The 57,174-nt window shown below is 42.1% G+C and overlaps 2 protein-coding genes across 3 annotated transcripts in view; one reads left to right on the top strand and one right to left on the bottom strand.

The window, feature by feature from the left end:
• The first annotated feature begins 6,127 nt into the window (after positions 1 to 6,127).
• CAPSL (calcyphosine like) lies at positions 6,128 to 20,337 on the top strand. The gene is made up of 5 exons (XM_062212357.1): positions 6,128 to 6,180; positions 10,781 to 10,917; positions 16,238 to 16,415; positions 16,708 to 16,917; positions 20,236 to 20,337. The coding sequence occupies exons 1-5, from the start codon at positions 6,148 to 6,150 to the stop codon at positions 20,335 to 20,337; spliced, it is 660 nt and encodes a 219-aa protein (XP_062068341.1). The 5' UTR covers positions 6,128 to 6,147.
• A 24,575-nt stretch (positions 20,338 to 44,912) lies between these two features.
• The window catches only part of IL7R (interleukin 7 receptor), a 25,738-nt gene continuing 13,476 nt past the window's right edge, over positions 44,913 to 57,174 (bottom strand). The window contains exons 3-8 of one of the 2 annotated variants that reach the window (XM_062212031.1): positions 55,948 to 56,105; positions 49,831 to 49,988; positions 47,760 to 47,928; positions 46,836 to 46,929; positions 45,808 to 45,883; positions 44,913 to 45,413 (exon numbers count right to left, since the gene is read on the bottom strand). In XM_062212031.1, coding sequence (XP_062068015.1) covers positions 44,913 to 45,413; positions 45,808 to 45,883; positions 46,836 to 46,929; positions 47,760 to 47,928; positions 49,831 to 49,988; positions 55,948 to 56,105 — 1,156 coding nt within the window. Of the gene's footprint in view, positions 45,414 to 45,807; positions 45,884 to 46,835; positions 46,930 to 47,759; positions 47,929 to 49,830; positions 49,989 to 55,947; positions 56,106 to 57,174 lie in introns of those variants that run through there. The other variant, XM_062212032.1, reaches the window with a different exon arrangement.

The raw sequence follows: 57,174 nt of genomic DNA, 5'->3' as shown, positions 1-57,174 counted from the left end.
CTGTGGACTGAAGATGCCCTCACTTTCTTTGTAGACTCTGCTTTGTACATGTCACACAGGGGCTCTCCACACAGAGGAAGGTGAAGGCAAAGCTTCGCAGGAACCAACAACCCATAGTAGGAATAATGGACGTTGTTGGATTCGATATTGTTAATAAGCTTGTTCTCGTTTTTATGTATGAGTGCTCTGTGGCAGGGGCTCCTTGCTTACAAAGAATTCTTTTCCCTAAAATGGTGTAATTTATAAGGGTCCCCAGGGAAAGAGTGTGTGTGCTCAGAATCTTGGTTTGCTACTTAAATATAAACTTGAGTGCAACCTTCTGGGAATCGCATCACAGGGGCTGGTTGATCTGGGAAGATCTCTTCCTTCTTGTCTTTTACCCCATTGGATTTTCTGCTGCCTGGAGTGTAGATACAATGACTGGAGCTGCTGTGGTTGTTATGTGCATTTAGGCATCTTTGGGGATAAAAGCCATGGTAGGCTAGAACTTGAACTGCCTTAACATGAGAGAAAAGGCAAACCTCCATGATTTTCCAAGACAATGACTTGTTTCTGTCTTCAGGAGTTGATATATGGACAATTTATAACTGATAGGGGTAGGAGGGTGGGTACAGTGGGAAGAATCACCAGGTTCCTACAGTTGTAAGTATGAAATGTGTGAAGTTTGTATTCCTTAAATAAAAGATTTTTTGGGAAAAAAGTAACTGATAAATCAACCTACCCTGATGCTGGCACTGTGACACTGAATTTCTAGCCATTAACATTTCTCAGTTTTCTGGAAATATCTGTGGAGAGCCCTTAGGATGCACATAACTGGCTGTATTTCTAAGTGGCTACAGAATAAAAATCAGGTAGACAAATGACTCCAAAAGAAGCATTGGAAGTGACTGCAAGAATCGTTACTAAGTGGTTTTTGGTGAGTAGTAGCTACAAAAGCATAAATGTGGCTCTCCCTGCATCTAAGAGAGTGACGAGGGGCCTTGTCCTTGTGGTGGGTTTGAAATCACTTCAGGGCTTCATAACTCCTGAAAAACAGACTGTTTGGAAGTTGGCAGCAACTTTCCATTAGATGTCAGCCTGTGTCCACTAGATGTCAGGAACACGCACCCCAGCTTCCACAGGAACATGGAGAAATGTCTCCAGAGATAGGTAAACGTCTCCTACAGGCCAAAATTGTGTCTGGTTGGGAGCCACTGCTCTGTCACATCACTGGAAGAGTGAGCAGGTGCTTGCAAAGTTAGTGCTAAGAACAGTTGTAGCTGAACTGAGCTCAGATGGGTCCGATGAACTAAGTCTCACGATGGCAGCATCGCTGACGTGAAGCCTTTGCCAAGGACTTGGCTGCGCGGACCAAGTGTCTCCTCACCTGCCTGGGCGAGAAGACAGAGAGGGGGCCATCACTAGTGACTTATTTCCTGGTCACCTGCTAGGCTGTTTGCAGTACCTGAAGCTTTGTTTTGAGTGTCTGTGTCACTCCAAACTTCGTATTAAAACCTAATCCCTGGTGTAGTGATATTGACAGGTGGGGTCTGTAGGAAAGTAGGTTGTGAGAGTTCCTCCGTGTGAATGCGATTAGGCTGTCCGAAAGGAGGCCTCCACAGCGCTCACCTCTTCTTGCCCTTCCATCTCGTTCACCATGAGAGGACGCTGTGTTTCCCTCATCTGGAGGGTGCAGTCTTTAAGAATCTGGAAGCAGAGAGAGCAACCCTTACCCAATACCAAGCATGCTCATGCCTTGAACTTGGAATTCCCAGCCTCCAGTGTTGTGAGAAAGAAATCTCTATTCTTTTTAAATTACCCAGGCTGTGAAAGTTTATTACAGCAGCATGAGCGAGCTAAGACTCTGGGAATCCATTATTTATTTGAGAGGGGCACTTTTAAAAAATATTTATTTTATTTGTTTGAAAAGTAAAGTGACAGAAAGAGATGGGGCAGGGGAGAGCGAGGGAGAGGTCTTCCATTTGCTGGTTTACTTCCCAAATGACTGCAATGGCTGGGGCTTGGGCAGGCTGAAGCCAGGAGCCAGGAACTCCATCCAGGTCTGCTTGTGAGTGGCAGGGCCCAATAATTTGGGCCATCATCTGCTAGTTTCTCAGGTGCTTTAGCAGGGAGCTGGGTGAGAAGTGGAGTGGCCGAGACTCAAACTAGTGCTCTGATATGGGATGCTGGCATTGTGAGCGATGGCTTAACCCAGGGTGCACAACACTGGCTCCAAAAAGGATACTTTTTAACCTGAAACTTCCTGAGAAACTATGGATAGTTTCCATTTGCCCTGTGGCTGTAACAGACAAAAGTCGGTGCAGATGGCCTAAATGTCCCCAACCATATATTTCAAACATGGTCTGTTGTATCTTTCTCCCATTTGAAAATGACATTTCAAGTAGTAAAAGGTCTGTTGAGTCTAAAGCAAAATTTCTGCCTTACATCCAGCTCCCAAGTAGAGAGAAAGAGCGTAAAAATCACATCATGTCCCTATTTTAAAAGCCAATTTTCTTCACAATTGGAGTTCCATTAGTGGCGTAGCTAGCAACCCTGCCCCAACAGGGCATGGAGGAGAACTGGGCGTGTGTGTCTGGAGTGTGCCTTTTTCAGTCACACTCGTTTTACCTAGCAGTCAGCCTCATGCCTAGTGGTCCGCCCCTGCAGGAGGGGGTCCTCCGCATGGGAAACGTGATTAACCCGGCAGAGGCCCCGTGACTCGCGTCTGATGTATTAGATTCCTGTTGCTGTAGTGACATACCTGAGGCAGGCTTCTTAGGAGGAAAAGAGGCTCATTCAGCTCCCAGTTTTGGAGGTTCAAGAGTGTGGCGCTGACACTGCCTCAGCTCCTAGCAGGACCCTCTAGGTTGCATCACATCAGGGCAAAGGGCAACAATGGAGTGAGTGCAGGAACATGCAATCACAGCTGGAACAAGAGGCCGTGGGGCCAGGCTCGTCTTCGCTGATAAAAAACCCTTGGCAAGAACTACCTTAGCCTTTACAAGGGCAGCGCCTCAATGATCTCCCATGAGCCCCCACTTTTAAAGGTTCCACCATGCCCCAAAGTGCCTCCCTGAGGACCACAGCTCTGACGCATGGACCCTTGGGGGACAAACTACAGCCAGACCATAGCATCTGGTGCATGTCCAGTTTATGCTTGCCTGACCACGGCATTGGGGCCGGGAGCCTGATCTTGCATACTCCCTGACATTCCTTGGAAAAAACCAACCAGGGACGCTCCAAGATCTTTTGTGTCTTTGGAAGATACAAATTCAAAAATAGCACCAAGATCAGAAGCAAACTCAAAGATCTTTACCTACAGATCCCTGGCAAGGAGGGTGGAATAAGAGATGAGGGTGATCATCTGTTCCCAGGTCACGTATGGCAGGAATGAATAGTCAGGCAGAGAGAGAGAGAGAGAGAGAGAGAGAGAGAGAGACAGAGAGGAGAGAGAGAGAGAGAGAGAGAGAGAGAGAGAGAGAGAGAGAGAAGGGTAACCAACAGCACATATGAAGATCTTCCAAAAATTCAAGAAAAATGTATATGATGAAAAAATTGCATAGATCTCAATATTTTTGCACCAAAAACAAACTTATTTTTTAATTCCATCCTTTTCCTGTGAACTATTTGAAGGATCCTCATATGAGGGAATGGGGTGTGGGTCACTTTATGTTTATTGGCAAATGCCTGAATGATCTGCTTACAGGAAGCCCCAGGGAGGCAGGGAGCCTGGTGTGCTACTGGGAGAGATGCCTGTAAGTCTGTATCTCCAGCCACCAGCTTGAGCCAGTTGAGTGGCTGTAGAACTGGAAACTGTGTCAAGCGTGTCTGAACCCTACTTTTGGAAGGAGAAAGTTAAAAAGCTTAACTTGTATTCAAAATGGATGCCAAAGCAATGTAAAACCTGAGAACTCATTGCTGTGCCCCCTAGGGACTGGTCTCAGTGTTCAGAATCAACCTTGAGCTGGCAGAGATGGGGAAAGTCTGGACTTGGGTAAGAACTTGAGAGCAGACCAATGTGTTTTCTCAGTCCTGTGAGGTAGCTGGAAGTCCTACTGGCTTAATCAATAGCTACCTGCCATCTATATCGACTTTCTCCTGTATTCTTTCTGCATGGCAGAATGTTTTAAAGTCACACGGAACTGTTAAAGCAACTCCAGTTCCCTTGCTATTGAAAATGGCTAATGGAATGGCACAGGTATTTAACATTTACAAAAAAGCCTGAAAATGTTCTTACCGCAAAAATCATTATAAGGTCTGGCTGTGGGGAAAATGGGTTCTGATGGCACCAGGGGTGGACTAGGTGCTTGGAGTAATTGGACTGCTATGCCTGGGGGCTGGGGCTGTGTGATCTCCTGTGCCCACGTCTCAGCACCCAAGCAGTGGGGCACAGAGAGAGACTGGAGAAAACCCAGGCGCGACCAAGCCCCATCCAACCATTGCAGTGAACGTCCTGCCAGCCAGAGAGGAGCTTTCCCTGCTCAGCAGTCTCCCTCTCTTCCCCCATGGCTTTTGCTGAGCACCCTTGTCACCCAGTTCTGCCCTTCCCTCCGCACATTAGCTCAGCCTAGCTCGCCTTTTCTCCAGAGGTCTTCTGGGCTGAGAAACCTGTAGTTTCCTTGGCTCTTCCAAGCAAGCATGGCTTTTTTTCTTTTTTAAAAAGGCAAACCAGGTGTGTAGCATCAGAGAAACCAAAGGTGGTGTGAGTTTAGAGAGGAAGTGGGGTGGCTTGAGATTTTGCAAGAAAGTGGGAGTGGAAGATCTTGGTACTTTATGGTGTTTTTACCAACGACCCCTAAGGTTGGCTCTTCAGCAAGGAGATCCACTTCTGTGATTTCACTACACTTAACCCGGTGGGGGGACGGGTTGGGGAGGGGATAGGTGGGAGGGGAGAAAGAAGAAAGGGAGAGGGAGAAAGAGGTGTGTAATTCAAGAAAGAAGGGGAGAGGGTGAAAGATGTGTGTAATTCAGTTTTCTGCCGTTAGGGGGCACCAAAGACAACCCAATAAAATGAAGGCTGGCCTTTGCGCCTCTTCTTAAGGGTTGGCTTAAACCTGTCCTTAAATCCTATAGATAAGCATGAGGAGTCCATGCGTTCTCAGTTTTTGACTTTCTATCCTGCAAAGATTCTCAAAGTCCAGACAGATGGCATTGGCAGTGGCAGGGAAGCTGGGCACAAGGCAGTGGCAGGAGGCAGCCTGTACAGCCACAAGGTCTCCCTCACCTTTGTTGCCCAGTGGCTCCACTCAGCCAGTGCACCAATCCCTGGGCCTTCGCATTTCATAGCTCTGCGCAAGTCCCTTCCCATCAGCCACTGGAGTGGGGTGGAGTGCGGAGCCAGCAGTCGAATGCCAGCCCTGAGACCTCCACAGTGAGTGTCCTCTCCTGTCTCTGTCCACACTGCCCATGGTTGAATGCAACCACATTCTACTGGTTGGCCTGTCTCAGGAGTCCAGCGGCACCCTGCACCTCAAGGGTCTCCCTGTAGTCTCCCATTGTTCTCAGCTCAAAATCCAAACCCCACTGTGGCCTCACAGCTATTTGAGATGTGGCGCCTGCTTATCAGCTGGGTTCCATTCTCCCCCAGAGCTCCCCTCTCCATCTCCTTCCGATCTCCCCACTCTTTATCCCCCCTCTCTACACCTGTTCTCCAATCATATTAAAATACACCTGTTTTTCTATACTATTTTCTCTTTCACTTCAGCCTCAGCACTTGGCGCACCTGCTGTCTAAAATACACAGTGCTCTTCCTTCTACTCCATAGCCCCAGCCTCCTCGCTGCCTCCTCTCATTGGGATTAAAGCTTGGTCGCCGCCTCCTCCTAGAGCTATTCAGAAAGGTGCGCTCCAAAGCTGGGTTAGCCTCCTTCTCGGGATTTGTTGCAGTGCAGTCGTGGGATTGAACCCGTCTTTTCCAAGCACGTTGTTCCCTCTTTGGGCCACACCTAGCTAGCCCAGCACGGGAACATACTCAATTCTTCCACGTTTGTTGAAGGAATCCACCTACCCGAGGTGAGATGCGCAGACGCCGAGCCACCACATGGTGGCGCTGTGGCCACGGGCACCCCAGGGCGGCCCCTTCTCGGCCTTGCCGGGCTCTGTTCTCTCCAAGCGGGCTCCTTAATGTTCAGAGTCCTCTGGAGCCTGGGACACGCAGTGCGGCACTCGGATGTCAGTGACACGTGCATGGGAACAGAGAAAGGTCTGTAACTTCAGAGGAACTTCAGTAATGCCTGCCTGCCTTCCTACAAAGCCCCGGTTCTTAGCATACTTTATATTTTCTGTTTTTTTTTTTTTTTTTCTTAAATAGGGGACTTAGGATTCAAACTTACTAAGATTCTGGCTTTCCCGGGGCTTGCTTCTCTGATTCATCCCTCACGCTCCTGCACCCTGCGCAGTCAAGCGCAATGCCTTGGACATAGTTCACAGTAAATATCCACTATTTGTTGGTTGAATGGGATGACTGCGTGATTAAAAAGGGTGCCCGGGGCAACTCCCCACATCATCGCAGGTGGGGTGAGCCGCGGTGCAGCGCAGTGTGGGGTCCTGGGCACCAGGGCCTGTCTTTCTGGGCTCCATCCTCTTTCCTATGGGAGAGCGGGTCACACTGCGCTCTGAACTTCTTATTCATCATTTCACAAACACAGCGGGCGCACGAAGCCCCGTGTTTTGATGTTGGCCAGAACTTCTGGGCCAGTCGTTGCCAACGCGATATGGCTTGAATGTGCCGCCAATAGCTCAAGTGCTGCCTTGATCCCCAAGCTCACGTGACAACGGTGTTGGAGGGGGAGCCTTTGGGGGAGATCAGGATCAGGATGGGACGATGTCGTGGCTCGCTTGCTCTGTTCCATCCTCAGACGCCTCCGGCCACACGGTGATGCGGCAAGGACTCGCCTCTGATGCTGGCCCTGCCAGCCTCCAGAACCATGAGTGGCATAAGCGCGTATTCTCTATACATTACCTGACCGCGAGGATAGTGACAGAAAGCAGACTACCACGTGTGCAAGTCTGAGACATGAGGGGCTGACTTACTGAGCTCTATGACCTGCACACGTGACCTGATTTCTCGGCACCCCACTTTCTTTTTTTTTATAAAATGTTTTTTTATATTATTATTTATTTGACACGTAGAGATATAGATAGTGAGAGAGAGAGAGAGAGAGAGAGAGAGAGAACCTTCCATTGGTTCACCTCCAAAATGGCTGCCACAGCCTGTGCTGCGCCGATCCGAAGCCAGGAGCCAGGTGCTTCTTCCTGGTCTCCCATGTGGGTGCAGGAGCCCAAGCACCTGGGCCATCCTCCACTGCCTTCCTGGGCCATAGCAGAGAGCTGGACTGGAAGAGGAGCAACTGGGACTAGAACCTGACACCCATATGGGATGCTGGCGCCGCAGGCGGAAGATTAACCATGTGAGCCATGGCGCTGGCCCTGTCGGCACCCCACTTTCTTGATCTGCAAAATACTAACACGAGTAGAAACTACTTCATGGGTGGTTTTGCTTTAACCTATTTGCCAAGATCACTGTGTACCAGGAAAACATTTTATTTATTTAAATTGACAGATGAAATTGTATTTGCCCTGTACAATATGCAGTTTTGAAGCACACACACACACACACACACCCCTATGTATTTATAGTATAATGATTGTATCTAATTTTTTTTTTTTTTGACAGGCAGAGTGGATAGTGAGAGAGAGAGAGAGACAGAGAGAAAGGTCTTCCTTTTTGCCGTGGGTTCACCCTCCAATGGCCGCTGCGGCCTGCACATCTCGCTGATCCGAAGCCAGGAGCCAGGTGCTTCTCCTGGTCTCCCATGGGGTGCAGGGCCCAAGCACTTGGGCCATCCTCCACTGCCTTCCCGGGCCATAGCAGAGAACTGGCCAGAAAGAGGAGCAACCGGGATAGAATCCGGCGCTCCGACCGGGACTAGAACCCGGTGTGCTGGCGCCGCAAGGCGGAGGATTAGCCTGTTGAGCCACGGAGCCAGCCTAATGATTGTATCTAGCTAATTAAAATATAATCTTTTAAAAATTAAGATGAGAATCACATAGCACACGATTAATCATTTAGTAATGTATAGTACATTCACAATGCTGTCTAACCATGACCTGCATCGTTACAAAATATTTTCACCACCCAAAAGGAAGCATCAGATCCATTAAGTGGCCACTCCCACTTGCCCCCTTTCTTCCCCAAACCCTTGGTTTTTCTCTATGAATTTTTCTCTATGAATTTTCTCTATGAATTTGACCATTATGGAAATTTCATAGAAATGCGATCACACAATGTGTGACATGTTGCACTCAGTGTGATGTGGGCAAGGTTCATCCACACAGTAACATTTGTCAATACTTCACTCCTTTTATGGTCCAACACTGCTCCACTGTATGGATGCATAGACCACAATTTGTCCTGGGATGGACACTTGGCTTGTTTCTCTATTGCTCATTGTGAATAATGCCTCCATAGATATGTTTATGTATGTGTGTATCTGAGTCCTGTTTCAAGTTCAGCAAGCAGACTTCTCGTAAGGACAGGATGCATGCTTACCACCCGGCAGGGGCACGATGTATGTTAGCAACTGATGCCTTTACTATGACCTGAAGGTGGGTGAAGAGAGCACCACTGGATCTGTCTCAGATCTTCCTCCCTCCCTATTATGTCTGTGTCCATTCCCCAGGAGTTGTTAAAGATGGAAAAGCCAGAGCAAGAACAGCAGAGTGCACAAGGCAGGGGGGGATTTGTAGGGAAGGAAGAGAAGGTGGATGGTGGGACAACCATTGGGCAAGCATCAAGGAGCAAGGCAGATGGGCAGGAAAAACAGCGGTGACTCTGGGAAGGGGCGAGCCCCTGAGGTTAGTTTAGAGAAGGAGAAGTTCCTACTTCCATGGAGGCAGGGGAGGAGGTGGGAGTGGGGTAGGGGCATTGTGTCACTAGCAGAATATGCTCATGGCAAGGACAAGTAAAGGATGGCTAGATGAGTGGATTGCTGGTCTTGTACTTGAACTCAGGATTCTGGCTGTGGATGAGGGATTCTGTGAGGGTAGAGTTAGGGCTAGAAGCTGGAGATGAACTCTGGAAATTGTCAGCTTGAGATCAGGTGACAAAATAGTAACAGGCAAACACCAGTTTTAAGACAGCTAATACTGTCATGAAGGCAACCAGTGAAAACTGCAGATGTCTTTCTTGGATGAGAAATGGATGCTTTCAGTATAGGTTTGAAGTGGATGGAGTGGAGGTCTTTCAGGGCTGTGTGTGCCACTACCCAGAATTCCAGGGGACAACATTTTAGGTGCTGGGACAACAGAGGAAGACTCTACATTGCTGTAGGTGGAGCAGTGGACTCAGGCACCAGGACTCAGCTAGGTGAAGATCTCTTTCCTTCCCTAGGCATCAAGAGACCTGAGAGGGAGGGCTCCTTTCTTTATCTATGTGGGGGGGGGGGGACCAGAAAGAAAGGCAAGAAGGAGGGATTTTGTACATTGGCTGGTGGGAGGACGCTCAGTGGGCCCAGTGATGTGTGAGCATTGCTGAACTGTCTATTCTGGCCTTGGTTTGAGAACTCTTTCCCAAAGTAGGTAATGGGTACTTTGCAGGGGACATCTGGGAGGTTATCTGAGAAAGTGGCAGCCTTGTCATAGGAGAGGCTACACAACTTACAGTTACCATCTTTGATAAAGATAATTCCATCCTGACGCAGGGACTTTGTCAGAGAGGGAGCCCTTGCGTCAAGGGTAAAGCCTCTCTAATGCCAGGTTTTCTGTGCCTGGAACACTGTTGTCTGCACATTTCTGAAGCCCTTTTGGTCCTGGGTCTTTTCACTTACAAATCACACTAAGGTAACTTCTAGAATCCTCATGTACTGGTTCAGTGGTCTCGTGAGGACTAGGGGTTTGGGGAGCTGGGATGGAATCTAAAGATCATCTAATCCAATCCCTCAGCCTAACAGAGGAGGAGCCAGTGGGGATCCCGAGAGTCACTCAGGTGTCACCAGGAGCTAGTTGAAGAAGCAGGACTAGAACACAGCTTTCCAGCCAGGCCTCATGCTCTTTGCACTGTTGTGGAATTTCTGAAAAGGGAGTCCAGCTGCACCAGTGTGCACGTTTCTGGTGACACTCAGGAGGTAGCCTGTCTCTGCACCACTTTTGCTCCTAATTCTGAATATTTAAAACACAAAAGTGAATACTGAGAAGAAAGAGATCTTACGTATATTTGTCAGATGAGAGACGGTATCTACTTAACATTTTTTTATGCCCTGATAATCTTGCTTGGTGTTAATGGGACACTAACCTGTTCATCAAGGGGGACGCACTGGTTACTAGTAAGAATCATTAAGGTTTAAGTGTTGAGAATCTTAAGATGGAAGCAATAAAAATCAATGTCTAGATCAAAGAGGAGAATATTAAATGTAGGGTCAAGGGAAAAAGGAGAAGTTGAAATAGAAGAACACAGCGTAACAGGTTGGTTCAAAAAAGGGAGCATAGAGAAATTGGACTTATTTTCTGTGGAGGGAGGAAGGCTTTAGAAAAACCAAAGGCCATAAGGAATGGCTGTGGGTTTAACAGTCTTGTCCAGGCTGGAGAAAACAGATGTTTTCAAGACTTGCTATGTAAGTAATAAACATGCCAGGTGCAGAGTTGGCATAGTTAGCACTGCAGACTCTGGGAGACTGCGCCTGGGAAGTTTGATGACAGAGCTAGGTGTAAATATGCTTCTTAGTGAGGCCGCTGTTGCCCTGCCCAGGCAGAGGCAGATGGTGAGGACTGAACTCCATCAATGTGTTGTGGGTTCCTCTTCTCAGATGGCAGGGACAGCACGGCATGACCGAGAGATGGCGATTCAGGCCAAGAAGAAGCTCACCACGGCCACTGACCCCATTGAAAAACTGCGACTGCAGTGCCTGGCCCGGGGTTCTGCTGGCATCAAAGGACTTGGCAGGTAGGACCCTGCTGTGAGATGGTAGGAAGAGTGGGTAGAAAGGTAGGACGTGTCCTGGTGAGGCTCATGTTGACTGTGTGATCTTGGGCACGTGATTTCCTCCAAGGACCTCAGTTCCTCGTTTGTGAGTTGCAGAGTTTGGAAGAGTTGAGGTCCCTTAGACATGCTTTGGTTCTTAGAGCCAATTTCAGCAAGGCCCATGTGTGCTACAGGAGAGTGCAGCTTCTGGGACAACTTTAGATGAAGGGAGATACGTGAGCAGGGAGTAGAGGTACCTAGAGGGACAATGAGGAACACACTCTCTGTAGCTGTGATAATGGAGTCTGGTTGGAAGGGGAAGGTAGGAGCAGTGATTTGGTGGCAACTGCAGAATCTGGAGTTCTGCCCCAAAACAGCCACATCTTGCTCACCTCCAGGGACACTGGAATTGCCTGTTGGATAATTGGCAGCTCACTGGGTGTGGGATCTTCCAGCTGCTAGGGTCTGTACTCCTGACTACTGATAGTGCAAGTTTCTTGGGACTGGGAAACCCAAGGGGAAGGAGACTATATGCCTCCTGGTGGCAAGTTCTGCACATTACAGCAAACTACACCAAGTGCCTGCCATGGGCCAGGCAGGAGGCCATGGAGGGCTTCACCTCGAGAGAGAAATGGAGCACCTGGGATAGTTGAGGATTCCCAACTCACAGGTTAAGGCCGGCTCTGTCACAAGCCTGGACTGTGGGTATATGGACTCTTAGGGCTAGGCTGTCACTGTGCAATGGAAAGATTTGCCCACTTTCTTTCCTCCTCCTGTTCCTCCTCCTTCTTTGTTAAGATTTATTATTTATTTGAAAGAGACAGAGAGAGAGAGAGAGCGAAAGAGAGAGAGAGAGAATTGGTTTTCTATCTGCTGATTCACTCCCGAATAGCTGCAGTGGCCAGGATTGGGTCAGTCCAAAGCCAGGAGCCATCTGGGTCTCCCACATAGGTACAGAGACCCAGCGACTTGGGCCATCTTCTAGCAGAGAATTGGATTGGGAGTGGAGCAGCTGGGTTTCAAACCGGTGGCCATATGGGATGCCGGCATAGCAGGTGGTGGCCTTACCTGGACTGCCACAGTGCCGGCCCCTGCCCACTCTTTCAATATGGTTACAGTCATATTTCTTTCATCCTGCCTGTGTCACCTTTATATTTTCACGCTGCACCTACATCAGCCCTTCCACCATGAACCAGCCTGTGTTAACAGACACCACCTCATCCTCAGCCTGTTGCTGGACTGTGCCCTCTGTTTCCTTTATGGCCTTGGCCTTCCCTAAATCTCTGCAAGTAGAAGCTTCCCTTTCTTCTCTACTTCTTAGAGTCATTTGAGGGCTAAATGCACTTCTGCAGTCCCAGGTAATAGTCCCCCACCTTTGTTCACTTATCCCTTCCCCATAAATCCTGTCTTTGCAGGATATCTCTTTTTGAAGGCTAAGTCCTACCATTTGCCAACCTCCAGGACTCCCAATATCCTGAGAAGTGTGGGCTCCTGGCCCAAACTTTCTATCCTATCTCGAGTCTTTATTCTGGCCAAGGTCAGGGTGCCTCCATCATTTTGACACCTTTGGTTTTTGACACCAAATTCTGATGGTTTTAGCAGTGCATACTCTTTTGCTGGAGTTTCCACTTGCCTCATAAATGTAGATTCTTCCCAAGATTCTGTTGCCAGTATCCTTAGCTCACTCTACATCTTGCCCATTCCTGAGTTAGATAAATTTTACCCTGGCCCCTTGTCACATTCTTGGCATTGAATCTTCTCCTGAGTGTCAAACTCATTTCACAATTTCTGCCTTTTATCAGGAAGAATACTACTTCCCCACCTACGCAATGACCTGGTGAGTAGCTCTGCCTAGTTGGCTTACTGTCCCAAACCAGACAAAAATTCATCCTGCCCTCTTGCAAACACAACTTCTCCTGCAGCACCCACCCTTTTAATGCTGTCATCAGTTTGCACATTTCCTTTGGTTGGAAACCTCAGAATTACCTTCATTAACCCCTCAGATTGACTCCTCTACTTCAATTATATCAGTCAATCTCTTTATTTATTTTTTTAAAGATTTATTTATTTGAAAGATAGAGTTACAGAGCTAGGTAGAGCCAGAGAGAGTCTTCCATTCCGCTGGTTCACTCCCCAAATGATCGCCATGGCCAGAGCTGGGCTGATCTGAAGCCAGGAGCTAGGAGCTTCTTCTGGGTCTCCCACTCTGGTGCAAGGCCCCAAGGACTTGGGCCATTTTCCACTGCTTTCTGAGGCTGTAGCAGAGAGCTGGATTGCAAGTGAAGCAGCTGGGACTTGAACCAGTGCCCATGTGGGATGCCGGCACTGCAGGCGGCGGCTTTACCTGCTACACCACAGCGCCAGCCCCTCTTTTCTTATTTTTATTTCAGTTGCTCAAGTGCAAACATTTCACATCTTTCCCCTGGACTCTCACCATATGGTACTCTTGCTGGTTCCCTTGCTTCCACGCTTTTTTTTTTTTTGGACAGGCAGAGTGGACAGTGAGAGAGAGAGACAGAGAGAAAGGTCTTCCTTTTCCGTTGGTTCACCCCCCAATGGCCGCTGCGGCCAGCGCACCGTGCTGATCCGAAGCCAGGAGCCAGGTGCTTCTCCTGGTCTCCCATGGGGTGCAGGGCCCAAGCACTTGGGCCATCTTCCACTGCACTCCTGGGCCACAGCAGAGAGCTGGACCGGAAGAGGGGCAACCGGGACTAGAACCTGGTGTGCCGGCGCCACAGGCAGAGGATTAGCCTATTGAGCCGAGGCGCAGGCTGGCCGCTTCCATGCTTTTTGTCATTCATTCCTGCCATCGCTAGAGTTCTCTTAAGCTTTTACTTGGAGGATATCACTTGTGAAAACCACTCAACTATTTTTTTTTTAAAAAGGGCAGGCCTTTGATGTAGCAGTTAAGACGCTGCTTGAGATGCCTGCACCCTACATTGGAGTACCTGGGTTCAATACCCGAGTCCAGTTCTTGATTCCAGCCTCCTGTTAATGTGCATTCTGGGAGACAGTTGTGATGGCTCAAGTCACTGGGCTCCCGCCACTGATGTGACAGATGTGGGTTGAGTCCCTGGCTCCTGGTTTTTATCTCCAGTCCGGTCAGGGGCTGTTGTAGGCATATTGGGAGTGAACCGGTGAATGGGAGCATGTGCGTGCTCTCTGCCTCCAAATAAATAAGGAATTTGAAACTCTTTAGCATTTGGAGCACATTTAACATTGCTCATAGTCTGCCACTAACTCAGCTTCCCGCTGGAATTCCATGACGTCCTCCAGCTGCGTTAGCTGTCTCAAGAATCCCCTAACAACTGCTTTTATCTGGAATGTACTCCTTCTCCCTTTACTCATAACTGCTGATGGTGCTCGTTCTTTTTTCTCTCCCTCCCCCTACCTCTCTTCCTGCTTCTCTCTAAGTTTCTTGGGGATGGAGATGAAGTCTTGCTCCCTTTTAAATCCCCCATCACAAACTTTAGTGCAGCATTTTGCACACTCTTACTGCCCAATCAATGTATATAATGCACAGTGTTCTTTAAAAGTTTATTCATGGCCGGCGCCACGGCTCACTAGGCTAATCCTCTGCCTGCGGCGCTGGCACGCTGGGTTCTAGTCCCGGTCAGGGTGCCGGATTCTGTCCCAGTTGCCCCTCTTCCAGGCCAGCTCTCTGCTGTGGCCCGGGAAGGCAGTGGAGGATGGCCCAAGTGCTTAGGCCCTGCACCCGCATGGGAGACCAGGATAAGTACCTGGCTCCTGCCTTCGGATCAGCGCGGTGCGCCTGCTGCAGCACGCTGGCTGCAGGGGCCATTGGAGGGTGAACCAATGGCAAAGGAAGACCTTTCTCTCTGTCTCTCTCTCTCTCACTGTCCACTCTGCCTGTCAAAAAAAAAAAAAAGTTTATTCATTTATTCCAGAGGCAGAGAGAGAGAGAGAGAGAGACATTCTAATCTGCTGGTTCACTCTCCAAATGCCCATAGCAGCCAGCACTAGCCCAGGACCCAAGCAGGGAGCCAGGAACTCAATCCAGGTCTCTCACATGAGTGGCAGGAATCCAATTACTCAGGCAATCACTGCTGGTTCCTAGGGATGACATTAGCAGGAATCTGGAATCAGGAATTGAACCCAGGTACTCTGATATGGGTTGCAGGTGTCTTAACTGCTAGACCAAATACCCTAATCCAAGTGGTTTAATGATAAATTATTTATTTCAAATTTATTTATGTTTTACAGGGGAACTAATCAGTTTACTTACTGTAGCACTGCTATGTGCTCATTAGGTAATTCATTCACTAAGTCAAGCAGCCAGCAAACACTGATAGGGTGGTTACTACTTAATAAACATCCAGCAGCAAGCAAGCAGTCAGAGTTTTTGCCCTCATGGAGCCTGTGTTCCGGTTTTATTCCCTTACTCAAAGTATGCTTTCCTGTTCTTCAAATGAGGTGTGAAATACAAGTGGGTAAGGGGCTGTCATTTTCACATTTAAGAAAAGTACAACTTGTGACTTGAGAATTATAGTTTTTTTGCTAGAACTAGTAGGAAACTTAAGATAAACCAAAACCAACCTAGTCCCTTAAAGAAAACTGAGACCCAGAGGTTACCTGTTATTCCCAAGGTCACACAGCTAGTTTTAGTAGTAGAATTGGAACTCAAGCCCAGTTTTTCTAAACTCCAGTTAAGAACTCTTTCTAAGTGTTAGACTACCAGCAAATCAGAAAGTTCTCGGGGCTGTGCTGGGGGCAGTGGTAGGGGATAGAGAAGGAAAACAGTGAGACCACAATGGGGTAAGATGAAGTTGATGGAAGGACCCCAAGTACCACAAGTAAACACAAGTAGAAGTTAGTAATGTAGAATTTCTTTCATAGAGAGGGCTATGGGTACCAAGTTTGAGTGATTAGGCACAGCTGTTGGGAAGAGCTAATACCATGTCTGCACATTTTGGGCAGTCTGTGGGTATATGTTGAAAAATGAGAAACCGTGTTTCTATGCTAGGTTTTAGAGGAAAACAGGGTAAATAGGGTATTCAAAGTAACTGTCTACATTTTCTATGTTCCTTTAGTTGGGAGATGGAAAAACTTTGTGTCCCTTGGGTCTGTTAGGCAGGATGGAGGCCTGGAAAATGCTCCCTGTTATATTTATAGAGTGATACAGTGTGTGTGTGTGTTTTCCAATTTTGGAAGGGAGGATGCAGAAAGGAATTTACATTTTCCTTTGAAAACCTTGGAGAATGATTTTCTTTTTAAATCTTCATATGTATACCTGTCATTTGTGGGGTTTCTTTTTTCTATTTTGTGTGTATATTTTCTTCAGAGCATTTCGAATTATGGATGACAACAACAACCGAACCCTTGATTTCAAAGAGTTTGTGAAAGGGTTAAACGATTACGCGGTGGTCATGGAAAAGGAAGAGGCGGAAGAGCTTTTCCGGAGGTTTGATAAAGATGGAAATGGAGTGATAGACTTCAATGAATTTCTTCTCACATTAAGAGTAAGTGTCCCCATGAATCAAATTTTGCCAAAGTTGGCTCTCATGTGGTTTGCATTGGCTATTTTGAGGTTTGATTTCAGAAGTTGTGAGTACACTGTGGGGAGTTTGGGCAGGCTCTTGTGGCCAGGTTCAGAGACTTTTTGAGGCAGTCATTATGCGTATCATCTAATATTACATGCCATTGTGCTATCTCTTATCATTGGGGGCAAGATGGTATTTCCTCACATGTAATACAAGGAAAGCTCATTTTCTGTGTATGTTTGTGAATATGCTTTATTTCCTGTTTATCTAGCCTCCGATGTCTAGAGCCAGAAAAGAGGTAATTATGCAAGCTTTTAGAAAGTTAGACAAGACTGGAGATGGTGTTATAACCATTGAAGACCTTCGTGAGATGTATAACGCAAAACACCACCCAAAGTACCAAAATGGAGAATGGTCAGAGGAACAAGTATTCCGGAAATTTCTGGATAACTTTGATTCTCCTTATGAGAAAGATGGAGTGGTAAGTAAAACACTTACTCTAAGGGGAATTCCTTCTACCCCATTTGAAACTGCCAGAAGGCAATAGATCCAAAGCCTTAAACATTGCAACACATTGTTAACACATTCATTATAAATACACATACATTGGTAGGGGATCCACATTCAGATACCTACCCGTTATCTAGAGGATGTGGTATTTTGATAATACAGTCAGTTTCAACTAGCTACATCCTAATGAACCAGGTCTTGTAAAACAGATTTAACTTAAAAATGAGACAATAATTGAACCGTTTTTGTTTTGGGATGGACTCACAGGAGAGAGTTTCAGTGCCTTTCACATTCATCCCTTTGAGCATCACTTGCCACTGCCTTTGCCACTTCCGGGCAGCTTTTGGTAAAGAGAATGCCAAATAACAGAATTTAGCCTGATTTGTTCTTTGACATGCTTTGACATGAGCTTGGAAGGAAAGTGACCTCTCTATCTCCATTAAATTATTATTTTCCCATTACAAGTGCATAGCCTGGAAAAGAATTGTATCTCCATAACTATGTCTGGCTCGAATTGGAATTGTCATGTGTCTTTTACCAATAGCCATAAAAAATCATGGCTGTAAAAGTTGTTTATTTTCTCAAAATGCAAAGTGATAGACACAGACAGAGGTCTCCCACCCACTGGTTCACTCCCTAAATGTCCACAACAGTTGGGACTGGGCCAGACTGAAGCCAGGGGCCAGGAACTCAATCCAGGTTTCCCATGTGGGTGGCAGGGGCCTAACTATTTCAGCCATCACCTGAAGCCTCCCAGAGGGCTCATTGGTAGGAAGGTGGAATTGAGAGCAGAGCTGGGGCTCCAATGCAGGCACGCTGATATACAAGAACTTTTAAAAACCAGAGTCAGTTCTGCTCTGAGGTGACCTAAGAGTCATGATACTGGGCAGTGGGGTTCTCTTCATGGCCAACGACAGCAGCAGCAGAACCTCAGAGTGTATCACCCCAACTCTTTTACTACAAAGGACAAGATCAGGAGGACAGTGGGTGGGAAGAAGAGGTGGTGCTTGGGGGAAGAAGAAATAAGCCTTCCCCTTCTGAGGGGAATTTCCCCCTTTTGTATGACACATTGTGATGAGACCTACGTGTTAGAAAGAGGTGGGGGACAGGATCCAGGCATTTCCTGACCTCCTGCTGACATTTTCCAGCCAGAGGTGGAGAAGCACCCTCTTCTTCAGGCTGAGGGATTGTGGAGGTTGATGAAAGGAAGTCTGTCTAGACCCTGTGGGGCTGTCAAATCTTTGGGGACAGAAGTCACTGAACTGTACGATTTTTTTTCCCCCCAGTATTTCTGGCCTCTGATCTCTGAGATGTCTGTGGAAAAATAGCCAACTGCCATTTCCCCACGTTCGCCCAACTGTCTCTGGATTCCAGGGTGTCTTTGCGTGCTTTCTGCAGGTGGTTCCTCCTTGCTGCCAGGGGAACTCAGCTGCTCCTTTCTCTAACCCAGCTCGAAATAGTCAGTTGTGATTCAGCTGATTTGAAGTCCCCACCCCTGCGCCTTTGACATTTATGTTAATCAAACACATTAAGCTCTCCAAGATACTCATAGAGGTTATTGAGTTTAAAGCAATTCCAGCCCTTGATGTCACCTGGATACCACAGACCCTGCAACAAAACCCAACTCTGTGATCATCGTGGGGAGGGAGGGATGTATTAATAATGCAGATTGCTGGCTGCACTGCACTGCAGAACCACATGGTCTGACTTTGGGGGGGGTGAAGACCAGAATTTACATATTTAATAAGTGTGTCAGGTGACTCCTATGCACACTCATATTTGAGATTCTCAGCTCTAAAAAATTCAGACTTGACCTTTTAACTACTGAGTATAATGTGTACATGAACCTCACTTAGCATGACAATGAACCTGGGCAACATTCATTGAACATTTATCAACTAGACATTGTGCTAAAGGCATTCAAGAGATATCTCCTTTAACCAACATAAAAATGTTTCAGAAAAATAATGTGTGATTCAAAATTTAAATATTGAATCATACCCTAAATGCACAAGAAATTGTTGATTGTGGAAATTTGTGGCAAATTGTTTTATAGAGAGAATAATTAGCCCTATGCATTTTTTTAAACTTATTTGTGTTTACAGATCATGGATAAGCAAGCTCAACTATTAGTTAAGCCTAATGGCTTTCATTGATTTTGAGAAGGATAGCTAGAAGGTAGTACAAGGGAAACAACTGAACTGTAGATCCTGTGCCTGTAATTTTTTCCTGTTCACAGAATTTCAGCAAAACAAACAAACAAAAAACAAATGGGTCCATTAAATTCTATGATTCTTAGAAGAGGTAGGCATATTGCCAGAAATATGGTGAGAAAACAGTTTGCTGTTATGAACTAGAAAGAGGTTTTGAATTGTCTATGGATTTCCCTTCTCATGATGGTTTTCATCCCTCTTAAGCACTGAAAATTGAGAGCTAACTAGAGAATGATGAATTTCCCAATCATCATTACTGTGTTTGCATTCTCCCATGTAAGTAGATTCACACTCTGGGATGAATTGTCTGGCCATAGAGGTGGATCAACAGGAGGGCAATTCCCTGATGCAACTTATCATGTTGGCCAATATGGTTGCCTTGACATATGCCTATTATGTACATCTGTTAACAAGGAAGAATGGTAACCATTTTTATTCCTTTCCAAAGCAAAGTAATGTGAAATCCTATATTAGTTGATGTTCCCAAGAGACAGATATAGGTGTAGAATGCAGAGAGAACCTAAGCTGAGAAGGGAAGCAGGGATAGGAGGTAGTTTTTGCTTATTCTATGTTTTTAGTGAAAAATTTGTATCTTGGAAAAGCATGAGGCCCAAGCATTTTGGCTAAGAATTTCTTCCTTTGCCCACAGGACATTTTGTAAAAGGTAAAACATTTCTTATCCTGACACAGGACATGACATGTTGTTTCTCATGTGTCACAGAGAGACAAGCTTAACTCCAGTCCAAGAGCATGGGTTCCTTACTCTGCATTTCAGTCTCACGTATCAAAACTGATGGGTTCCTGCTTTGAGGAAAAGATGACAACCTGTTCTCACTTTCCATTTAGGTTGGTTGGGACATTTTCAAGACTTTCTTCTTCACCTCCCATGTGCCAATTTCTCTGCCCTTGCCAGCTTCTCTTTTCCTCTTGTTTTAGATCTATTTCTCAGCTATGACCACAAACCACCCCCCCCCCAAAAAAAAAAAATTAAGTCCTTCTACTTACAGGTACAGAAGATGGGCTTCCACTGAAAGAGTGAGTCAAGTTTCCTTTTGTTTCTAACATTTCTGCTGCAGGTGACCCCCGAGGAGTTTATGAACTACTATGCAGGTGTAAGTGCATCCATTGACACTGATGTGTACTTCATCGTCATGATGAGAACTGCCTGGAAGCTCTAAACGCATGATCCCAGGGACAAGGCCATGGGGACAGCCACGTGGCTCCATATGATTAAACCTCAGCTCAAAAACTAAGTTCATATTTGCTTTCATGTTCATCACAGTGTTTTTTCCATGTCAACACTCTGCACTTTCTGGGGCTAAGAAAAGGACAGAAATAAAGACACTAAATAGGCAATTATGAATTTATCTCCTCTAATGCTGTTTTCTTAGCTCAGCAATACAGATTAAATAAAACCACATCAGTAAAATTTTCCTGGAATTAACGAGTATGGTGGATATATGTAGATGTCTAATGAACTTTAGGTTTCTTCTTTGACTATTAATGAAAGTTTGAATATTTTCTATGTAATCGCTAATCATGCAGCTATAATCTTTCTATACCTCCTGTATCCAGTCCATTTCTAGACATTTCTAGATGAGAGAGTTAATTTATTTTTGTGACTGATTGTGAATTTTAAAGTGTTTTGTTACTCATCTGGGGACCAGAAGGATGTCATGCGTTAGCCTCAATTTCTATAACTGAAATTGGAGTTTCATTGCCCAGGGTTTAAGGAAGCTTTGATTTGGCAACTAGATTTAAAATGGAATTTTGGGGGGGGGGTCCCCTTATGTTGTAGATTAATTAATTTTTTATTTTAAAGGGAGGAGAGAGAGAGAGCGAGAGAGAGAGAGAGAAAGATCCTGTTCAAATGCCTGCAATAACCAGGAACTCAATCTAGGCCTCCCACACGGGTGGCAGGATTCAAGTCCTTGAACCTGCACCTGTTGGCCCCTAGGATGCGCACTGGCAGGAAGCCAGACTTGAGAAGATTATTTTTGGTCTATTTTCCAGATATGATTGCAAAAAAAAAAAAAAAAAACCTGGAACTTGAACCCTGGCACTTCTGATGCAATACTCACCCGCTTCTGGTCATTTAAAAGTCCGCTATAAGGGTTGACCCAAGACTGTTCGGGGAATTCCTGCTGTTAAAGTTTTGACACTGGGCTGTGCTCTTGGATTTTCCCCTGTGGATGGACAGACTATACCAGAGGGGCTTCACCTGGTGGGCTGTGATCTCTTCCTTAGGGTCAGCCAATCATTGAAGTTCCCATAAGGACAAAGAGATTGGGTATGGCATGGACTAGTGTCCTAGGCATACTCCAGTGCAGAGGTTCCATGACTCAAAGCCACCTCCCCCAGCAGTGAGGTCTGACTTCCTATTTTTGGTGTGTGGGAATCTTCCCATGAAAGGAAGCCCCTGGTGCAGGAAGACAGATGTTAAAAGTACAGCCCTTCCTCTTTGTGTTCTGTGCCTGTGGCCAGAGATAAAAACACAGGTACTAATCCCTGGTTATAGTGCTGGCGGCAGTGACCACCTGCCTTGTGTTTCTGGGAAGCCCTTCTTTTTGCTTCCTCTGTCCTTGGATGTATTAATTCCCTGTTTTGGGGACACAGGTTGAGTTATTGGTCTCCTTTAAGATCTTATGCAGTTATGTAGCTTTGGACTTAGAGGATGAACACACTTGCCATGTTTTTTATGTACTCACTTGTTTACTTTTTATTTCACAGATGTGGAAGTTGAGATCAGGACATACATTGGTTTAAAAATTGTGAAAGCTGATGATGTCAGATGCGAATGACAGCAGTCACTAAAGAGGAAACTACTTTGTTTCTTGTTGAGAAGCTTAGAGCTCATTTATCTTGATGACAGACTGGAAAAGATTCCCTGTTACTTGAAGATGGGCACATTCCCATATCATATAACATTGCTTTATTTTTAAATTTAGTTATACAAGTCTGGCTTTCCACTGGGCTTAGATAGAGATGAATGGAACAAAAAGCACCAGGTGTTATGAAGAACTCACATTATCCATGTGTTTTGCACCCTGCACCTTTCAGATTGTGCTAAGGAGGGGTCTCCTGTTTCCTGGGCATGGTGGGTTTCAAGCCTCCTGCTTGATTCTGGATATGACTCATGCCCTTGCTTAGCTGGGGCAGTAGAGTAAGCAGGTGATTCTGAGTAGGTACTGGGTTGAAGCTATCAGCTTCGTCTGCCTGAGTGGCACTGAGCTTCCTGTCTAATGGGGGCACAGGGCACAGCTATTTGATTTCAGATAAACCATATGTCACAACAATATTTTTGGTCACATTCAGTTGCTTCTCTTCTTGGTTCTGGGCCGAACAGCAAGATTCTATCAAATAAGATCTCCTCGTCATAAATCAATAGTCAAGGATGCTTGCACGTTTGTTACCTATGATTTCTGGCATAGTAAGGAATTATTCAATATTTACTTTTACTCTTGTAGCAGTGGGGAGGAACAGGGAAGAGTCATTAAACACATAATTTGCTAATGAATCTATGAATGTATTTTCTGTTTATTTAACTTAAACATTTAAATCCTTCTCCATTTGCAAATTTGAAAGTAAACACTTGGGCAAGAACAACAACAAGAACAACAACAAACCAGCAAAAAGTCTCTGAAACATCCTATGGCAACACCAGCTATTGACCCTGGGCCCCAGCTAGAAAATTAAATAAACAAACATACCGAAGAAATGAAGATGGAATTAGCAGCTTTTTATGTAGGAGGACAGATGTACGTAAAGATTCTGAGAACCAGGCTTTGTCAGGATAAGCTATCCATAAAATATGAGTCCGAGTTTCTAACTCCCCGGAAAGCAAACCTTTGCAAGAATGACAAGGGGCTCTGATGCAGCTGCCAAGAGCTGGTGCCTAAAAGCCTGTTTTTCACAGCTACCTAAATGTTGATAGGATTTTTTCAGGCCCAGATGGCACTTGGGAGGACAATGTACTTGTTTTGTGTGGTTTCCAATCAGGCAGGAGTCCTGTTTCATACCCTACCTGTAGCTTTGAAAGTGAAGCTGGATGCCCTCCAGGTAGGCTGCAGGTTGGCTTGGAACACATGGTTTGAGGATGGAAATACCTCCCATCAATAACTACTTGTTGAGCCTCATGCTTCTTTCTGGGCTGTGGTGATAGAGCAGTGAACAAGACTGAGTGCAAACAAGGCCACTGGTTTTCAAACCGCACTGGCAACTCAAAGTTGTTAAGAGGTGAAAGAGGGAAGAGAAAGGTAGAGGATACATGGGCACCAATATTCCCTCCCCAGGTCTCATCCAGGCCAGGACAGTTGGAGTCTTTTTATAAAGTGCTGTGTTGGGAAGCTATGTGATTTGATGAACATAGATAGTACATACAATATAGACAATGCAAGCAAATCTCTTTCTTTTGTTGGAAGTAGATATTTGGCTTGGCTCTTCAATTCTCTTGGCCAGTGTAGATGGCCTCTCTGAGTCATGAAAATACAACCAAGCAATGATTTCACACTTAATAAGCTATAAATGCTGTTATGCTAATATTTAATCAAGTGGACAGATTGAATTAATCAAATGTATTCTTGAGTAGTGTGTGGGTGGGTTTCCATTCCTATTCCATGAAATTTTGTGAACACCCGCTGTGTGGTGTATCTTTTTGGACTTATGCATATCTACTTGGAACACAGAATGAAAAGCCTCACAACTTCCAATTTTCCAAATTGGCCACAAACATGCTTTCCTGGAAATTATTACCTGTTATTTTAAATTAAGAACTTGTTGAATGAAGCCGCAGTTTTAAATCTTAGAAATGCTTGTGACTCAAAGGAAAAACAAAGATGTTGAGGGTCTCAAGTTGGTCGTATAACGTTCCTGGTTCCCATATAATTGATCCTTTTGAAAGCCAGTGTGTCTCACATGCGTGTACTCTTCCAAGTCCTTTATGTGAACAACTATAGAACTCTGATAGACACAGGTGGTTCTTTTAGTCTAATTAAAAGGCCCCACTAAGTCAATCCCTAAAATTAATTGTTCAAAAACAGATCATGGGTGAAATCTGTTGAAAGAAACATAAACAAGTGATTGCTGGGGGTTCTTGGGGGTTCTGAGAACACGGCTGTGTGAGAAGAGTGCTTTGCCGTCTTGGTTGGTGCGGTGAGAGGTTGTGGTGAAACAGCCCAGCCCTTCCTCTCTGAGAATACCATGACCTTCTTCTTTCATTCTCACACCTGCGTGGCCAAAGCCAGGTTTTTTTTCTCCCTCAGCAAAATATAGTGGGAAAAGAGTGCTCTCCAAGAGTGAAATGCACCGAAAATACGAGCAGCCACCTGGTTGCTAGGGTGTTGATGTGTATCTTGCAGCTACCAGAAAGATGTAGTGCATCAGGGAGGGAAACTGGTAAAATGCAATGGTCTTTTTCTTTTATATGAGATTTTTCACCCTATTCTTCATAATGGGATTTACTGATCTTCACAATTGGCATTCAGATACAGTATTGATTTGGGAGCATCGTCATCTTAAGCTTGAAAGCTTTGACTTGTTGGTCTTCTGGAAACACTCATGCCCCACAAGCTGGTGATTATCAATGCTCTGAGACCCTTAGAGAGGAAAGGGAACCTGATATTAAAAGAAATGACAGATGGTGGCGGGGCTTGCTTCTTCCAGGGATGTAGTGAATCCCCTAGTGCTTCTTCATTGTTGGGAATCAAGTGTTCAGGACTGCAGGGTATTATCAGATGTCAGGCATTATCTTATTAAACCCAGATCATTCCTCTACTTTTCAAGGAAAATGGAAATAAAGTACCATTTTACAAATTTCACACCTAATCATGCCCGGAATAGTAATATTGTTCAAAACCATTTGCTTAAGATTCTTGTAGAAGTTACTAAGTACATATAAAAAAATTACCGTGAACTTGAATTCCACTGAGTTGATTTAGAGAAGGTTTAAGTAAAAATTTATTCACATTTCATCAATACTAAAACGGGGGGAGAGAGGGTTGGTAAATCTGTAACAGAAGGAAGATTGTAAAGGCTGTGCCTTCCTATGTTCATTTATGTTTTATAAGTTCTTGGAAATGCTTGTTTGCATATAAGATGTAGTTTGTTAGCTGTAGGAAGTTCCTTCAAGTCTTTTAAATCAGTCAATTGTTAGTTGATAATACTTTATCGTATTATCAAGCTGTAACTCAAGCTAGTGAGGTGTTCCTGTATGTAAATCCCATCCCGATATTGCATCTAATAGAAGTTAAAGTGCAAAATAACATTCTTTATTGCAAAGAAGAATTTCCATGACATTTGTGATATAAACCTTAAGATACTTAATTTAAAAGGCTGTACATGCTTCTACTGATAAGCAAAATATGCACTGAAAGTAAAAATATATCTTAGTGGCAATAGTTGGGCTATCATTTTTAGAAACTAGAAATTGAGACTTTTGAGCACCAAACTTAGCTATAGTTCAATTTATAATACCAGCCTTGTAGTTTTGTCACATTATCAGACTGACTTTTAACATTAACATGGTTATGGTTTAATGAACTTCTTCAATTTAATATTTGAAAGATTAGCAACTGCTGCAATAAAAGAGTACATCTAACCCTAGTACTCCAGTTTGACAGTGTTTCAAAAAATATATTCCTTCTTACTAGCTAACATCTATCTTTAAAAATTAACAGTTCCTGATGGTGCTTTTCGATTAATCAAAAATGTTATTTGTATGATGATTCAGCTCTAGGTGATAAAATCTCTTCTTTGACATCACAAGCCCCTGTTTATATTGTACTCTTTCATGCTCTTAAGAGAACAAATACAACTCATAAAATCATTATGTTGACAGCCAAGAAAGCATTTGAAAAGTTAATGTTAATGTTGCTTTTCCTACAGGTGTGGATTACTGCCTAGCAAGCCCCCAGAATGCCCAGCTCCTGCATGGTGCTTCTAGGACTATGGGGAATATTATTACTCTATGTGCTGCTAATGGGAGGGGTCAAGAGAGAGGAGAAAGCAAGAGAACCTAGAGCTGATTCCTGCTGTTCATAGCTTTGCTCTAAACTTCATTTTTATTTATACTTCATTTTAATTAGTATAAATTGAAATAGCTGCATGTGGCTAGTGGCTACCTTACTGGATAGTAGAACATAGATTCAGAAAACTTATCTACTGCAAAAAATGCTGAATGCAAGAGAGGCTGGCGGGTGGACAGGTGGGCAGGTAAGCCTTTGTCTGCCCTTGCTAGTGTCCCCCACAGAGAGGAAGGCAAGCTAGCCTCTTCCAGACTAACTTGACCCTGCTTGATTGCCTGTGGCAAATCACACTCTCTAGAAAACACCCAGGGAGAATGTAAAACACTCCGCTATGGCTCACATATTTTGACACCATTTCTTTTTTTGTTTCCTTGCCTTTCTCCCTTCAGGTTTCAAAAGAAGACTTTTTGAACTATTACGCAGGTGTTAGTGCTTCTGTTGACACTGATGCCTATTTCATTTTGATGATGACAACATCCTGGAGATTATGACTTTGGCTTATTAATTATTTTAGAAACCAGAAACTCTCAGAAAATGGAATGAGTTTAAAAGCAGTACAATACTATAGAGTTTAATAAGGTGTAAACTAAAATTTCTGAAAGATTTGGAATTTTAGAAGTGATAGATCTTTAATTATCCTACTGAATTACCTGGAATATGTTCATTTCCATGAAACCCTGAGATGTATTTTTGAATTAGTAACAAAGGAAGAGAGAGGGAAGGAAGAAAGGAAAAAAGGAAACTATGACGTGAGATTGAGAAGTGCTTCCTAGGTCAAATAATGTACTTCCTGTTAAAGATGTTCCACTTTTGTTGTAAATACAGCTGTTTCTCCACATCTTTACTTTATTTGAGAACTCTGTAGCAGAAGGTGATAGTAAAAAAAAAAATCACAGGAATATTTAACTGTAAAATTTGATGAGCTTACTTGTTTTATTCCTTTTTTGAATATAGACAGTCCTCAACTTAGAATGGTTCAACTTAACAATTTTTCCTCTTTACAGTTGTGTGAAAGCATTCAATAAAAGTCACACATCAAATTATGATTTTTTATCTTTGCCAGGACTAGCAAACTGTGGTGCAATTCTCCCATAGAATGTTGGCCAAGGGCAGTAAGTCACAGGTCCCAGTCAGCCATGTGCTCACAAGGGAAAACAGTGGAGTCTATAGTGTGCTGTGCTGCTAAGCTAGAATGTTTAGGAGGATAGGGCTATTAAATGCATTTTCACTTACTTTTTAATTTTTATTAGATTTTTTTAAAAATTAAAAAAAATATTTGAAAGCTAGAGGACAGAATGGGAAAAATAGTACAATGTCCCATCTGCTTGTTCACTCTAAATGGTCAAGTGGCTGGAGCTGGCCTAAGCTGTAGCCAGGGGCTTGGAATTCCATCCAGGTCTCTTATGTGGGTGGCAGGAGTTCAAGTACTTGGACCATTTTCTGCTGCTTTCTCAGGGCCATCAGCAGGATGTTGGGTCAGAAATGGAGCATTTGGGACTCAAACCGGCACTCTGATATGCAATTATGGCCTCACAGAAGTGGCTGAAACCTCTGAGCTACAACATTGGTCCCTGACTTCTGATGTCTTTGACTTACACTGACTTTACTCCATTGTAAGTGGAGGAGCAAATAAAAGAAAATTTCTTATTCTGAAATGTATGGGTTTTGTTGTGTGTACCTATTTTCAGATTTTATTGCAGGAATAGAAATAGCCAATTCCAACACTTGCATGAACAGGGATGTAGCACAAATAGTGAGCAAAGGAATGAAGCTCAGCTGGCCCCCTGGACAGAAGGCTGGGCTTACTGTGTCAGCCTGTAGGGATGAAAGAAAGTGCAAACGAGAAGGAAGTGCCTGTTGCATGCATTTGGGACTTTCTGGAGCTTTAGGGTAAACCAGTGAGAAAAACAAAATCTGGATGTATTTTTTGGGAAATCATCTCTTTGAACACATTTCTAGACTCCTTTACAATGCAGGGATGTCAGGTTTCCTGACTGATTTATCTTTCTATATACTGCTTTGTAGGTAACAAAGACGTCTGTAAGTTGATCACATATACCTATAGGTCTTCCTCCTGGAAATAGAATAGAAGTGAAGGTAGGAGAGGAGATGGAAGAGCAAAGCTGTGCTTCTCAAACTTTAATAAGCATAGAGATTACCTGAGGTTCTTGGAAAAATGTTGTTAATAATTCAGCAGTCTGGGGGCAGGGTCTGAACTTCTGCCTACTTAGCAAACATCCTATGATGTTGAGGCTTCTGGTCTTCAGATAACACTTAAGGTAGTGAGTGGTATAGAGATACCAGCTTATATGTTTTCAGTGTGCTTGTCGTATTGTTTTCCCACATGTGATTGACCATCAGAGTTTGTTAATTTTGACAACTGAGTCATCCCCTCCTTGTCATTAAAGTCATGGATGTATGAAGAAAACATCAAAGGAAACATACATACCTCCTAGACATGCACAGGAGAGCAATAGTACTTCCAATTGAAGGACTCCTCACAATCCAGGACCGAGTCTTGCAGATGCCAGCCTTAAATACTAAATCTGTCAGCCCACCCAGCGCAGCTCTACTTTTTAAAAGAGACCTACAGGGGCCATTGCTGTGGTGTAGCTGGTAAAGCTGACATCTACAGTGCCAGCATCCCATATGGGCTCTGGTTTGAGTCCCGGCTGCTCCACTTTCGATCCAGCTTTCTGCTACGGCATAGGAAAGCAGTAGAAAATGGCTCAAATCCTTGGGTCCCTGCACCCATATAGGAGACAGGAAGAAGCTCCTGGCTCCTGATTTCAGATTGGCCCAGCTCTGGCTGTTGCAGCCATTTGGGGAGTGAACCAGCAGATGGAAGACTTCTCTCTCTGCCTCTGCCTCTCTGTAACTCTGCCTTTCAAATAAATGGATAAATCAAAAAATAAAAAATAAAAGAGACCTACAGTGAGCAAGGTCATAGCAATTGATGTTAAGACTAGAATACCAGATTATTAATATAATACAGAGAGTACAGTTACCACGTTTGATGATCAGATCAAAGAACTGAGTTTTACGATGTGAGAAAATGATAGCTTAACTCACAGTTCAGGCATGTGTTTACTGGTTTATTCTCAGACACTGCTAAGAAGTACAGATGTGTACAAGGTATGTTAGGGTGATGGTAGCAACTATAAAAAGCAAATGTTCAAATGTAAAAAATCCAACCACATATATTTATTTTTCAGAGACAATATCATGTATCAGACGTTTGTGATCAGATTTTAGGTCCCCAAATTTCCTGTCTCTTGTGGTCCTGTTTTTCTCCAGGACTTCAATGTCCAGGATGTTCATGTGACTGAAGAGGAACAGAATGTTGGGAGGACTGACAAGCTTTGGCCTGGAAGTGACACGCATCACTGATGCTTGAATTCCCTTTGATGATAACTATTCACATGATCACATTGAAATGCAAGTGGGGTTGGAAAGCGTAGTCCTTACAAGAAAGCTTATTAGTGGCAATGGAAAGAGAGCACAAACTCTGAGGGACAGTTTTCTGTCTCCGTCCCTTGAAGTCATAGTCCTTATAGCCTTTCACTTTATTATGATGACATGCCTGGGAGGGGGGTCTCAGTTGTTCATTTAGGAAATAGATACATAATAGATATATAGACTTGAGGTCTCTGTATTTATCTATGTCAGCAACCAAGAGGTTATGATTTTCTAAACAGCAAGCTTTATGCCAGGCCTTGAAAATTGTCCTACAATCCCATGGAGACAACTAGCTCTTTGCCTCTGTGACATAGTTCCTAGGACTTTCCCATCCATGTCCACTGAGGGGCTTGCTGCAGGAGTGAAAGCTAGATTCTGTAACATACTGGAGCTATGCTATTTATCCATGTTGGTAAATGAGAGCATTTTTGTCCTATAGGCATATTTCTTCCTGAAGGGCTAATTATAATGATGAAGTTATTTGGCCATTGGAATCAGAACAAGGAGTATAAAGATAAAAACATTTAATAAAACTAGGCTGGCAGGTTAACTCATTCATCTTGCCAGTGAGGCAATAATGGTATTTTCACAAAGCCTCTGGAGGGGGTTAACAAAGACATTTTCTTTGATCTTTTTGGTTCAGTGAATCATAGTTGAGTAGCTACCTGCAGGAAGGACACAATCTTCACTTTAGATTTATTAACTATGTATGTTAGTGAAATAGCTCAGGATCTGTCCAGTCTTGCCTGCCTGGGGATGATATTTGTCTCTTTAGAGTACTTTTATATTCACATACCTCTTGCTATGGTCTAAATGTTATGTGTCCTCCAGTTACCTTTGTTGAACTTCCAACACCCAAGGTGATGACTTTGGGAGGTAAGAGCATTTGGGAAGGCAGACTGGGGCCTGCAATTCAATCTGGGTCTCCCATGCAGAGGGCAGTGACTTAAATACTTTAGTTCTGCACATTAGTAGGGAGATGAAATTGGGAGCACTTCTGGGTTTTGAATGGAACACTCAAACGTGGGATGTGGGCATCCCAAGCAATATCTTATAAATTTATTATATGTATGCATTTCATAAATAAAACTTCAGGAACATAGTAATTATTTTTAAAAGATTTATTTATTTATTTGAAAGGCAGAGTTACAGTGAGGCAGAGGCAGAGAGAAAGAGAAAGAGAGAGAGGGAGAGAGAGAGAGAGAGAGAGAGAGAGTCTTCCATCTGCTGGTTCACTACACAGGTGGATGCAACTGCTGGAGCTGTGCCGATCTGAAGCCAGGATACAGGAGCTTCTTCTGGGTCTCTTACCCGGGTCCAGGGGCCCCAGGACTTGGGTCATCCTCTATTGCTTTCCCAGGCTGTAGCAGAGAGCTGGATTGGAAATAGAGCAGCCGGGACTCAAAACCGGGATGCCAGCACTGCAGATGCAGGCTTTGCCTGTTAATCACAGTGCTAGTCCCAGGAACATAATTCTTCCCACTGTACCCATCTTCCCACCCACACTCTCACCCCTCTTCCACTTCCTTCTCCTGTTCTCAGTTTTTTTTTTTTTTTAAACTAAGATCTATTTTCATTTAACTTTATATATGGAAGATTAACTGTATTCTAGGTAAAGAGATCAACACTTTGTATGAAAAATAAAAAGAAAAAGAGGATGTGAGGGTGATCTGGCTGTGACATCTGTCACCCCATTGATCACCAGGGTTGATTCGGCTGATCTGGCTGGCAAGGCAGGCGTCCCCTTCCTCCCTCACCGCTCCATGTGCGTCCCTCCTGAAGCTGCGTGCTCGGTCGAAGAGGACGACCTTCCCCGCTAGAGGAGGACCGGTCTTCCCTCAAGGGTTATACGAGTAGTAGCGCTCCCCTGCTACAACCTCCAAACAAGCTCTCAAGAAAAAGAAAAAGAAAAACCACAAACAAAAAACTGTTCCTCAATAGTCCAGACAAGGGATGTTCATAGTCATTGCATCTCGAAGGTAATTTCACTTTTTTTTTTTTTAGAAACTTACTTATCTTTAGAGAAGAACCCAAGAATGATACATCTTTTGTAAGCATTTAGACATAATTATCACTTATGAGACATAAGAATATCCTCCACTTAATATACTAAAATGAAGTAATTCTTTGAGATTAAATTTTACTATTAAGTCTCATAACTCTTTGAGGACAGAGGTCCTCCATGGGAAGTTAGTGCATAGTGATTCCTGTTGTTTATTTAACAATGAACACTCTTTTGTATGATCAGTGATCACCTAAGGCTCTTGACATGAGCTGAGTAGGCTTTGGAAGCCTTTTGAATCCACAAACATCTTCAGTATTTAGACAAGGCCATAAGCAAAGTGTAAGTTTTCTCCTCCCTTCAGAGAAAAGTACATCCTTCTTTGATGACCACTTCTTTCTACTGGGGCCTCACTCACAGAGCTTCATGTAGCATGTTTTTTGCCACAGTGTCTTGGCTCTCCATGCCTGAAATGCTCCCTTGAGCTTTTCAGCCAGACCAGAATTAAAGGTTGATTCTGAGTGCTACTTAAGGGGATTTTCATTCTATGAGTCTGCTGTATGGACTGCTTCCCACGTTGGGGCAATCACCCTTTTTAATTCTATTATTATTACCAGACACTTAATCTTATTTGTATGTTCACTTTAATACTTGATCCTATCTATGTGATCACTTTAACACTTAATCCTATCCATATGATCTCTATAATACTTCAAATGATATTTTTACCACCCAGCTTAGGGAGATTTAGGGTCCCATGGCAAGTTTTTACTGCACCTTTAGAGGTAAGTCCATAGGAATGCATGCAGAACTATACTGCTTTACAGTTACAAACTTCATACATTTCATAATTACAACTTGAGGATCATGGTGATTCTTCCCACTGTGCCCACCCTCCCAATCCCCTTCCTCTTCCTCTCTTATTCTCACTCTTATTTTTTACTAATATCTATTTTCAGTTAACTTCTTACATACATGGTTAACACTATGTTAAATAAAGAGTTCAATGATTAGTATGAAAGAAAAAAAGGTAAGTAAAACAAGATCTCAACAGTTGCACCAAACACCCACCTCAACATTATTTTAATGTTTCTCTGAGATCTTTCTTATTATCGCATAATCTGGAGTTTACCTTAACATAGTCTCAATAAATTTAGTGCAGAAATCAAATACTTTCCCATTGTCATACTAGAGGGGAAAATTAAATCAGAAGAGAATGATTTTATATGGAGATAACTAAGCAGCATAATTAATCAACAGGGTTTAATAAATAATTTGGATACATGAATTTACAAGTGTAATAAACTGAAAATTTACATTAAAGTTGAATATGATTAAAGATGGAAATTGTAGGAAATACTTAGAATTAACTAGAGTTAAAAAATCAGAACATAATTAAGATATTAGATCTAATGCATAAAGTCAGTTATCAAAAAGTGTGAAATGAAAGGGTTTCTTTTTTTTTTTTTGACTTGCAAGAACCTAGATGACAGACATTGCTATACATTGTTCATTGTTCATTTTCATTTAAAAATCTGCGCAATCAAAATAAAAGTCACCGTTTGTTTCCTGTTATTAATTAACTCCAACCAATTTATTTTTTTATTTTTGATTAAAAATTTATATAAATGGAAAAGATTTCATGTATTTCATACATACAATTTTAAAAATGTAATGATACTTCCCACCCCATCCTCCCTCCCTCCCTCCCTCCCTCTCTTCTTCTTACTTCTTTTCTTATTTTTCTTTTAACTTTTTGTGATAATATACCTTTTTTTTTCTTAGAGAACAGGTTTTATCATTAATTGAAGAAGCACCTAAGAAAATGAGCAATGGGGTTGGGCACTTAGGCTTATCTGAAACTTATGCAACATAAGAATATCCTCCACTTAATTCACTAAAATGACGTATGTCTTTGAGAACAAGTTTTACTATTAAATCTCATAATACAACTCTTTGAGGACAGAGGTCCTTCATGGGAAGTTAGTGCGCAGTGACTCTGGTTACTAACTTAACAATTAACACTCTTTTGTATGATGTTAGTGATCACCAAAGGCTCTTAACATGAGCTGCCTAGGATACGGAAGCTTTTTGAATCCACAAACTCATTCAGTATTTAGAAAAGGCCATAAGCAAAATGGAAGCTCTCTCCTCTTTTCAGAGAAAGTACATCCTTCTTTGATGACCATTTCTTTCCATTGAATCCTACCCAATCTAGATCAAGCATGCTTCTAGATTTTAGAATCTCAACAGTAGTCTTCCAACTGCCTGGACTAGGACACAAAGTCTTTAGTTCACTATCTTACCAAGAGGCAGGACGTATTAGTCATCACTATAATGACCAGACACAAGCTATTTATGAAGAGAAAGAGATTATTTAGGTCAGTTTTATAGGCTAAAAGCCTAAATTGCAAAGTACAGGCTAGGCAAGGACTCCCTTGTTGACAGCATCATCTCATTGTGGATAGCAATGGTTGTAGCATATGCAGGAGCAAGCAAATTATACATTGAAACGGGAAGCAGGAGAACCAGCTATCATGTACCATTTATAACAATCCTCCCTGGAGAATCACCTTAATCCCTTCTGAGAGCAGGGCCTCCTAGATAGGCAGAAGGACTTTCTAAGCCCAGCCTCTTAAATGTTCCATGCCATTTTCCAATACTTCTATGCTGGGGATCAAATCTCCAACACACAGACCCTTTCCAAGACACTAAAGCAATAATCCCCCCTTCTTTTTGGTTCTCTAATATTCTTAATTTTCTCCATCCTTTGTTATCCCTATTTGGGCCAGTTTCCCATCTTACCTCCACTTTCAGAGAGGGTGAGCCATTGCCACTCATGAATGGCATTCTCATAGGGACCATTACTGGTTCAGCAATGTGCATACAATTTCAGTTGGATCAATCATGTTAAAGGTGAAAACTTCCATTTCATGTTTAGGAAAATTTTTTTTGTAATTTAAGAATTTCTGAAAGAAATGGTTACATTTTTGTTACCGGATTAAGAAATCCATGAACATTGAAATCCTTCAATAGACCAACTGCTTTTTTCCCCTCAAATTTCCCAACACAGATGTAGACAAAAGTCGGTTCACTAAGTAGTGGCAAAAATTGTTGTGACCTGGCTGCAATATGGATGAAACAGGAGGAACTTCCTCAGATAGGAGCAATATCTGGGTCCTCATGTAAGGACATGAGCTGTCTTCAAGTCTGGCTTAAGGAAATTGCATTAATGACTTGGCTCTTCACTCCTTCTCTCATTCACACACTTGGTATGTGATTTGGAGTTCCATACATGACCCATTGATTCTAATTTGGTCATGTGATCTACTTGGCCAACAGAATTTATCAGTAGGCAGTTTCCTGCTTGTTGTTTGAAAAGAACAAGCAGATTATTTTGCTAATCTCAGGAGAAAGAAAACTCATGGAGTTGAGCCAGACCCAGCTGAACTCAAATGATTTCTCTCCATTTTCAGATGCCTGAGTTATCCTAGGTGATAGCAGTAGAACCATTCAGCAGAGCCCAGACTAGATCATTCCCCTTCCACACAGCACGACAATTTATGAGAATACATGTTGTTTACAGTTACTGAGTTGGGGTGGTTTGTTGTTGAGTATCAATGTAGCAACAGGTATAAAGCTCAATCTGGCATTTTCTCCTCATAGAAACTATAAGAGAAAGAGTAACAGAAAAGTAAAGACTTTTGGAGAGTTTCCTCTTGCTAGTAGCATGGGGCAAACAGCCCAGGCATATTTCTTTATCAGTGTATACTTGAAAATCATCACTGTTTTAATAACTGTTAATATTTAATAGCATAGAGATGCCATCATTTATTTAGATTTATAATTTTTTGATTGAGAGTAATCTTGCATAGATTTTTAAAATATATATTCTTAATTTCTTGTAAGAATATCTTGGTAGAAAATTCTTAAGAGCAGAATTTCTCATCACCACTGTATTAGGGGATCCGTATCTCCACAACCTTGTCAAGATTTGTATTTTTTGATTTTTTTTGTGGGAATGCAAATTAGTACAACCATTACAGAAAAATGTATGGAGATTCCTCAAAATCTAAAAAGGGATCTACCATTTGACCTGGCTATCCCACTTCTGAAATATATCCAAAGAAGTAAAACAAGCGTATCAAAGAGTTACCTGCACCATCATGTTTATAGCAGTCTGATTCATAATAGCAAGGATACGGAATCAACCTAGATGTCCAACAGCTGATGACTGGATAAAGAAAATGTGATGGAATATTACTCAACCATAAAAAGAATAGAATCCTGACATCTGTAATAAAATGGTTGGAACTAGAGATTATTACGCTAAGTGAAATAAAACAGACACAGAAAGACAAATATTACATGCTTTCTTTTATTTGTAGAAATTAATATATAGAGTCTGAAAATTTTGACAATGTTATATTATTTGGCATATAGCTATATTGTTTCACAGAAAAGAAGAATAGGTGTACAAACTTAAGCTTTTGCCGTGAATTTACAAATTGCCTTCTTAAACATTTGTGCCAATTTAAACTTCTATCAACAGTGTATGAGAAAATTGAATTTTTAGAAGATTTATTTATGTATTTGAGAGGCAGAGTTATAGACAGAGAGATGGAGAGACAGAGAGAGAGGTCTTGTATCTGCTGGTTCACTCCCTAAATGACTGGAGCTGAGCCAATCCAAAGCCAGGAGCCAGGAGCCAGGAGCCAGGAGCTTCTTCTGGGTCTCCCACGTGGGTGCAGGGGCCCAAGCACTTGGGCCATCTTCTGCTACTTTCCCAGGCACATCAGCAGGGAGCTGGATCAGAAATGGAGCAGCTGGAACTCAAAATGGTGCATATGTATCAGAGGTTAAGATACTATGCCACAGCACTGGCTCGAAGAAAGTTAATTTTTTCATACCTTTCTCAGCACTAAAGTTGAAAAATATTTTTAATATTAATAATTTAAAATACAAAACATTTATAGCATTCACTTAATTTGCATATTCTGTTTCAGAATGAGATTGAATTTCTTTTTTTTTTTTTGCATTTTTAGAGTCAGTTTCATTTCTTCTGTGAGTTCTCTGTTGATTTTTTCATTTCCCTGTTAGATTTTTCATCTTTCGCTTATAGGCTTGTAAGACTTTTTGGGTATTAGGATATTAGCTTGTTATAGTGTTATTATAATTTTCCAGCTTATTTTTTTATCTTTTCACAGTGAACTAAAAACTGATCACATTCTAAATTATATGTGGTCACATGTATCAACCATTTTCTTTTATAGATTCTTGGTTTTATATCTTATTTAGAAAATAAATACAATGATAAGATTAAGTGTCAAAGGGATCACATAGGCAAGACTAGTGTCTGCTAATAATAACTGATAGAATTAAAAAGGAGAGAACGATCCAACATGGGAAGTGGGATACACAGCAGACTCATAGAATGGCAGATATCCTAAACAGCACTCTGGCCTCAGAATCAGCCCTTAAGGAATTCGGATATGGTTGAAGAGCCCATGAGAGTATGGTAGGCATGGAAAGCCAAGACATTGTGGCAAAAAAAAAATGACCTAAATGAAAGATCTCTGTGAGTGAGATCCCAGCAGAAAGAATGGGCCATCAAAGAAGGATGTAACTTTCTCTGAAGGGAGGAGATAACTTCCACTTTGACTATGGCCTTATCTAAATAAGATTGGAGTTTGTGAACTCAAGAGGCTTCCATAGCCTAGGCAGCTCATGACAAGAGCCTCAGGTGATAACTGCTGTCATAAATAAGAGTGTCAATTGTTAAATCAACAACGGGGGCCAGCACAACTTTGGCGCCGCACCCCTGGTTCTAGTCCCAGTTATATTATATATTACATATAATAGTATATATTATAATATTATATAATCATATTATATAATTATTATAATTACATATTATTATATAATATACTATTATCATATAATATAATTATTATATTATATATTATGATATATTATAATATATAATATATTACACATAATATGTATTATAATATATATCATATTATATAAAATATATCATAATAATATATAATAAAATATAATGCATATAATATGTAATACTATATATACACATAGTATTATATATGATATATTATATATCTAATATATATTATATATCGTATATATAATATGCACATTATATAATATATACATGTATAAGATATAATGTACAATTGTATTATATATATAATTATAATTATATGTATATTATATTACATATATTATATATTATAATTTTATAGTATATAGTTATTATATTATATTATATTATAAAATTGTACATTATATATTATATATGATATGTATTATATGTACATTATGTATATTATATATTATGTATTATATATAATGTACACTTATACAATATAATTAACATATATTAATATATGAATATATAATATCTATAATATATTATATAATATCTATAATATAGAATATGTATTATCTATATATTATAAATTATGATATATAATATATGTTATCTATAATATATAATATATAGATAATACACAAATAAATAAATCTTTAAAAAACCAAAATCCTAAGCATCATTAAAATCTACATTGGCAACTTTGCATTTAAATTCATGAACGTTTACTATTATGTAAAAATGGATTTTTCAGCATGTTTATCAGTCTTATGATACAGCACTTATTAAGCCCAGCTAATGAAGTTAATAATTTCTTAGGCTCTAAAATATTTCAGTCTGTCAGTGGTTAAGCTTAATATTAAAATACTTTCTGATTATTCTGCGATTTTGTCTATAGTGTAGTAAATAGTTTGCAGCAACTTTAGTTTTCTTTAAAAAATGGATAAATATAATTTTCAGGCTTTTCAAGTTTTCCCCTTCTTGGTGAGAAATCTTTACTAGGGCAGAGGGGTTTTGGCTCTAATAATTTACAGTGAAGGCACCTTTAAGATTCACTCAAGTGTTGCAGCAGAATTCACAACTTGAACTTTCTTTTTCAAACCTCAGGGGCTTAGCACGTTGTTCGCTTCACATTTGGTTTTTACCAATGTACTGAGGCATGTTAATGTGCTCCTTAGACCCACTAGGATTTACGCATCACACTTTCTTCATCTTACCAGCTGTGTCATTGAAAGCTACACCCAAATGTGACCAGACATTAAAATTCAGAAGGGTAGAATTCAGTGTGGATCTAAAGTAAACTAAATACATAAATAATATTAAATACAGATATTCATCAGAGAAATTAAGCTTTGGAAAATTCTCTCCCTTTCTACCCCACTTCTGTGGTCACAGTGGTTGAGAGTGCAGCTGGGGAAGTAACTGTGGTGGAGAAGGCAACCGACTCGCTCCACGTGGCTGCCCAGATGTGCTACTCTCTCAGGGATTTGATGCCTGCTCTTCTGAACAGCCTGCTCTGACATTTATCTGTCTTGAATAGTGATGGACAAAGTGACTGACATAACATCGCACACTAATATTTTAATTCATTCTGGGATTCATTTACTCCATGTTTATGATTAAATGCCTACTAATTTTTAGAGAAAGTGTATAGTGAGAGATGGAAGTCCTGGTAAATCATAGTTCTTTATGCCAGAATGCTTTAGAGCCCACAGCACAGACAAATGAAGCAGCTACCAATCAGTGTATGACAATAAGAGCGAGCACAAGGTGGGACCGCCCTGCTCTGGCCCGTAACTGGATGCCTTCCCATAAGATGTGGTGCTTGAGACGAGTCTTGAGGGACTAGTATGAATCAGCCGGACAACAGGAGTTGTACATGCCATGGCCAGTGGCTGAGAGTAAGCATGGTAAAAGGTGAAGTAAGAATAGATAGGCAGGAGCTCAATAAGGTAGGCTGAAGAATGGATCCCCCAAGATGTCCATGCTCTAATCCTGGGAACATATAAATGCTCCTTTATGTGGCCAAAGGGATGTGGTAGATGTGAGTATCTTAAGGATCTTGGGATGCAGAGATCATCTTTGATTATCAGAGTGGACCCAACGTAACCACACAAGACTCTTATGAGAGCATTGCAGTAAGAGAGGGCATTGTGATGACAGAAACTTTTACTTTTAAAGAAAGTAAAACTAGAAAGAGTAGATGATATATTATCAGTGTGTTATCTAGTAAAAACACAGTGACACTATGATCAATAGCGCCCCTGCTGTGAAAAAGTCTTGGCCTTGTAACATGCTATGGTCTGATTGTTTGTGTTACCCTCTGCCCCCAAATCCATACTTTGAAATTCTAGCCTCCAAGGGGATGTTATTAAGATGCTGGGGTGGGGACTGGCACCGTGGCTCACTTGGTTAATCCTCTGCCTGCAGCGCCGGCATCCCGTATGGGCATCAGGTTCTAGTCCCGATTGCTCCTCTTCCAGTCCAGCTCTCTGCTGTGGCCCAGGAGTGCAGTGGAGGATGGCCCAGGAAGAAGCACCTGGTTCCTGGCTTTGGATCAGCATGGCGCCGGGCGTAGTGGCCATTTGGGGAGTGAACCAGTGGAAGGAAGACCTTTCTGTCTCTCTCTCACTGTCTATAACTCTACCTGTCAAATAAAAAAAAAGATGCTGGGGTGGGGTGGGGTAGGGTGGGGGTGGGGTCCTTGGGACTAGAGGCCCAAGAGAATGTATTTGCTCCATCCACCATGGGAGGGCACAGAGAGAAGTTGGCAGTCTGCAAATGGAAGAAGGTCCCCACCTGAATCTGTGCTGGCGCTTTGGTCTTGGACTTCCCAGTCTTTTGAACTATGACAAATAAACTTCTGTTGTTAATAAGCTATCTTGTCTATGAAAAGAATTTTATTATAGCAGCCAAAACGGACTATGACAATGTGAGTGAGTGGTAAACAAAAATAGAACCATATGGTTTAAATTGAAGTAAAATGTATGAGGTAAATATATATTAATTTTTATGAAGGGACCTCTTATATGAATTTCTGGAGTATCTATCAACACATTACTGCTGCCAGTTGAAACAGCTAAGGGGGCATAACCATCTGAGTTTCCCTATTTGTTACTGCCCAAATATTCCACTCTTTCTCACACTTTGATGACTTTGGACATGACGTTTGCTCAGCCAGGAAAAACTCTTTCTGCACTTCTGGCTCCATGACCTGGGACAGTCAGACACAGCCTGCACTGCCATATCATTGTGACTTTCTTCCCACTGCCCCATTTTGGTACTTCTTTCCTGATGCAACTTACCTTGTTTTTGTTCTTCCTTCTCATGTGGCCAGGGAAACACCATCCAGTATTTGGGGAATGCTCTATGCTTTGAAGCAGTGCCTGTCCATTTCAGTACGAGATGGAGGCCTTGATATTCTCTTTGCTCCCCATTACGAGGGCCCAGGCATATGAAGGAGTCTTTGTTGCCATCAATCATAGCCTCATTTCAACTGCAACCAGAGATGTGAGCCACTGGACATGGCTGTTGAGACCACTCTGGGGCTAAGTGACAACACTGGAGGTGGCTGCTTTCAGTTTCTGGAGGAACCAGTCACAGAGGCACAGGTGGTTCTGTGGTCTTCAAGGCTGGCTCTTTGACCCTTCCAGATATTCTCTAAGAGCCTTTAATGCATCCCTTTTTGGTTCAAATTAGGCAAAATTGGTTTCTATTACTTAAACCTAAGAATGTTGCCCAATTGTTTTTAACTATAAAGTAATGGTGTGACCTTGTAACTATTCTTAGGTGCCTTTGTCCCCAGGCAGTCATGAGCTGGCAGTATCTCACTTCATTTCTGTAACCCTGGTGCCTTGGGCAGTGCCAAGAAGTGTAGAGCAGTCCTCAACAAATTGCTATTAATTAAGTAAATTAATCGACTACTTAACTGGTGAAGAAAGAATCCTCTGAACATTAAAACCCATAAGGGGCCGATGCTGCAGCTCAGAGGGTCAAGCTGCTGCCTGCAGCACCAGCATCACATATAAGCACTGGTTCAAGTCCTGGCTGCACTTCCTATCTGGCTCCCTACTAATGCACCTGGGAAAGCAGTGGAATATGGTTCAAATCCGAGAGACCCTGAGGAATCTCCTGGCTCCTGGCTTTAGCCTGGCCCAGCCCTGGCTGTTGCAGGCATTTGGGGAGTGAACAGATGAAGATCTTGCTCTCTGTCTCTGCTTCTCTCTCTCTGTAACTCTGCCTTTCAAATAAACAAATAAACCTCTAAAACCCATAAAATGATAGTTAATACCATCAGTGTGTCCAGTGGCCATGTTCCTTCTAGGTAGCTCTCCATCTGTTGTTTTCACACAAGACAAGCACAACCACAAAGAGCTCCATATAATTTTATTAAATATGAGATGGTAACACACATTGTGCACTTATATATTTAGCAGCTATGTGAAATGTTTGTAATGCATGTGAAAAGTACACAGTCCAATCATAGACCTTCACTGTAGTGAATGATGCATACTTTTAAGAGCAACCTTACAGAAAAACCACTGAGCTGGCAATAACTCCATCTGATTTATATCATTTACAGGCACCCTTGAAATATTCTCACTATCTTCCTGGTCAGTTTCAAATTTTGTAGCCCCTCCAGAAAAGCATAGCCCACACTTTGCTTTTCTGAGGCAAAGTCCCATAGAAACAACATTGATGGGACAGGCAAGGCTGGTAGAAAATCATGCAAAGAAGCCAGGGCCTGCTAGACCCAGACATGGTGGTTTGTCTGAATCAGTTGCGTAATTTTCAATCTTTTGTTTTCACTTCGAACTATCTAGAACTGTCAGTTTATGTATCTGACTTATACATTACCTCTTGCCAGGAGTTTCTCTTTCTTAAAGAAGTCCATAAGGAACTGAGTGGAACTAATTAGTAAACTTACATTATACAACTTCCCTGAGTAGATAATCGAGCATGAGCAGCAGTAATGATTATAAGAGTATAATACATGGATTTTAAATGTTTTCATTAACACACACGCATAGACAACATATACACACACATACACAATAAACTCAAATGATACTGTATGCCAAACAACACTAAAACAGGATTTCAGGGCTACAGGGAATTCAAAAGTCCTCCAAGGTCTCCATTCCTTTTAGAGATTTTCTATATGCTTCCAGTCCTGACTTAACACATGAGTTGAGTAACTTACCTGTCCTCTCTGTGGCCTAATTTTTAACATAAGTCAAGAAGATGCCAATAGATACTTCAAAGCACCCCTGTGGTCAGGTAGTAAAAGCCTAGGTTGGGCATGAAATTTTGAGTGACCTCTTCTTTCAGACTTGGCTGTCATTTCTACAAAAGGCAAAGGACATCTGCTCATCTGATGGAAACATGTTTCTTGCCATTTCTGCATCAGGAAGACTCAACTTTTCCTCCATGCATGCTTACACCATTCTGGTGGAATTTTCCCTCTCTCCAAGAGGGCACTTTCAATATGCCTCTATCATAGCATTTTGCAATATTAAATAATCTGTTTCTAACTTATCACTTTTTTGTTTTAGATTTTTCAGAGTCATGTCCTCATTTGTCTTCAGATTCCCTGTGCCTGGCGCTATGGGGGTTACATAGCTTGTCAAGGAGGTGAAAGAGAACACTTACAGAAGTGCCTTGAAAAGCATGAAACAAACACAAGAGATTGTGGTTTGATACAGCCATTACTCCTGATGCAGAGGAAAGCACTTTAGAAAGTAAAACTCTCATTTGAAGAATAAAATGGTCTGGTTATTACTAGGCCAACAGATAAGGACTACTAGTCTACAACTTAAAATCCCATTCACAGATGGCACAAAACAAAATAAACAAACAAAAAAAAGTAAAAACATTTAGTTCCCCTAGACAAAGTAGAAGCAGAAAAAATAAAAGAAAACTCAAAACATAAACAACAACAACAAACCCCACACAAGGCTTTGTCCTCCCTCACAACTCCACACCACCTCTGCCCTTTGTGGCTCTAAGAACAGCCAGGTTTAGGGGTCTGTGGGAGAGGGATTGGTTCCCTCTCTTGAGTTGAAATTGCTTAGTCACTTGCCTGGATTTGAGCTCATTATTAGAAATTCATTTAAACTAAGAAAAGCAAGAACAAGTGTCAGCTGTTAATGATAGGTCTCCTATCTATTTTCAAGGATGTAGCCACAGTTGGCTCACTCACTACATGTGGTTATTATAAGTTCTCCATGACATTTTTAGCAGTGTTGAAGGCTGTAGAACCCGAGACAATTTGGGAATGCGTTTGGGCTGGGACAGTATCTGTACACACAGGTAGGGTTATTCCACTGCTTATCAGTCAAGCGTGCTATGGTCCATGGACAATGACAGGTTCTTTTGAGATCATGAATGGATATAGTTGGGTGGTATCAGCAAAAGGGTCTTGGTTTTGGTATCATCAGGAGAAATTCTGGATTTCTGATCTATTCCTTCCTGAGCTTATTTGCAGAACAAAGAAATCAACTGGGACTTTTTTTTTTCTTGCCTTCTTGGCTTGCTTTGGACCTGGCTGATCACAGAACTTCACACCCATGAAGCTGTATCTCTCCCACTTTCTTCCTTCAGTCACTTTAATCAGGTGAACACATGTTTACATTTGCTTAGGTCTGTCCTAATTTATGCATATGATCCTAGAGTAATTTTTAAAACTTCCTCTGTCACTTTCAAGAATGATCCAGGTTGGCTAGTAAATCATTTGGTCACTCTGCTTGCTATTATTATTAGTGCCATTTGGCTTTCAGAAATGGAATGGTCTGTATTTGAGAGAAAATCACTTGGTTCAATGGGGAGTAGCCAGCTCTCAGCCCTCATATCTTGGTTCCACCCCTCACTGAGTGGGGCAATTAGACAAAATATTTAACTCCTTAATTCTGTTTTATCATCTATAAAAATAGAATAATAATAATTGCATCCATATCCCAGGATTATTGTGGGAAGGCAATGGGACAAAATGTGTGGAGCACATAGCACAGCATTGGATCTATGGTAAGTTCTGATAGTAGCTGTCATTCCTTGATATTTCTTTTCTTCTCTTACTCCCTTCTTGCCTTCCTCATCACTCCATCCTTCCTTCACTCTTTATTTCATTCTTTCCTGCTTTATGTTTTTAAATCATTAAATCATCGAGTCTCGTGAAACCTCATGACCGATCAGCAGGAGAAGCAGAAGGCTCCTGTCATTTGTTGAATGCTGCTGAGCCAAGATGTTTTAGCATCCTGTAGACTATGTAATATGATTGCATTAATTTTTTCTTCTTTATGAGGGAGAGAAGGCACTCTAGACCTTTCTCTCTCAGTCATCTTTGTCGATCATAATAGATTCAGTCCCTGGGTTTCTTAAAATTCACTGGTTTTGGTAGAAGCTGGACATGGAGACATATGCTTCTTCTTGACCTGGTCCCAGGGAAGTGAGGATGGGCTGTCCTTGGGCAACTGGGTTCAATGTTAGGATTCCTGACTGGGGAGGAAATGGAGGGATCGGTGTGCTGTTTGTAGTACCAGGACTAAGCAGGAGGCCATGGTATACATGAGACCCACCCTGGCCACTCTCTCTGCCATTTTGGGACCTGAAAGAGAGGAGTACAGGGGAATCACATGCGCTGAAATTCTCAGTTAGGAATCTGGGGGGTGACTCTCTGAAAGTTTCTGGGGTGATGATTGTAATATTGGATGGACAGTTGGAGCCTTGAGCTCCTGCTCCACATCTCTGCTTCTCAGACTTCTCTGGCTGTGGAGGGAAAATATCTTGCAGGAAGCCTTCCACTTCATCTCTAGCTTGAATGCCATCCACCTCATGAATCTGACAGTCCAGGAAACTTTCAGGATTGAAGCTCACATTCAAACTCTGCATAGGAAAAGAGAAAAGGCATCAAAGCAGCACCGGAGAGTTGTCCTCCCAAACATTTTGGTTAGAAAAGTTCTGAAGAAATTTCTGGTAGGTTTGCCGTGTAATGGCAGAGAATTATCCACCTGTTTCTCAGTTGACTCTTAGATTCTGGAGGTGCTGTGGTGCTTCAGGGTTTGAAGTGACCACTGGATGTTCACTCCAACACTGGGAAGCCCAAAAGTCCTGAGACCTGTATCTCATTCTAGTTCCCCACTTTAAGGAAGATGCAGTTAGGATTTTAGGAGGAATTTAGTTATGGGATGAGGTTCAGCTATTCCTTATTCCAGAATATTGTTCTTGCATATGGGGATGCTACTAATATAATGCCTCTTGGTGTACAAGAAGCACTTACCTTTTTTGGTTTCTTACAGAGTTGTTCCAGAGTTTTCTTATGATCAGGGATACTGGGCCATATCATAGGCTTAATCCTGAAATCAGAGAAATTTGACACATGAATAACAGAGTGAGCAGGTATAATAGATTTTCCCACCGACTCTGGGCCAGGAATCAGAAGAGCAAATTTCTAGTTTTGACTCTTCCACATCTAAGGGCTGACTAAGGACGATGAGTTGCTTCTCTGGCCTCAGGGCTCCATCTATCTGAGATGGGATTAGGCCAGAAGTCACTGTTAAACTACTCTGTGAATAGACATGACAGTGATACACTTCTGTAAAGGAACACCAGCGGGAAGGAACCAAGAGCTTTCAATGCAGTAGTTTTGCCGTAGCTAAGGTTCTAAAATTTTTTTTTTTTGGACGCTTACTCTCAATATAGATGATGTTGTCTTTGTCTTTAGTGACAGTGAGACAGTGACTCCTCCATCCTAATTTTGGTGGATGTGGAAAATGTTTTCTAAGTTACCCAAGGGGCGTTTCTTTAAGGAAGTACTGTTCAAATTGTGGTATTTGTAATCCTGGAAATCCGATGGTCTTGTGCTGAGGGCAACTTCCCAGACCATTAAATAACTTAAGTTGTGTGCATTTAAAACATCATTTTCATAATGAACCAAAAGTCTCATGAGTTTACATACTGCAGTTGGACTTCCAGTACATTTTGCATTTCCTTGGGGTTTCTACTACACCCTTTAGAAGACTTTAGAAGAAAAGTTTGAGATAAATTACCTTTCATAATTCTTATTTTGGGGAAAATGTTTGCCTTGTGCCCAGTTTATATATTTTTGTCTCTTAAGAAATCAATTGTGGAAATTCACTCATGCCGGAGAGTGGGAGGGGCAGCAAGGACTGTCATTCCTGAAACGACCTATCATCCTCCACTGCAGTTTTCTCATCAACAAAAAGAGAACTCAATAAATAGAGAAGTGAAGTCTGGACTATCTGGGATCCCACACAATCACCCTCTTGATGAGTTGAAGAAAGTCACCTTTTTTTCCATAATACACAGGCCAAGACAGCCAGAAGAACCACCGAGCAGAAACTCAGGATGCTGACAACTAGGAGGACAGGATCTAGTTCCCCTGGAACACAAGGATACATCACGGTTAGCATTCAGTAAGCATGAAGTGGAGTAGACTTTCAGAATGCTTTGAGTTTATCTATTAATTGGGCCCATTTACTGCTTATTGAAAGCTACTCTTCAGTAACAAGATAATATTCTAACTTTAAGGGGGAATTTTGGCTTAAGGGGCAGTGACTTGGGCCACCAAGACCAGAACATTGGCCACTTGAAATGTAAAAGTGATCTAGTGTCAAGGGACCACCATTCCCTATACAACATCTACCCCCAAGGGAAGGTAACCAGAGCAGAGCATATCTATGTTCACTCTGCAGTCACAGCAAGTTGTAGGGTACAAACGGAAGCTGACATGAAGAACAGTTCTTCCAAAAATGTGAAAAGGAAAGATCTACGTGTGGTACTCCTGTGTCCAGAGGCCTGCCATGTTTTGTGGTTCTACTGGTTGTTCTAACTTCTAGATCCCAAGGGCATGCCATGAGTGAAGATGTTCCCTACAGGAGTCTTAGAGAAAGCAGCCAATTGGATCTCAACCTAAACTGGTGAATGGGAGGCATAGTGTGGGCATTTTGTTCCAAATTATTAGCAGTTTTCAGATATACCCAGGCCAGTACCACCCACACAGTTCTCACCAATTACCTGCTACTAAGGATCCATTCCCATTGATTCCTTGTTCTTCACAAAGGGGCAAAAAATAGTGAAATAGTGAAGGCACACCCTCTGGGGAGTCCTAACGTGCTAGTCTGTGTCATCAATCTCTACCCCACTCTGTCGCTCACACTTTGTTGTGCAAAACATCCAAGGAGACAAGCGCTCTCTACAGCTACTCCTTACCTGCCCTATGGTTCTCTGGTGTTCTGAAATGAGTACTTGGGCTCCAATCGCTCCAGAAGCCTTCAAAATAGTTGCTATTAGGGATGGATCGGACTCGAATCTCATACATCGCATCAGGTTGTAGCTTTCTCTGCAGGAGTGTCAGCTTCGTGCTCGATAAATTCACATGCTAAAGAGTAAAATATGTCATTACATGGTAGGATGGGAAAAGAAGTGTATCTCAGACCTCCTGAGACATTTCAAGTTGAATTCCTTTAACCATGTAATTATACAACAACATTTTCATTTCTTTCTTTCCCCTTTCACATGCCAAGGAAAGGTGAAAGGTGGGGTTAGTGAACAAGAATTATTTCTCTTCAGGAGTATACCATTTTATAGAGAATAGCATTAAAGAGGTGATAATATCCCAACACTGTGCATCATTCTTAAGAAAAACATATTCTGTCAACCTGATAGATAAGAAGTAATATCAATTGTCATAACATTTATATTTATTTTATTATCAGTTTTCATACCTTGCTGCATTTATAATTTTGTGAAACTTTTCCGATTTCTTTGGTTTGTTTTCTTATTGTGATATTTGTCTCTCTGAATGATTTATAGGAACTCTTTATATATTAAAGGCACTAACCATCTTTCTGCTCTGTATGTGACAATTTAATTCTGACATTTAACTTGCCTTTGATTATTGGATATGTTGACACAGATAAACCTATGGCGGCAGATAGGCATTTAACTTAGTTTTTTCCCCAAAAATGTTAGCTGTCCTAGAACCATTAGTTTATTCTTCTTTTCTCCAACAGAGTTGTTTTTCCACTGGTGCAATGTTCAGATAAATAAATAATGGAAGAGGGAAGGATCAAGGTCACCTTTTTGTGTGTGTGTCAAGGATGGGTGAGTAGAAGGAGTGAACAAGTGGTTTGGGGTAGGTACTACATTTTCTCTTCTCTTCTCTTCTCTTCTTTTCTCTTCTCTTCTCTTCTCTTATTTTTTTTTGAACAAATTATGATTTGTTTAAGTTGGAAACCACTTGCTGCAGCAGCCAGGAGAGGAGCTCTGACAAGGGATGGCCCCAGTACTCCATTTCTATACCCAGCACACCATACCACACTGCAAGCCCGTAAGGCTGATCCTAGCCCAAGCAAACAGGAGGGATAAGAAGGTATTCTCTGAGCCTTGGGAAAGAGAAACAGCCTTCTGTTTTCTGTCTGTGGGGTACTGAGAAGCAGGACTTAGTCTAGCAGGCTACGACAAAATTGATAACCTGAGAACTTGACTTTTCTCCCACCCCTTTGCCCAAACAGGTTGCAGGGATAGCCAGATATTTCCCATCTGGGAGACTCATGAAGAAAGTGGGACTAAGTACCTGTCTACATCAGCCATCCAGGGTGAAAACTAAGTTGCTACTTCGCGGAATGGAAAGGCAAACATTCTACCTACTTATCTTCTTACATCCTGCTGCCCTCACAAATCTCAGGAACCCAACTGTGACTGTGACTTGGTGATGCTCCTCAGGGGTGTTTGCACCTGATGTTTTTCTGGAGGTGTGATACTTTTTGAGGTCTCCAAATAAAGAAGATCAACTTGGCTTCAATCTAAATTATTATCTAACTAAGCTAGAAATATTATAAATTCAACAAATAAAACAAGAAATATATCAGAGGTAGAACAGGATGGGTGAGGAAATATCTACTTTTTGTGGGGCCGAAGCACTTGTTCACTCCTTCTACTCACACCTCCTTGACACACACACAAAAAGGTGACTTTCATCCTTTCCTCTTCCATTATTTATTTATCTGAACATTGCACCAGTGGAAGAACAACTCTGTTGGAGAAAGGAAGAATAAACAAATGGTCCTAGGACAGCTAACATTTTTGGGGAAAAAACTAAGTTAAGTGCCTATCTGCCATCATAAGTTTATCTGTGTCAACAATATTGGGAGCTTCTTTCAGTAAAGGGTATGTCTGGAGACAAAATGGTTCAGCCCTCCTAGGCTAGATGCATTTCTGAGACAATGAAAGCTAGAACATTAAGAGGTTTCTATTGAAAGAACGAGGTTGATCTACATACCATCCAGTTGCCTTCATCTTTTTCCTGGCGGTAGGCTACATCATGTATTAATTGATTTACATATTGCTTTTGCAAATGCGATGTATTAAATGTCACCACAAAGTCATTTGCTCCCTTACGATAGGTAACTTTTATGTCAAACGGTGGCTCAGGTTTAACTGGGAAGGGGAGAAGAAAACAATAAATCTGAGTATAGACCAGAGGATAATTACAATTTTTAAAGTCCATCTGCTTTGAACCTCGATCTGATCCTGAATCAGCAGCTGGCTAACTGTTCAGAAGGCCATTTCTTCTTCTTTCTGGGTTTAAATTCAGGCTACATTTCTCAGCTTCCCTTGCAGCTGGGCATGGTCTTGTGAGCAATGTGAGTGGAAGTGACGCTCACCAGTTCCAATCCTGGTCAGAACCCCCCCCCCCCCCCCATGGCATTGCATGTGGGAGATAGGGGAGCACAGGAGAAAAGAGTGTTGGATATTGCTTCTAGGAGCACCACCCATGGGTTAGGAATACCCATTTTGGCTCTAATGTGACAACAAACTACAAGTTTGAAATATACATTTTGGAGTTCATTTGTTATAGCAACTAAAACTAATTATACATTTAAAAAAATTATTTAGTTATTTGAAAAACAAACTCACACACACACACAGAGGGAAGGAGGGAGGGAGAAGAGAGGCAGAGAGAGAGAGAGAGAGATAGAGAGAGAGAGAGAGAGAGAGAGAGAGAGAAAGAGAATCTTCTATCCACTGGTTGACTCCCCAGACTGCTGCAATGACTGGGGTTGGGCCAGGATGAAGCCAGGATCTTGGGATTCCATCTAGGTCTCTCTTGTGGCTGGCAGGGGCCCACACACTTGGGCCAACTTTCATTGCTTTTCTAGGCTTATTAGCAGGAAGCTGGATTGGAAGTAAAATAGCCAGGACTTGAACTGGTACTCATATGGGATGCTGGCATCACGGGCAGTGGTTTAACTTGTTGTGCCACAACACCAGTCCCATTAATTATATATTAATAACTTATTCTCTTTGCTGTGGGAATATAGATATTTAAATTTGAGACTTAATCCTTCCAATACAATTAGGCTGTATAATGGGACCTAAAATATCACTTTTCTATATAGAAGCAGATCTTTGTCTTGGCCCCAGCATTTAACTTCCAAAGCGATCTTCAACTGTGCCCTCTGTCTGTCTCAGTTGCATTATCTCTGACCTCCTTTTAGGCTGCTGTGTTCTTCTGGATGCCTCCCCAAGCTGCTGTTAGGGTTAAATGTGATATGTATGGTGTGCTGTGGGAGGAAGAAGGGTATTGTTTTAGGAGAACAAACCTTGAGAAAGGTATTGGTTTCCAAGTAAGGTGCTGATGTCAGGCCACTTTTGCTCCTTTGAACTGAGACTTCCATGTCTTTTTTTTTTTTTTTTTTGACAGGCAGAGTGGACAGTGAGAGAGAGAGACAGAGAGAAAGGTCTTCCTTTGCTGTTGGTTCACCCTCCAATGGCCGCTGCAGCCAGCGCATCTTGCTGATCCGAAGCCAGGAGCCAGGTGCTTCTCCTGGTCTCCCATGGGGTGCAGGGCCCAAGCACTTGGGCCATCCTCCACTGCCTTCCCGGGCCATAGCAGAGAGCTGGCCTGGAAGAGGGGCAACCGGGACAGAATCCAGCGCCCTGACCGGGACTAGAACCCGGTGTGCTGGCGCTGCAAGGCGGAGGATTAGCCTGTTAAGCCACGGCGCCGGCCTCCATGTCTTAACTTTGTAGCTGTGGTTTTACCGTAGGCTGGGAAGCTGACTGTCTAGTGATGGGGCCTCTACTTCTGTGTGTGACTGATCTCAGATCTTGTTGTTAATAAGAGAGTGTATGTTCATCAAGCTTCCACTTTGTAGACTGAATCGGTTTCCAGGAGATCTGAGCTGGGCTTTTGGACAACTTACTGGACCAGTGAAATGAAACCCTTGGTGCAGTATTTGGCCCAGTTGTCATAGTCACTTGTTAGTGGTGGTGATTGCCTGAGCACCTCATAGCTCTCCCCATGGATGATGAAAAAGAAGAAGTGGCCCCTTCTTTACCATTGTATGTCCTGTAAAAAGGGAAATTCACCCTTGTCTACCCTGGGCTGAACCATTCAAAGGGAAGATGTCCTAGAGGGTAGCAGGAGGAAAGTCAGTGGTGGAGAGACCCAGCCCAATAGGGACTCCCGGCAACTCTCATAACCTACCCCTCATTCACATTCTCAACAAAACCTCCTGGAATTAAATCCTCTGTCCCATCCCCATATCCTAAGGACTTTTGGTAATGGTAGAACTAAGGGAAGAATGGAATTAAAATCGACTGCACATCTACTAGTGCTGAGGGCTTATTCTGTCTTCAAACAGCAGTCACTCATCATGACTCTACTCAAGAGGAAACTGAGTCTCAGAGAGTTTAATTAACCTAAGTTCAGCCCTCTATGAAATAGTTTAACTGGATTTAAATCAACTTAGCCTTGCTCTGAGGCTCACTTTTCTTCCTTTAGCTTCTGTTTCTATATCTTGTTATCTTGTCCTGGCTTGTCTAGGCCCTCTCCAGAAAGGTCTGCCTCTTGCCCAAATGGTGTCTTTGAGGAAATCAGAAGAAGGTGCTAGGGTGGGCATTTTGCCTAGCAGTTAAGACACTAGTTAAGATGCCTGTGTCTTAACTTGAACACCTGGGTTTGAATCCTGGCTCTGATGCTCCATTCCAGTTTCCTGTTCCTGTGGAGTCTAAGAGGCAGCATGTGATATCTCACTTGATTGGATTCCTGCAACCCATGTGGGAGAGTTGCACTGAGTTCCTGGCTCTTAGCTGTGGCCTGGCCCAGACCCAGCGATTGTGAGAATTTGGAAAGTGAATCAGTAGATGGGAGCATCATCTATCTAGTTCTCTCTCTGACTCTTTTTTTTTTAAACATTTTTAAATTTACTTATTTGAGAGGTAGAGTTACAGATAGTGAGAGGGAGAGACAGAGAGAGAGGTCTTCCTTCAATTGGTTCACTCCCCAGATGGCTGCAATGGCTGGAGCTACACCGATCCGAAGCCAGGAGCCAAGTGCTTCCTCCCAGTCTCCCATGCGGGTGCAGGGGCCCAAGGACTTGGGCCATCTTCTACTGCTTTCCCAGGCCACAGCAGAGAGCTGGATGGGAAGAGGGGCGGCCGGACTAGTACTGGCACCAGTATAGGATGCTGGCACTGGCAGGTGGAGGAGTAATCTACTGAGCCATGGAGCCGGCCCCTCTCTCTGACTCTTAAAAAGAAAGGTGGTCACTCCTTCAACCAAATTTTTTTAGAAAATCAATATAATCTTAAATGAATACAATCTGAACAATTCTATCAGACTCTGCCAAGAAATGTCAGAATGCAAGAGGACACTAATGAAGGGAAAGTAAGAGACTGGGTGGTTGCAGGCAAGTCTTAGCCCTGGGGTTCAATTAGTTTAAATCCAGTTAAATAGTTCTTTCATTAACAAAAAGCCACATAAGGAGTCAGAAGATGTTGTGGGACTTGCCTCCATCACCTCTCACCTGGCTTGCCTTGGGGTGCTTTTCAAATCCCCAGAAGACTCACAGCAACCCCTTCCACAGGCTGTGTATGTGTGTGTGTGCACATGATGAGCAGTGGACATATGTGCCTCTCTCTCCATTGTCCTTCAGATGAGACACGTTAGGTGTGCAGCCAACTTGGTGGAGCAGAATGTGGGCCTCCAAGAACAGTGGGATTATGCAAGGTGGGGACTCAGACATGGCAGAGTAATACCTGGAGCCTTAGTATGTGCCAGTGGTGTTCACAGGTGTGCAGACACGTCTGTGCAGGTGTAGGTTTGTGTAAGACTGGGCTCTCTTCTGTGTTCCAGGGCTTTGTCGGAGGACCAAGAATCCTGCCTGCTCCGCCTGCTCTCATATTTGTAATGTAAACGGAAAACCTTTAGATAAAGTGCCCTTGTGTAGTGCACAGCTCAACATCCATCCGTAGAGCCCTATCTCCAAATGATCACAACCCAGCTGGTTCATGTTCTCAGAAACACCTGTTGAAGTCACCCCCCACTCCCACTAGACAGTACTCATACTGGTTGCAGTCATTGTTATTCTCTGGTTAACCTGTGTTACTGCCTTTGCCTCCCCAATGTTGTTTTCTGCTATATCTGCTTTTGCTTTTTTCCTTTTTAGCCAAGATAACTGTTTACACCTGGAACTTCTGTTTTTATTCTTATTTTATCATCTTAGTGAAAAAAAGCTGAGTTATATTTTTCATTCTCTCTTATCTTTAATGATTATAACTCTCTTTAATTTTCCTTTTGAGGAGTGAAGAACATTTGGGAATTTGGAGAGAATGAATCATAGTATTTAAAACTGACAAAAGAATGCATGTGTTCTATCACTCTGAACAATTTTTCCACTATATATAATCTTTCACTAGTAAATCTCTAGAGGTAGAATAAATACAAATAGTATTTCACTGCATTCATATATTATAATTGGGTTAGACAATCCCCTATAATGGGGCTTCTCTGATTCTTTATAAAAGAACTTAATTCCCCCAGAATCACAAACCTATAAGTAATGGCAAACACTTTTGTGTCTATATTCCTAATCTTATTGTTTTGATTTTCTTATCTTGATTGATAACTAAATGGTGAATTGATAGTTAATATTGGCTTAAACACAGATACTTAAATAGATTTACTGATTCATATCATTATGAGCACGTATATTACATAGGTTCCCCCCAAAGAAACCATGCATATGGAGCTTGTCAATGCAAACTTTTATTTGAAAAACAATTTTTATAATGCATTTTTGACAAAGTATAATGTGTATTTTAGGCCAATTCATATTTGGTCATGTTTCATTCTTCAGTAGTATGTCCCTTAGGAAGGTGTGATAGTTAACTGAACGTCAACTTGGGTAAGCTTTGGTGCTTATTGTTTGGCCAAACACAAGTCCAGTGATAATTTGTTGGACATATTTAAAATTTAAATAATTAGACATTAAGTGAATAAGATTGCCTTCTACAATGCAGTGTGCATCATCTAATATGTAGAAGGCTCTAGGAACATAGATTGAGATTCCTTGAAGGAGAGGCAACTCTGTTCCAAGAATGCAATATAAAAGGGGGCTGGCACTGTGGCGCAGTGGGTTAAAGCTGCAACCTGCAGCACCAGCATCCCATAAGGGTGCCGGTTTGAGTCCCAGCTGCCCCACTTCTGATCCAGCTCTCTGCTATGGCCTGGGAAAGCAGTAGAAGATGGCCCAAGTCCTTGGGCCCCTGCACCTGCGTGGGAGACCCGGAAGAAGCTACTGGCTCCTGGCTTTGGATCAGCTCAGCTCTGGACATTGCGGTCATTTGGGAGTGAACCAGTGGATGAAAGATGTCTCTCTCTCTCTCTCTTTCTCTCTCTCTCTCTCTCTCTGGCTCTACCTAGCTCTGTAACTCTGTCTTTCAAATAAAATAAAATAAATCTTTTTTTTTAAAGAATGCAATATAAAAAGTGAATTTTCTGCCCTGCAGAATTCAGACTCAAGACTGCAATGTCTGCTCTTGAATTTTCAGCCTTACAACTGGCCCTAAAGATTTCAGACTTACAAGTTTCACAGTCCTAAAAGGCAATTCCTTAAAATAAATCTCTCCTTTCTCTTTTTCATATCTATCTATCATCTATATATCTACTATCTATCTTGTATCTTTTCCCCATTCCCACTAGTCCTTTTTCCTCCAACACAGAAGGCATATTTACTTTCCTGAATAACTCCGTAATTTATCTAAGCACACTGAGAATATGATGGGAACACAGGGTAGAAGACCATGAGGAACCCAGGAGGCCCAGCTACCATTAGACACTTTATATAGATTTACTCTTCCCTTGGTCTGTACTTACAAACCATCTTCTTTCACAGCTGAGTTTGAAGTTCCTTGGAATTCTCTCATAGCATGAATTAATGGCATAAGTGTCAAATTTTTCACTTGTTAAAAAATTGCATTGGAGATTTTTCTATTACACACATCTATTGCATATTATTTCCAGGATTCATGTGATTTCAACATAAACTCCAGACACAGTGTCTGCAGGTATCCAAGTAATGACAACCATGCTCCATATACAATTTCTTACCTATCTTGGTAATATCAATTTCTTTGCAAATCAGATTCTTTTTTCCAAGCTTTACACATATTTTGCTGTCTCCAATAAGTAAGAATTTTTTTGTCTTGATGAAATACAGCTCTTGTAGTTTACTAAAATTCAGGCATTTTACCCTCAAAAGGGCACCACTGCAAAAACAAAAAGGAAATTTGTCTTGTTTCTGGTAAGGATTTTTGTATATGCAATAGAATAACATCATATGTACCTTTTGGTTGCATGGCTTGAACTCTACCCATTCAAGAGAGGGAGAGCATGAATTAGAATGATTGGACTTTTTGCTGCTTGTACATTCAGTGATAATTTACTCAGGTGTTAGATGCAATTGAATCTGAAATAAAGTACACTCATTAAAATGACAGCAGATTGAGGAGTTTTTATAAGTGATCATTGAAAAACAAATGCTATATTTAGAAAGAAAGGTAATTGTTTTTTTATTGATGTTCTAAAGTGATAAATGGCAGTAAGGAAATATTGACCAATATAAGGATTAAAGGTAATGATAAAATAGTGTAAAAGGTTAAATACATAATACCACATGTACTTAATGGGTAAGTTAAGAGTCTTTCGTACGTAATTTGATTCACAAGTCTTAACGAGACTGATCAGGAAAAGAAAGTAAAGTTATAGATTACCAATATTTGGAATGTCAGAGGGTATTATCAGAATACATCATGCCGTTATTAAAAGTGCAGAGAAATTTGAAAGTGCATGGCAAAGCATGGAATAACTTAAACATAATCAAAACTTTTTTTTTTTACAAACACAAGCTAATAAAACTGACCCACATAGATACTGAATATCTCAATAGTTTTATTTCTTTCAAAGGAATTAAATTTATTATTAGTAAGCTTCCGCAGGCAGAAAACTCTGTTTCTTACAGTTATATGTTGGTGAATTTCATTAAAAGTATAAGAAAGAAATAGTGTAAATATTAACTATATTCTTCCAATTCAGTGGAGTGGAGCCTTTCCAATTTATTATATGAAGTTAGCTTAAGTCTGGTTCTGAAACAAGGCAAAAATATAACAGAAAAGAAATCTACAGACAAATGTTCCTCACGAATGTAAAATTTACAGACAAATGTCCCTCAAGAATGTATATGCAAAGTTCCTCAAGAAAATACCAATAAACTGATGCCTATACATTGTGACAAAGGAGGGTATATCCCAGGAGACCAACTAGGTTCAATATTTAGAG

Source organism: Lepus europaeus, chromosome 15 (genome assembly GCF_033115175.1).
Source record: "Lepus europaeus isolate LE1 chromosome 15, mLepTim1.pri, whole genome shotgun sequence".
NCBI classification, from domain to species: Eukaryota; Metazoa; Chordata; class Mammalia; order Lagomorpha; family Leporidae; genus Lepus; species Lepus europaeus.
The sequence above is the reverse complement of the archived record's forward strand: the minus strand, read 5'-3'. Positions and strand labels throughout refer to the sequence as shown.

Bases quoted from the DNA above. Each gene is read 5' to 3' on its own strand.
- CAPSL (XM_062212357.1), top strand. From the start codon at position 6,148: ATGTCAGTGACACGTGCATGGGAACAGAGAAAG. The intron at 10,918-16,237 runs GTAGGACCCTGC...TATTTTCTTCAG, and splicing joins GGCATCAAAGGACTTGGCAG to AGCATTTCGAATTATGGATG. The intron at 16,918-20,235 runs GTAAGTAAAACA...TTTCTGCTGCAG, and splicing joins CTTATGAGAAAGATGGAGTG to GTGACCCCCGAGGAGTTTAT.